This window comes from Hippopotamus amphibius, chromosome 3 (genome assembly GCF_030028045.1).
Source record: "Hippopotamus amphibius kiboko isolate mHipAmp2 chromosome 3, mHipAmp2.hap2, whole genome shotgun sequence".
NCBI classification, from domain to species: domain Eukaryota; kingdom Metazoa; phylum Chordata; class Mammalia; order Artiodactyla; family Hippopotamidae; genus Hippopotamus; species Hippopotamus amphibius.
The window spans coordinates 117,818,681-117,890,769 of record NC_080188.1 but is presented as its reverse complement, the minus strand read 5'-3'; the positions used below and the strand labels follow the sequence as shown (position 1 = coordinate 117,890,769).

The following is a 72,089-nucleotide window of genomic DNA, read 5'->3' as shown; positions in this document are numbered from 1 at the left end:
CCATGTTTGAGTCATCGTCACATTGCTTCATATCTCAACCAGGGTTTTGGTGGGGTTTGAGTCCCAGCCAACAGGGTTCAAATCCCAATGTGAGGTGCAAGCTTTCTCTTTTAGAATCACGTCAAATCGATTGAAACAAATTAAATATATAAAGAGCCATGATGGGTACTTTACTGTGGCACAGTGGTGAAGACTCCATGCTCCCAAGGCACAGGGCTTGGGTTCAAGCAACTGTCAGTATAATATATTTCACATGTCACAAATAATAGTTCACATTCCGCAACTAAATTCCATGCATGTCACAACAGTGGATCCTACATGTCACAAATTCCAACTGCGACAGCCACAAAATAAATAAGTATATATGTTTTATTATTTTTTATTTTTTGGGGGGTACACCAGGTTCAATCATATGTTTTTATACACATATCCCTGTATGCCCTCCCTTCCTTGACTCCCCCCCCCTCAAGTTCCCCCCACCCTCCCTGCCCCAGTCCTCTAAGGCATCTTCCATCCTCGAGTTGGACTCCCTTTGTTATACAACAGCTTCCCACTGACTATTTTACAGTTGGTAGTATATATATGTCTGTGCTACTCTCTCGCTTCGTCTCAGTTTCCCCTTCACCCCCCGCCCCCTCCCATACCTCGAGTTCTCCACTCCATTCTGTGTATCTGCATCCTTATTCCTGTCACTGAGTTCATCAGTACCATTTTTAGATTCCGTATATGTGAGTGAGCATACAATATTTGTCCTTCTCTTTCTGACTTACTTCACTATGTATGACAGATTGTAGTTCTATCCACCTCATTACATATAGCTACATCTCATCCCTTTTAATAGCTGAGTAATATTCCATTGTATATATATGCCACATCTTCTGTATCCATTCATTTGTTGATGGGCATTTAGGTTGCTTCCATGTTCTGGCTATTGTAAATAGTGCTGCAATAAACATTATGGTACAAGTTTCTTTTGGGGTTATGGTTTTCTTTGGGTATATGCCCAGGAGTGGGATTACTGGATCATATGCTAGTTCTATTTGTAGTTTTTTAAGGAACCTCCAAATTGTTTTCCATAGTGGCTGTACCAACTTACATTCCCACCAACAGTGCAGGAGAGTTCCCTTTTCTCCACACCCTCTCCAACATTTGTTGTTTCCAGACTTTGTGATGATGGCCATTCTGATTGGTGTGAGGTGATACCTCACTGTAGCTTTGACTTGCATTTCTCTGATGATGAGTGATGTTGAACATCTTTTCATGTGTTTGTTGGCCATCTGTATGTCTTCTTTGGAGAAATGTCTATTTAGGTCTTCTGCCCATTTGTGGATTGGGTTATTTGCTTTTTTGGTATTAAGCTTCATGAGCTGCTTGTATATTTTGGAGGTTAATCTTTTGTCCGTTGTTTCATAGGCAATTATTTTTTCCCATTCTGAGGGTTGCCTTTTAGTCTTGTTTACGGTTTCCTTTGCTGTGCAAAAGCTTTTAAGTTTCATGAGGTCCCATTTGCTTATTCTTGATTTTATTTCCCTGATTCTAGGAGGTGGGTCCAAAAGGATGTTGCTTTGATGTATGTCATAGAGTGTTCTGCCTATGTTTTCCTCTAGGAGTTTTATAGTGTCTGGCCTTACATGTAGGTCTTTAATCCATTTGGAGTTTATTTTTGTGTCTGGTGCTAGGAAGTGTTCTAATTTCATTCTTTTACATGTTGCTGTCCAATTTTCCCAGCACCACTTACTGAAGAGGCTGTCGTTTTTCCATTGTATACTCGTGCCTCCTTTGTCAAAGATAAGGTGCCCATATGTGTTTGGGCTTAATTGTGAGTTCTCTATTCTATTCCATTGGTCTTCCTTTCTATTTTTTTGCCAGTTCCATACTGTCTTGATCACTATGGCCTTGTAGTCTAGTTTGAAGTCAGGAAGCCTGATTCCACCAACTCCATTTTTCCTTCTCAAGATTGCTTTGGCTATTCGGGGTCTTTTGCGTTTCCATACAAATCATAAGATTTCTTGCTCTAGTTCTGTGAAAAATGCCATTGGTCATTTGATCGGGATTGCATTGAATCTGTAAATTGCTTTGGGTAGTACAGACATTTTCACGATGTTGATTCTTCCAATCCAGGAACATTGTATGTCCCTCCATCTGTTTGTGTCGTCTTTGATTTCTTTCATCAATGTCTTAAAGTTTTCTGCATACAGACCTTTTGCCTCCTTAGGCAGGTTTATTCCTAGGTATTTTATTCTTTTTGTTGCAATGGTGAATGGGAGAGTTTCCTTAATTTCTCTTTCTGCTCTTCCGTTGTTAGTGTATAGGAATGCAAGAGATTTCTGGGCATTCATTTTGTATCCTGCTACTTTACTAAACTCATCAATGAGTGCTAGCAGTTTTCTGGTAGAGTCTTTAGGGTTTTCTATATATAATATCATGTCATCTGCAAAGAGTGACAATTTTACTTCTTCTTTTCCAATTTGGATTCCTTTAATTTCTTTTTCTTCTCTGATTGCTATGGCTAAAACTTCCAAAACTATGTTGAATAATAGTGGTGAGAGTGGACACCCTTGTCTTGTTCCTGTTCTTAGAGGGAATTCTTCCAGTTTTTCCCCATTGAGAACGATGTGGCCTTTTGGTTTTTCATATATGGCTTTTATTATGTTGAGGTAATTTCCTCCTATGCCCATTTTCTGGAGAGCTCTTATCATAAATGGATGTTGAACTTTGTCAAAAGCTTTTTCTGCATCTATTGAAATGATCATATGGTTTTTATCCTTCAATTTGTTGATATGATGTATCACGTTGATTGATTTGTGTATATTGAAGAATCCTTGCATCCCAGGGATAAACCCCACTTGATCATGGTGTATGATTTTTTTAATGTGCTGTTGGAGTCTGTTAGCTAGTATTTTGTTGAGGATTTTTGCATCTATATTCATCAGTGATATTGGCCTGTATTTTTTTTTTTTTTTTTTGGTGACATCTTTGCCTGGTTTTGGTATCAGGGTGATGGTGGCCTCGTAGAATGAGTTTGGGAGTGCTCCGCCTTCTGCAATGTTTTGGACGAGTTTGAGAAGGATAGGTGTTAACTCTTCTTGAAATGTTTGATAGAATTCGCCCGTGAACCCATCTGGTCCTGGGCTTTTGTGTGTTGGGAGATTTGTAATCACTGCCTCAATTTCCGTACTTGTGATTGGTCTGTTCATAGTTTCTATTTCTTCCTGGTTCAGTCTTGGAAGATTGTATTTTTCTAAGAATGTATCCATTGCTTCCAGGTTATCCAATTGATTGGCATATACTTGCTTGTAGTAGTCTCTCATGATGTTTTGTATTTCTGAGGTGTCCGTTGTTACTTCTCCTTTTTCATTTCTAATTCTGCTGATTTGCACCTTCTCCCTTTTTTTCTTGATGAGTCTGGCTAATGGTTTATCAATGTTGGTAATCTTCTCAAAGAACCAGCTTTTAGTTTTATTTATTTTTCTTATGGTTTCTTTCCTTTCTTTTTCATTTGTTTCTGCTCTGATCTTTATGATTTCTTTCCTTCTGCTCACTTTGGGGTTTCTTTGTTCTTCTTTCTGTAGTTGTTTTAGGTGTAAGGTTAGGTTGTTTATTCGATCGTTTTCTTGTTTCTTAAGGTAGGACTGTATTGCTATAAACTTCCCTCTTAGAACTGCTTTTGCTGCATCCCATAGGTTTTGGGTTGTTGTGTTTTCATTGTCATTTGTTTCTAGATATTTTTTGATTTCCTCTTTGATTTCTTTAGTGATTCCTTGGTTGTTTAAAAGAGAATTGTTTAGCCTCCATGTGTTCGTATTTTTTGCAGTTTTTTTCCTGTAATTGATATCTAGTCTCATGGCGTTGTGGTCTGAGAAGATGCTTGATATGATTTCAATTTTCTTGAATTTGCTGAGGTTTGATTTGTGACCCAAGATGTGATCTATCCTGGAAAATGATCCATGTGCACTTGAGAAGAAAGTGTAGTCTGTCATTTTTGGATGGAATGTCCTATAAATATCAATTAAGTTGAGATGGTCTAATGTGTCATTTAAAGCTTGTGTGTCTTTATTTATTTTCTGTTTGGATGATCTGTCCATTGATGTAAGTGGGGTGTTCAAGTCTCCTACTATTATTGTGTTCCTGCCGATGTCCCCTTTTATAGCTGTTAGCATTTGCCTTATGTATTGAGGTGCTCCTATATTGGGGCATAGATATTTACCATTGTGATATGTTCTTCTTGAATGGATCCCTTGATCATTAGGTAGTGTCCTTCCTTGTCTCTTTTAATAGTCTTTACTTTAAAGTCTAATTTGTCTGATATGAGTATTGCTACTCCAGCTTTCTTTGGACTTCCATTTGCATGGAATATCTTTTTCCATCCCTTTCCTTTCAGTCTATATGTATCCCTCGGTCTGAAGTGGGTTTCTTGTAGGCAGCATAGAGAAGGATCTTGTTTTTGGATCCATTCAGCCAGTCTGTGTCTTTTGGTTGAAGCATTTAATCCATTGACATTTAAAGTGATTATTGACATGTGTGTTCCAATTCCCATTTTCTTAATTGTTTTGGGTTTGTATTTGTAGGTGTTTTCCTTTTCTTGTGTTTCCTACTTAGAGAAGTTCCTTTAGCACTTGTTGTAAGGCTGGTTTGGTGGTGCTGAATTCTCTTAACTTTTGCTTGTCTGGAAAGCTTTTGATTTCTCCCTCACATCTGAATGAGATTCTTGCTGGGTAGAGTATTCTTGGCTGTAGGTTTCTCTCTTTCAGGACTTTCAGTATATCCTGCCATTCCCTTCTGGCCTGCAGAGTTTCTGTAGAAAGGTCAGCTGTTATCCTGATGGGTTTTCCCTTATATGTTATTTGTTGCTTTTCTCTTGCTGCTTTTAATATTTTTTCTTTGTGTTGAATTGTCGTTAGTTTGATTAATATGTGTCTTGGTGTATTTCTCCTTGGGTTTATTCTGTATGGGACTCTCTGTGCTTCTTGGGCTTGTTTAATTATTTCCTTTCCCATGTTGGGGAAGTTTTCCACTATAACCTCTTCAAATATTTTCTCAGACCCTTTCTTGTTTTCTTCTTCTTCTGGGATGCCTATAATTCGAATGTTGGTATGTTTAATGTTATCACTGAGGTCTCTGAGACTGTCTTCTAATCTTTTTATTCTTTTTTCTTTTTCCTGCTCTGTGGCATTTATTTCCCCCATTCTATCTTCCAACTCACTTATTCGTTCTTCTGCCTCAGTCATTCTGCTGGTTATAGCATCTAGAGTATTTTTAATTTCAGTTATTTTGTTATCCATTGCTGTTTGTTTTTCTGAGTTCTTATGAACTGTTTCTTGTACTTTCTCTATTTTGTTATCGAGATTTTGTATCATTTTTACTATCATTACTCTAAATTCTTTTTCAGGTATTTTTCCTATTTCCTCTTCATTTATTTGGTCTTGTGGGTTTCTTTCCTGCTCCTTTGCCTGCGTGGTGTTTCTTTGTTTCCTCATGGTTGTCCAAACTTTTGGGGTTGCTTGTCCTGGCGATAGAGGTGTTGATAGAAGACTGTCCAAGCCTCAGACTAATGTCCAATTATTGGATTAAACGAATATTAAGTCTAGAAAACACATACATGTATAAGACACACAATTACTGGCTCCGTTAGGACATAAGGCTCTAGAAAGACCTGACAGAACCCCAGTGTGCTATCAGATATTCAAAGAGAAACCCAGCAGAAATTGACAACTGAAACAGAACAAATCAGAGACAAAAGCAAAAGCAAACAAACAACAAATAACACCCTACACATACAAACATCAATCCAGGGAGATTTTGTAAGCTAGGATCAAATATAGAAAAGAGCTGAAGTACCACCAGAGAGAATGGAGATTCTCAGAATGTAATTAGCCAACTGTATTAAGAACTAAGATAAAGACAAAAGCCTAATATTAAATACCAAGGCAGTGCGTCATCTGGAGAATAGAGCAAGGAGTCTGAGCAGACCGATAGTGTTGCTTATAAGTATGTTAAGATAAAATAAACTTAAAAAAGCTGGAAGAAAGGGGAACAGAAGAGCGTAATGTGGTTGGAAATATGCAAATAAAAAGAAAGGAATAGAAATGTATAAAAGATAGGGATGAAAGGAAAGTATGAGAGATATTTTGTCCATACTACTAAAAACTTAGCTAGATATAGAAGTATATAAAAAGGCAAAAAAGAAAAAAAAGAAAAAAAGAATAAAAAATATCATGAAAAATTATGTTATAAAACTTGTAGATCCCTTAGGGCTAAGATCATATTTAATAAATCAAAAAAAAAAAAAAAAAAAAGAGAAAGAGAGAGAGAAAGAAAAAAAAAATCCAGAACTGATCCCAGAATGGACCAGTTCAATAGGTATTGATACTACTATTTCTGTTTCCTTAGCATCTCAGCTGTAAGTGTCCTTCTCCTTGCCTTGGTTTTTTTTTTTTTTTTTTTTTTTTTTTTTTTTGCGTTATTCTGTGACCAGCAGAGGTTCCTTTATTGTTCCTCTGTAAGCATCGGTGTGTGGGGAGGGAGAGGGTACAATAGTGGCTCCTTCTCCTGGGAGTGAGTGAGCAGTAGCGCATTGTTGTTTCAGTCGGGCTTGGAGGTGCCTGTTGCAGAGGGCGCTGGTGGCTCAGGCGTAAACAGAAAGTCTTAGAGTTGGGCCTCTCTTGGGTTTTTTTTTTCTTTTTGATGCTTTTTTTTTTTTTCTCTCGGCAGCCTCCCTGCTGCTGGCGTTGCAAGGGGTTTTAATCTAGCCCCGCCCGAGTGCCTGAGGGTGCTTGTTATCCCTGAGCGCCTTAGGTGGCCCACAGGGCATCTCTCCACTGCCTGTTGCAGAGGCGCTGAAAGAGAGAGAGAGGCTATGCGCGTGGCTCCTCCCCCTCGCCCGTGAGCCTGCAGCCTTCATCCGCCATCATGGCCAGGCAGCTCTCAGCGACGGGTACTCCTCTCCGTGGACCTCCTCCCTCCTGTCCTCTCGGTCCGTCACCCTACCGGCAACAATGTTTCTCACCCTGAACCAGCTCTCCGGTTCCCACGCTCCCACTCCTGGACCCTCCGTTCAGCCGTGGATCAATGTCTCGGTCCAGGAACGCTGAGCTGCGCTGCGGACCCTCCGTATGTTTCTCACTGCCTCCCGTCTGCCACAGCTCCACCACTTCACCCTCTTTGAGCCCTCGTAGATGCCTCCCTACTGGCTATGTCGAGCTCCCCGCAGCCCTTTCTGGTGTCCAAGGCCGTCTGCTGGTGTTCAGCTGGTTCTCTGTGGGAATTACTGCATCCTTCCGTGCATCCCCAATGCCTCTGTGGAGAGGGATGCACTCCACGTCTCTCTACTTTGCCGCCATCTTTTCTCCTTTAGTATATATGTTTTAAATGTCAAATAACATTCCATTGTATGTCTTTACCACACTTTATTTATCCATTCAAATGTTGATGGATCTAAGTTGTTTCCAAATCTAGGCTATAGTGAAAGGCTCTTTGCTATATAGGACAGTGATCTCACAGAGACAGCTGTAGGCAATTCTGAAAAGAGAGCATAGTTTCCTTCCTAGGAATTGTACCTAGGTAACCTGGATGAGAAACCAGGAATTCTAACCTCCAGAACATTCAGGCCTAGAGCCTAGAACAAAATGGCCCTAAGTCTTTCCAACGTTTGAAACCAAGACTATTTCAAGGAGGCAAAAACTGTAAAAATAGGTACAAAGTTTATTATTGGAGACACAGCACAACGTATGGGAGAGCACACAGAGAAGCAGTTTATTTATTTGAGAGAAGCAAGGCAGAAATCCACAGCAAGAGAGAAAGGGTATTAGATTCCTCTCTAATGAGGAAGAGCGCAGTAAGCCAGGAAACTAATTAGAGATACAAAAGAGGAGTGTGTGCATTTTGAACAAGTAACACAATAAATCAGAAACTAGGCAGAAATACACACTGAGAGGAGAGTGGGCATCCTGAATAAGGAGTGCAGGAAAGAGGTGATTTAAATTACTTATATACAATATTCTTTCCCTGTGTTTATTTACCTGTGGCTAAATGTCTTGCTTCTTTTTTCCCACCTGACCATTCCTAAGACTATCCCCAAGATGTGTGCACAATATTTTGCTAAGATGAATCCCACTGCAGAGGTCTATGGGTGCATGTCCACACATATTATGGAGTGGTTTTCCTTCCTTGTTTGGCTGCCAAGGAGCCTTCCTAAGCATATGCAGACAGGGAAGATTTCCTTGAGCTCAAGTGTGGGCACCTTATATCTTTACTTGAGCAGAGCTCAACTTGTGCCACTAGCTTTGTCCTTGGAGTGTCTGGGTAAAAACAAAGCTTCAATTTGACTCCACTTGACAAACACCAGCTGTCCAACTGAGGGGCCCATCTATCTCCTATCTCAAATACACCCTGAGAGTCAGGAACACCAAAAAATCTTTTTTGGTAGGATGAGGGGTGGCGGTCCATCATCTGTACTTTCTTCAGGATGGCAAGGACCTCATAGACCCTACTTAACTGGGGTCATGGTCTCCTTCCCTCTCTTCTTAAGTGGCCTCAGGGTGACTTCTGTTGTCATTTCAACAGGATCTGTACTGAGGAGTGGCTGGAATTTCTGTATCGGTGTCATCTTGATGTGGAACTGTTGCAATCTGGAACAAATTAGCTTACCAAGTAATTTTAAAAAGGAAGGGACTAAAGATCAGTAAAATAATTATTTAAACCAGAGTTCTAAGCAGGAGTAAGAACCAAGTTATGAAAAAAAAAAAAAAAAAAAGAGAGCGAGAGAAAAACAAAGAACCAAGTTAGATTTGGTAACAATATTTGATCCTGGTCCAGATAGAGTCAGTGCTTGGGGTATCCTGTCCAAAGCAACAAAGCCATTTGGCATGTTCATATATTTTAATGTCTTTTTTATTGGCCCATTGTGATCAATGTAGGTGTAGAAGACTCAGTTAGAAGTAGTTGAGGGAAGAGGATATGGTTCAAGATGGTGGAGTAGGCGGATGTGGGCTCAGTCCCTCTTGCAAGACACCACAATTAGAACTAGTGGTAGAGCAATCATTAACAGAAAGTCACTGAAAATCACCAAAAAACACACCCCATTTCCAGAGACAAAGGAGAAGTAGCAATGAGACTGTAGGAGGGGCACAATCACATTAAAATTAAATCCCATAAAAGCTGGGGGTTGACTCACAAACTGGAGAACAGTTATATCACAGAAATCAACCCACTAAAGTGAGGGATCTGAGCCCCACTTCAGGCTTCTTAACCTGGGGGTCGAGCAACAGGGGGCGGAATCCACAGAGAATCAGACTTTGAAAGCCAGCCAGATTTGATTGCAGGACCTCCACAGGACTAGGAGAAACAGAGACTCCACTCTTGGAAGGCACACAAAAAATAGTGTGTGCAGGACCCAGGGGGAAGGAGTAGTGACCCCAGAGAAGACTGAACCAGACTTACCTGCTGGTGTTGGAGGGTTGCCTGTAGAGCCGCAGCACAGGTGTGGCTCAGCATGGGAACAGGGACACTGGCAGCAGGGCTTCAGGGAGGTGCTCATTGGTGTGGGGCCTCCAAGAGTCAGGAGTCTGTCCCTCTTTAGTCCCATCAAAGAGCTTGTAACTTCTGGTGCTGGATAGTCTCAGGCCAACAACCAACAATGTGGGAATACAGTCACACACATTGGCAGATTAAAGTTTTATTGTGTTCCAACCACCAAAGTGGATTAAAGTTTTACTGAGCTTCACCCAACTAGCCCTACCCACCATCAGTCCCTCCCATCAGGAAGCATGCACAAGCCTCTTAGATAGTTTCCTCTGCAAGAGGGCAGACAGCAGTATCAAGCAGAACCAGCAATATTTCATTCTGTGGTTCTGAAAACCACAACCACAGAAAAATAGAGAAAATGAAAAGGCAGAGGATAATAGTACCAGATGAAGGGACAAGATAAAACCCCAGAAAAACAAATAAATGAACTAGAGATAGACACTCTTCCAGAAAAAGAATTCAGATTAATGATGGTGAAGATGGTCTAGGACATTGAAGAAAAACTGGATGTAAGGATCAAAAAGATGCAAGAAAAGTTTAACAAAGACTTAGAAGAATTAAAGAACAAAGAAACATGCATAAGCCACACAATAACTGAAATGAAAAAATACACTAGAAATAACCAATAGCAAATTAACTGAGGCAGAAGGGTGAATAAGTGACCTGGAAGAGAGAATGGTGAAAATCAGTGATGTGGAAAAGAATAAAGAAAAAGGAATGAAAAGAAATGAAGACAGCCTAAGAGACCTCCTAGAATGTTAAACACACCAACATTCCCATTAGAAGGTTTCAAAAGGAGAAGAGAGAGAGAATGGACATGAGGAAATATAGGAAGAGAGTATAGTTGAAAACTTCCGTAAAATGGGAAAGGAAATAGCCATCCAAGTACGGAAAGTGCACAGTCCCACACAGGAGTATGCTAACAACTATGAATGAGGAAATCAACAGTAACACAAAAATAGTGGGGGACTATAACAACTCACTGACACCAATGCACAGATCATCCAGGCAGAAAATTAATAAGGAAACACATGTTTTAATTGACATAAATCAGCTAGATTTAATGGATATTTACAAGACATTATATCCAAACACAGCAAATTACACTTTCTTCTCAAGTGCACATGGAACATTCTCCAGGATACATCATATTTTGTGTCATAAAAAAAAAAAAAAAAACCTTGGTAAATTTATGGAAATTGAAATCATATCAAGCATCTTTTCTGACCACAAAGCTATGAGATTATAAATCAAATAAAAAAAAGTAAAAAAGACAAACACATGGAGGCTAAACAATATGCTATTAAATAACCAAGACATCACTGAAAAAAATCAAAGAGGAAAGCAAAAAAATACATAGAGGCAAATGACAATGAAAACAAAATGATCCCAAACCTATGGGATGCAGTAAAAGCAATTCTAAAAGGGAAGTATATAGCAATACAAACCTACCTCAAGAAACAAGAAAAATCCCAGATAAACAATCTAAGCTTTCACATAAAGAAACTAGAGGAAGAAGAGCAAACAAAACCCAAAGTTAGTATGAGAGAAAACACAACAATCACAGCAGAAATAAATGAAATAGAAACAAAGAAAACAATAGCAAAAATCAATAAAATTAAAAGTTGGGTCTTTGGAAAGAAAAATAAAAATGATAAACCTCTAGCAAGACACAGGAAGAAAAAGAGGTAGAGGACTCAAGACAATAAAATTAGAAATGAAACAGGAGAAATTAAAATGAACACCACAGAAATAAAAAGCACCATAAGAGATGACTACAAGAAACTATATGCCAATAAAATGGAAAACTTTGATGAAATGGACAGATGCTTAGGAACATATAAACTTCTAAGACTGAATTTTAGGAAGAGATAGAAAACATGAACAGACCAATCACAAGTAATGAAATTGAAACTGTGATAAAACATCTCCCAACAAACAAAAGTCCAGGAGCAGAAGAGTTCACAGATGAATGTGATCAAACATTTAGAGAAGAGCTAACACCTGTACTTCTGAAACTCTTCCAAAAAATTTCAGAGGAAGGAATGCTCCCAAACTCATTCTATGTGGCCACCATCACCCTGATATCAAAAGCAAACATACTGAAAAAAAAAAGAAAATTAGAGACTAATATCACTCATGAATTCAGATGCAAAAATCCTCAACAAAATGCTGGCAAACAGAATTCAACCACACGTTGAAAGTTTCATATACATGATCAAGAGGGGTTTATCTCTGGAATGTGAGAATTCTTCAATATATGCAAATCAAACAATGTGATATACCATATAAACAACCTGAAAGATAAAAACCACACAATCATTTCAATAGATGCAGAAAAAGCTTTTGACAAAATTCAATGTCTATTTATGATTAAGAACTCTCCAGAAGGTGGGCAGAGAGGATATCTATCTCAACATAATAAAAGCCATATATGAAAAACCCACAGGAAACATCCTTCTTAATGGTGAAAAACTGAAGCATTCCCTCTAAGATCAGGAACAAGACAAGGATATCCACTCTCTCCACTACTATTCAACATAGTTTTGGAAGTCCTTGCCACAGCAATCAGAGAAGAAAAAGAAATAAAAGGAGCCCAATTTGAAAAGAAGAAGCAAAACTGTCACTGTTCACAGATGACATGACACTATACATAGAAAACCCTAAAGATGCCACCAGAAAACCACTTGAGCTAATCAATGAATTTGATAACATTGCAGGATACAAAATTAACACAAAGAAATATCTTGCATTTCTATACATTAACAATGAAAGACCAGAAAGAGAAATTAAAGACGCAATCTCATTCATCATTCCAAAAAAAAAAAAAAAAAAAAAGAATAAAATACCTAGGAATAAACCTACCTAAGGCAGTAAAAAACCTGCACTCAGAAAACTATAAGACACTAATGAAAGAAATCAAAGACAACACAAACAGATGGAGAGATATACCATATTCTTGGACTGGAAGAATCAACATTGTGAAAATGAAGATACCTTCCAAACAATCTACAGATTCAATGCAATCCCTATCAAATTACCAATGGCATTTTTCACAGAACTAGAACAAAAAATCCTAAAATTTGTATGGAGACACAAAAGACCCCAAATAGCCAAAGCAATCTTGAGGGAAAAAAATGGAGCTGGAGGAATCAGACTCCCTGACATCAGACTATCGTACAAAGTTACAGCAGTCAATACAGTATGGTATGGGAACAAAAACATAAATATAGATCAATGGAACAGGATAGAAAGCCCAGAGATAAACTATGGTCAATTAATCCACGACAAAGGAGGCCAGGATATACAATGGAATAACAGCAGCCTCTTTAATAAGTGGTGCTGGGAAAACTGGACAGCTACATGTAAAAGAATGACATTAGAACACTCCCTAACACCATACATAAGATAAACTCAAAATGGATTAAAGACCTAAATATAAGGCCAGACAATATAAAACACCTAGAGGAAAACATAGGGAGAACACTCTTCAATATAAATCACAGCAAGATCTTTTTTGACCCACCTCCTAGAGTAATGGAAATAAAAACAAAAATAAATAAATGGGACCTAATGAAACTTAAATGCTACTGCACAGCAAGGAAACTATAAGCAAGAGGAAAAGACAACCCTCAGAATGGGAGAAAATATTTGCAAATGAATCAACAGATAAAGGATTAAATTACAAGATATATAAACAGTACATGCAGCAAAATATCAAAAAACAAGCACTCCAATCCAAATCTGGGCAGTAGACCTAAATAAGCATTTCTCCAAAGAAGACATACAAATGGCCAAGGGGCACATGAAAAGCCGCTGAATATCACTACGTATTAGAGAAATGCAAATCAAGTCTACAGTGAGATATCACCTCACATTGGGCAGAATGGACATCTTCAGAATATCTACAAACAGAAATTTCTGGAGAGGGTATGGAAAAAAGGGAACGCACTTGCACTGTTGGTGGAAATGTAAATTGATAAAGCCACTATGGACAACAGTCTGCAGGTTCCTTGAAAAACTGAAAATAGAGTTACCATATGACCCAGCAATCCCACTACTGGGCACATACCCAGAGAACACCATCATTCAAAAGGCCATATGTACTCCAATGTTCACTGCAGCACTATTTACAACAGCCAGGACATGGAAGCAACCTAAATATCCATCAACATTTTTTTTATTTTATTGGAAAATAATTGCTTTACACACTTGTACCAGTTTTTGAGGTACACCGAGGTCAATCATCTGTATTGATACACATATCCCTGCATTCCCTCCCTCCCTCGACTCCCCCCCACCACCCTCCCCTTCCCAGTCCTCCAACGTATCATCCATCCTCGAGTTGAACTCCCTTTGTTATACCACAACTTACAACTGGCTATTTTACAGTTGGTAGTATATATATGTCTATGCTACTCTCTCACTTTGTCTCAGCATCCCCTTTACCTGCCGCCCCCCAAACCTCGAGATCTCCAGTCCATTCTCTGCATCTGTGTCCTTATTCTTGTCTTGTTACGGAGTTCATCAGTATCATTTTTAGATTCCATATATGTGAGTTAGCATACAATATTTGTCTTTCTCTTTCTGACTTACTTCACTCTGTATGACAGACTCTAGGTCTATCCACCTCATTACATATAGCCCCATCTCATTTCTTTTTATAGCTGAGTAATGTACAATTGTATATATATGCCACATCTTCTTTATCCATTCATTTGTTGTTGGGCATTTAGGTTGCTTCCATGTCCTGGCTACTGTAAATAGTGCTGCAATGAACATTATGGTACATGTTTCTTTTGGGATTATGGTTTTCTCTGGGTATATGCCCAGGAGTGGGATTACTGGATCATACAGTAGTTCTATTTTTAGTTTTTTAAGGAACCTCCAAACTGATTTCCATAATGGCTGTACCAATTTACATTCCCACCAACAGTGCAGGAGCGTTCCCTTTTCTCCACACCCTCTCCAACATTTGTTGTTTCCAGATGTTATGATGATGGCCATTCTGACTGGTGTGAGGTGATACCTCATTGTGGCTTTGACTTGCATTTCTCTGATGGTTAGTGATGTTGAACATCTTTTCATGTGTTTGTTGACCATCTGTATGTCTTCTTTGGAGACATGTCTATTTAGTTCTTCCACCCATTTGTGGATTGGGTTATTTGCTTTTTTGGTATTAAGCTGCATGAGCTGCTTGTATGTTTTGGAGATTAATCCTTTGTCCATTGCATTGTTAACAAGTATTTTCTCCCATTCTGAGGGTTGTCTTCTTGTCTTATTTATGGTTTCTTTCACTGTCCAAAAGCTATTAAGTTTCATGAGGTCCCATTTCTTTATTCTTGATTTTATTTCCATGATTCTAGGAGGTGGGTCCAAAAGGATCTTGCTTTGATGTATGTTACTCAGCAATAAAAATGAATGAAATTGAACTCTATGTCATGAGGTGGATAGACCTATAATCTATCATACAGAGTGAAGTAAGCCAGAAAGTGAAAAACAAATATCATATGCTAACCCATGTATATGGAATCTGAAGAAATTGTACTGATGAACCCAGTGACAGGCAAGAGTGGAGATACAGAAGTAGAGAATGGACTTGAGGACACCAGGCTGGGGTGGGGGGAGAAGGGGAAGCTGGGACGAAGTGAGAGAGTAGCGTAGACATATTTACAGTATCAACTGTAAAATAGATAGCTAGTGGGAATTTGCTGTATAACAAATGGAGATCAACTTGATGATGGGAGATGCCTTAGAGGGCCAAGACAAGGAAGGTGGGAGGGAGTGATGGGAGGGAGGGGATATGGTGATATATGTATAAATACAGCTGATTCACATTGGTATACCTCAAAAGCTGGTAAAAGAGTGTAAAGCAAATATATTCCAATAAAGAGCTTAAAAAAATAAAAATAAAATCATGTGAAAGAAAAAAAAATCAGGAATTCTAATGAATAGACCATTAAGAGCTAGAGGCTAGAAGCAAGGAGGCCCTAGATTTTTACATCATTTGAAAGCAAGAATGTTTCAAGGAGGCAAAAAGTGTGAAAACAGTTACAAATTTTATTATTAGAGACAGCATGATGTATAGAAGAGTTCTCAGAGAAGCTGTTTATTTATTTAAGACAAAAGCCAGGCAGAAATACACAGGCAGAGAGAAAGGGTATGGGCAATCTCTCTAATGAGGAAGAGCACAGTAAATAAGAAACTAAGCAGAGATACACACCCAGGGAGGAGTGTGGGTGTTCTCAACGAGCAGTGCAGTAAATTGGTGATTTAAATTACTTGCATAGGAGAGTTCTTCCAGGTCTTATTTGCCTTTGGCCAAATATGTTGTTTCTTTTCCACACCTTACTGGTCCAAGGACTCTGCCCAAGATGCACATGCAATGTTTTGTTAAGATGGATCTCACTGCAGAGGACTATGGATGCAGGGCTACACCTATTGTGGGGTGACACTGCCTCCCTTTTTCACCCTCTAGGAGTCTTCCCAAGCATGTGCAGACAGGGAAGTTTTTCTTGACCACAGGAGTGTGTGCCTAATCATTTTACTTCAGCAGAGCTCACCTTTGCCACTACATTTGTCCTTGGAGTGTCTAGGTGAGAACAAAGTTTCAGTTTGACTCCCTTTGACAAACACCATCTGTCCAGCCCAGGGACCCATCTATCTCCTGACTCAACATTGCAAATATCCCTTTGAGACCATGATTTATTTTTTTGGAAAATATATCCATATATTGGAATGCTGGATCAAAGAAGAATTTTCTTTTTAACTTTTTGAGGAACCTACATTATGTTCTCCAGCAGCTACACCATTTTACATCCCCACCAACCATTCACAGGGCTTCACATCCTCATCAACACTTGTTATCTTTTGGTTTTGATAAAGATGATCCTATTGGACATCCTTACTGACATTTGACTTACATTTTCTTGATGATTATTGAGGGAGGAGCTATCCTTATCCCAAATTTATGAAATAGGAAAATGATATCCAGGAAGGAACTTACCTTGACTGGTAGATGTCACAGGTGGGATTTGAACCAAGGCAGAAAATCTTCAGGGTATACAAGCCTGGGGGTACACTGCACTGCCTTCCAGGAGCTTTGCAAACCTGGGAACATGCTGCTTTGCATTTTGTTCTTTTCTCTCAATGTCATACTGATATGATTTCTCAAAACACTAAATAGGCTCCCAAAACACAATTTTAAGGCAGTTGATTGCATAATGACCTATTTGCTATGGACATTTTATGTTTAATGGGGCATGGGATGTCCCAGATTTTCCCATTCATAAGAGTATCTGAGGCCTAATTCCTTGCCCATTTAAGTTTTGGGAGCTTCTGTTCATCACTTTAGCATAGACCTAAGAAACACAATTCCTGGGGCAAAGACTACACATAATTTAAGAACCTATCATCTCCAAAAACATGCACCACTTTAAAGTCTTTCAAGAAGTGTTCAAGATGTGACATAGTCCTGTTTTTTGCAAACTTTTCTCACCGGTGGCTATAAATCTCTCTGGTCTGCAATGGGTAATGGATAAAAGTGAAAAGTAGGGGATAATTGTTTCTTTGAAGATCAGACTTTGGCACTTCCATGGCAGTTTAGTGGTAAAGACTCTATGCTTGCAGTGCATTGGGTATTGGTTTGATCTTTGGTTCAGGAACTAAGATTCCACATACTGTGCAGTGTGGTCAAAAAAAAAAAAAGTTGATGAAGATCAGAATTTATCCTTATGTTGGTAGCACAGGTTATAAACACACAGCCTGAAGAACAGTGGGCTCACTAACAGACACAGGTCCAGCCCTGGCCTTAGGCTCATGTAGGGAAGCAAAGCCTGAATTTTCTGGTTGATATTATGGCAGTAAGCCCTGCTGACACCCTAGGATGCCCAACATGGGTGCAGCAGTGCATTCTAGTGGAAGCACCTACCAATTCATCATTTCAATTATTTAACAAATGTTTATTGAATGTCTACTCTGTGCCTGTCACCAGTATTGGGGCCAGAAGATAGGTGGAGACTTCCTTCATCTGTATAATGGGTGTCATGCCCAGTAGGGGCTCATGGGGAGACAGTGAAATGTCATATGTAATTAACCAGAGCTATTATTCTTAATTTTATTGTTGGTTTCTCACCATCAGAGTCATTGCTTATGTTTTCTTGAAGAACTCTTGGAAAGTCAGTTTGACAAACTGTTCACTTGAGTATCCATTAAGACCAGACCATAATATTTGTTGTTAAAATTTATATATATACCACTTCTGCTCCCACCTTTCCTCCCCTTATCAGCAATGCAAGCAGTCCTCTTTCACTCTCCAAAAGCCAGTCATAATCCAATGCCATCTTAAAGGGTCCAGGGACACATCACCATAGACATATGACAAATCTGCACTCACACACACTAACTGCAGGGCTTAGGGGTGTGTTTCAGGGTGAGGTGGCAAGACTGAAATAAATGCTCCTGCCATGCCCTACCACAGCGTTTCCCTGGCTCCCTGAAGAGGAAGCCCTTCACACCTCTGGCTGGACACCCACACCTCTGTTTTTTTTCCTCCATCTGGCCCTCCTCAATGTGTTTGTCTCTTTATCTGTCTCTATGAACACGTGCTGGGTTCCTAATATAACCCTCTATCCCTTGGGTCCACTGAAGCACCTGACATGCAGTAGGTGCTCAGGAAATTTGTATTAAATGAAAGATGAGGAAGATAGGGGGATGTCCTTTTCCCAGATGTTGGCCTTGCCTGAGTAAAGGCTCATACTATGCATTTTGTTGAGGGTAGGGTTGACCTTATTTATTCTTTCTTGCTCATTCTCTCCTCTGGGTCTCCCTCCACCTCTGAGCCTTGTTGTTCCAAGCCTGGGCCTTTTCCTAGGGTATTCAGGGGGGAAGAAGTGATGCATCCACTCCAATTGTGCCAAACCATGGCAGCTTGAACCAAATGGTTTGTAGGTCTGTCCCTAGAGGATGCTCATAAAGGTGGAAGGCTTTGTGTAACCTTGGTCCCACTTTACAGGAGTGGCATCCTCCCCAATAGCCATAGAGGCAAATGCAATGGGCATTCTGCACCTTGGAGGGGTGGGGCTGGCTCAGAGATCCACATGGTCCTGTCACTGGGGAAGTGGGACTTGAAAGGACTCTTTAACTGTGGGTGGCAGAGCAATGGTGACTGGGGTGGGGGGGAAAGGGGGAACCATCTCAGATTGAAGGGCCTCAAACAGAACAGCCCTGGCAGAGATGGCCACTGCCAAAATTCCTTTAAGATTGGAAGAATAGAATCTATTTTTACTAACTCTTATCATCCCTCTGAATGAGGAGGTTTTGGCATAGATAGGGCCATCACTAATATTTCTGTGGTCTAGAACCCCCCCCCACTTCCTTTGGGGATTCCATTCCCCAGCTCTTATCCCATGGTGCTAGAGGAAACTGACAATCATGTTGGGCAAGGCCACATGACCAAGTAAAGCACTCATAGTACCCCATGCACCTGCCAGGATGGTTGCTCCAGGGCTGGAAACATGATGTGAGTTGGACAATTGGAGCCCTCCCTGGTAACCTAATGTTTTCTGAACTTCTCTTCTTAGGGGATAGACACCTTGGGGATAAAGGTGTAGAAGCCTGAGGGAAGAAAGCTGTCAGCTTAAGAGAATTAAAGATGAGACAAAGGAAAGAATGAGGAAGAGAAAAAGTGAGTTGAAGGTTTCTGATTTCTTGGATCTAGTCACTGAAATGTTTGGATCGACCCTGGTTCCTGTGTCCAAGATCCCCAGTATCCTTCCAATAAGGCTCCCCTTTCCTTGAAGCCAATTGGAGTTCGGATCCTCTCACTTGTAGTTCAGATGAGATTCTAGATCCTGCCCAATTCTGATGCACTTCACCAACCCAAAGAGAGGCACCCATTCTTATTAGCACCATTGGGAATATAATTCTTTATTTTTTACTGAAATTATGTCTTTTCAGAGCACCAAACACAGTCTACCACCATCCCTGGGCAGAAGTGCCCTACTTGTGAGTGAGTGTGTGCTTGAAGTGGGCCTGATTGATTACTGAAGCCGACCCAGCATTTACGTTGCTGGAGCCAACCAATCTTGTTGTTTCCTGAACATAAACTGAGAAGGACAGCCTCAGGAAGATGTCACCCAGGATCAGGTTCTCTGGCTCCTTCAAGTTATCTGTGCCTCATGAAAAGGTGCTGAGACAGTGGCCCTGACAATTTTGGGGGAGATGGAAATACACTCCAATCAATCTGAGACCTTACCTGCAACCCACCTCAGTATCCAGAGGTGGCAGCTTCTCAGTTATTTCCCTCTGTTGGTAAGAACCAAGTGTCTTTCTCAGGAGCTGAGAAAGTAGGTTGCCCTGCAAAAGAATAAGACCCACCAAGACATGTGGTTACCCTGAGGGAGGGGGTGGGGGAGGGAAGGATTGGAAGTTTGGGATTAACAGAGGAAAACTTCCATCAAGAGGATGAATAAATGACATGGTCCTCCTGTGTTGCCCAGGGAAATATATTTAGTTTCCTGTGATAAACTGTAATGGAAAAGAATAGAAAAAAATCACACACACACACACACACACACACACACACATAACTGAGTAACTTTGCTGTACAGCTGAAAGTAAAAAAAAAAAAAAAAAGTTGTAAATCAACTATAATTTAATCAAAAATAAAAAATTAAACAAAAAGCAAGAATGCCTCTTTCCTTCTGTCCCATGCTTCCCATTTTCTCTGCAGAAAATGCCTTTTCTTCTCCCTCTTCCCCATAACCCAATCATTAAGACTGTGCTCAGCCTCTCTGTGAAGCCTTCCTGCAACCATGCTCACTCTCCCTGGCCACTCCAGGATGGGGTTTCGAATACTGACAACTCTGTCTTCCTCAAAGCCTTCTTTGAGACCATTAGCTGCCTCTGAACACTGATAGGGAGCTGATAGTAAGTCTCAATCCTGTGCTGTGGCTGTGAAGTCACTGGGCGCCCTTTACTCACATGAGCATCCAACCTCCCCACAGAGGGGTCAGATAGCTCAACTCATTGTGGAAAAATTGAGCTTAGCCAGGGGAAATTGCAGCTGAGGACTAGGGGGACCATGTAATTGATCATCCAAAGAGGACACTTCCGAGATGGGAAGGGAGAACATTAATCATTATGTCTAAATATAAGGTACAGACTTCTTAAGCCTAGGGAAGATCCTCAAAAATGTTTGTAACTGGATTAACAAAATAGGAGGCCACTGGTCTGACTAAAGCTACCATAGCTGATATTTAGGGCCTGAGAGGAATTTTCAGTGGTGGCCTTCTCCCCTAAGCTAAATGAGAAAAAATAAAACTTTCCAAAAGAGGTGAATGGGATGTCAGGCCTTGTTTATCATTGAGGTAACCACCCAATTCTTTGAAGAGAAACCAAAACTGTCCTTAGTTTCCAAATGTAATCTTTAAAGGACCAGAGGTGTGGCTTCCAAAGTAATCCAAAGCCCATCAATGCTTTGAACACACCCCAAATCTTCCCTATTTACCTTAAGAGTCTTGTATGTATTCAACAAAGGAGAAAAAATGTCAAAGGGAGAGGAACTTGCTAGTACCTTTGAGATGCAAATGTTCTATTTGGTTTTCTCAGGAAGACTTATCTCTGCCATCTTTTAAAATGCAAATTTGAAAAAAAATAAGTAATTTAGAACTTGACTTTTCAAGGATAAAGAGAAATCCTAATTTTGTTTTGTGTAAACACTAGGAAAAAAGGTTTACCAACCTAGATAGGTGACCTTGATTTGTTCCATCTGCCAGAAGCCCATTTTGTATCCAAAGTCTTATAACCATTGGGTTTTCTGTTGTACCTGTCAACTTGAAAAAATGCACAATATCAGAGTTGTGCGTTAAATATTATCTAGGGCAAAATGAGGACTGCAGCCATGGACAACAGCATCCCAGAGAACTCTAAGAAACTCTTCCAATCAGGCAGGTCAGTATATATGTGATTTTGTTGAAGCAGGAGTACATGCTATAGAGCACATATTTTTTAGCAGCAGGTCTCTGCTAGTCATGAGGAGAGGTTGTCCCCATGAAGGATTTTAGTGTTTTTCTAGATATGAGGAGATATAAGAATTGTGCTCACAAAATCAGCCCCTGAAAATATCTGAGCATCTGAAGACATGCTCTGCTAGTTTTTACAGAGCACACTGTGCCTCATTTCAGTTCACCCTGAAAGGTGTTCAGGGTGATTTTGAAACCCTCAGGTGCAGCAGCACATAATTTAATCCTTGTATAGGTTGATGGCAAGTTCCAATCGCATTTGCCAACTGTAGTTGACATACCTGACTCAGGAATGAAATTTAGGAATGGGAAATATGAGGCCTCAGTGTTTGTCTTTGTTTGTTTGTTCATATGTACCTATGTGTGTATCATAAATGCATGATATGGCAAAAATTAATACATAAAATAATGCTAACTGACTTGAAGGAAATTAAGTACTTTTATAAATACTCAGAAATGGAAAATTGTCTGGATAGAATGAATTTCAGGGTCATGGCATTTGGAAAATATTCAGTACTAAAGTGATATATGGTATTGAAGGTGGCATAACCTTGTTGGTTTGATTCATATAGACATGTCTTTAGAGTCATCCATGTTGAGAATAATCCTTCTGTTGTACCTAGGTTTACTAATGGTCAAAAAAAATTTTTTGTAATAAATTTGTCAACAAGAAAAGTAATTTAATGTGAAAAAAAGAAAACCTTTTAAGGAAAGTAAACTTCACGTTTTCAGTAAAAGTAGATGGAGGAATGAGAAAAAAAATACTGAAAAAGAGTTGTGCATAATCAGAATTTTCTGAAATTGGATTAAATTTAATAAGGCATATGGATTTTTTTGGGAGTGGGCCTGGCCAAGATGGAGTTTGGTTTCATCCTCCATTGTGTTCTTGAGTTGCTGATTTAATAACAGATAGCATGCATTTCTATGCCTTTAAGTGATCTGTATTTACTTTTGAGAACTTTTGTAACTTTGGCAAAGGAATAAGCATTGTCTCACAGTGAACTATGATATTATCTGACCAACTGTTTTAAAACTTTTTGACAATTTTCACAAATATAAAATTTGAATTCAGGTTCTTTTGATTTCCAGCTAACTGTGGAGTACTTTACAAGGCCTCTGAGGTATGATTATTTTTAAGAACTTTTATTTAGATATAACTGACATAAAATAAGCTGCATATATATAAAGCATACAATTTGATATTTGTTTATTACTATTAACGTATATATGGCAATCCCAATTTCCCAGTTCATCCCACCTCAATCCCCATCCCACTTTTCCCCCTTGGTGTCCAAGTGTTTGCTCTATACAATTGTGTCTCTATTTCTTCCTTGCAAAGCAGTTGATCTGTATCATTTTTCTAGACTCTGCATATATGTGTGTATATACAATATTTGTTTTTCTCTTTCTGACTTCCCTCCTCATGACAGTCTTGAGGTCCATCCATGACTCTTCAAGTGTTCCAATTTTGTTCATTTTAATGGCTGAGTAATACTCCAATGTATATAATGTAGCACTTCTTCTTAACCCATGCATCTGTCATTGAACATTTTACTTTTTTTTATTTTTTATTGGAATATAATTGCTTTACACTCTTGTACCAGCTTTTGAGGTACACTGAAGTCAATCAGCTGTATTTATACACATATCCCCATATTCCCTCCCTCCCTCAACTCCCCCCAACCCTTCCTGTCCTGGCCCTCTAAAGCATCTTCCATCATCAAATTGATCTCCCTTTGTTATACAGCAATATCTCACTGGCTATCTATTTTACAGTTGGTAGTATATATATGTCTATGCTACTCTCTCATTTCATCCGAGCTTTCCCTCCACCCCCCACCCACCCCCTCAACCTCGAGTTCTCCAGTCCATTCTCTGCATCTGCGTCATTATTCTTGTCTTGTCACTGGGTTCACCAGTAACTATTTATTTATTTATTTATTTATTTATTTATTTATTTATTTATTTTAGATTCTGTATATGTGAGTTAGCATACAATATGTGTTTTTCTCCTTCTGGCTTATGTCACTCTGTATGACAGACTCTAGGTCTATCCACCTCATTACATATAGCTCCATCTCATTCCTTTTTATAGCTGAGTAATATTCCATTGTATATATATGCCACCTCTTCTTTACCCATTTGTTTGTTGATGGGCATTTAGGTTGCTTCCATGTCCTGGCTATTGTAAATAGTGCTGCAATGAACATTATGGTACATGTTGCTTTTGGGATTATGGTTTTCTCTGGGTATATGCCCAGGAGTGGGATTACTGGATCATATGGTAGTTCTAGTTGTAGTTTTTTAAGGAAACTCCAAACTGTTTTCCATAGTGGCTGTACCAACTTACAGTCCCACCAACAGTGCAGGAGAATTCCCTTTTCTCCACACCCTCTCCAACATTTGTGGTTTCCAGATGTGATGATGGCGGCCATTCTGATTGGTGTGAGGTGATACCTCATTGTGGCTTTGACTTGCATTTCTCTGATGATTAGTGATGTTGAGCATCTTTCCATGTGTTTGTTGGGCATCTGTATGTCTTCTTTGGAGACATGTCTATTTAGGTGTTCTGCCCATTTGTGGATTGAGTTATTTACTTTTTTTGGTATTAAGCTGCATGAGCTGCTTATATATGCTGGAGATTAATCCTTAGTCCTTTGCATTGTTGGCAAGTATTGTCTCCCATTCTGAGGGTTGTCTTCTTGACTTGTTTAAGATTTCTTTCGCTGTGCAAAAGCTTTTAAGTTTCATGAGGTCCCATTTGTTTATTCTTGATTTTATTTCCATGATTCTAGGTGGTGGGTCCAAAAGGATCTTGCTTTGATGGATGTCATAGAGTGTTCTGCCTATGTTTTCCTCTAGGAGTTTGATAGTGTCTGGCCTTACATGTAGGTCTTTAATCCATTTGGAGTTTCTTTTTGTGTATGGTGTTAGGAAGTGTTCTAATTGCATTCTTTGGCAGGTAGCTGTCCAATTTTCCCAGCACCACTTATTAAGGAGGCTATATTTTCTTCATTGTATATTCATGCCTCCTTTGTCAAAGATAAGGTGCCCATAATTGCTTGGGTTTACCTCTGGATTCTCTATTCTGTTTCATTGATCTTCCTTTCTATTTTTGTGCCAGTACCATACTGTCTTGATCACTATGGCCTTGTAGTATAGTTTGAAGTCAGGAAGCATAATTCCACCAACTCCATTTTTCCTTCTCAAGATTGCTTTGGCTATTCGGGGTCTTTTGCATTTCCAAACAAATCATAAGATTTTTGTTCTCGTTCCGTAAAAAATGCCATTGTTAATTTGAACAGGATTGCATCGAATCTGTAAATTGCTTTGGGTAGTACAGTCATTTTCACAATGTTGATTCTTCTAGTCCAAGGACATGGTATGTCCCTCCATCTGTCTGTATCGTATTTGATTTCTTTCATCAGTGTCTTAAAGTTTTCTGCATACAGATCTTTTGTCTCCTTAGGCAGGTTTATTGCTAGGTATTTTATTCTTTTTGTGGCATTGGTAAATGGGAGAGTTTCCTTAATTTCTCTTTCTGCTCTTTTGTTGTTAGTGTATAGGAATGCAAGAGATTTCTGTGCATTATTTTTTTATCCTGCTGCTTTACTACATTCATCAATCAGTGCTAGCAGTTTTCTGGTAGAGTCTTTCCAGTTTTCTATGTATAATATCATGTCATCTGCAAAGAGTGACAATTTTACTTCTTCTTTTCCAATTTGGATTCCTTTTATTTCTTTTTCTTCTCTGATTGCTGTGGCTAAAACTTCCAACACTATGTTGAATAGTAATGGTGAGAGAGGACACCCTTGTCTTGTTCCTTTCCTAAGAGGGAATTCTTTCAGTTTTTCACTGTTAAGAACAATGTTGACTTTTGGTTTTCCCTATGTGGCTTTTATTATATTGAGGTAATTTCCTTCTATGCCCATTTCCTGGAGAGTTTTTATCATAAATGGATGTTGAATTTTGACAAAAGATTTTTCTGCATCTATTGAGATGATCATATGGTTTTTATCCTTCAGTTTGTTATGATGTATCACATTGATTGATTTGTGTATACTGAAGAATCCTTGCATCCCAGGGATAAACCCCACTTGATCACGGTTTATGATTTTTTTCTTGTGCTGTTTGATTCTGTTCACTAGTATTTTGTTGAGGATTTTTGCATCTATATTCATCAGTGATATGGGTCTGTAATTGCCTTTTTTTGTGACATCTTTGCCTAGTTTTGGTATCAGGGGGAGGGTGGCTTCATAGAATGCATTTGATTGTGTTCCTCCTTTTGCTATATTTTGGAAGAGTTTGAGAAGGATAGGTACTAGCTCATCTTGAAATGTTTGATAGAATTCATCTATGAATCCATCTTCCCTGTGCTTTTGTTTGTTGGGAGATTTTTAATCACAGCCTTAATTTCCGTACTTGTGATTTGTCTGTTCATAGTTTCTATTTCTTCCTGGTTCAGTCTTGGAAGATTGTATTTTTCAAAGAATTTACCTATTTCCTCTAGGTTATCCAATTTATTGGCATATAGTTGCTTGTAGTAGTCTCTCATGATCTTTTGCATTTCTGTGTTGTCTGTTGTTACTTCTCCTTTTTCATTTCTAATTCTGTTGATTTGTGTCTTCTCCCTCTTTTTCCTGATGAGTCTGGCTAATGGTTTATCAATTTTGTTTATCTTCTCAAAGAACCAGCTTTTAGTTTCATTAATTTTTGCTACTGCTTCCTTCCTTTCTTTTTCATTTATTTCTGCTCTGATCTTTATGATTTATTTCCTTCTGTTCACTCTGGGGTTTCTTTGTTCTTCTTTCTCTGATTGTTTTAGGTGTAAGGTTAGGTTGTTTATCTAATATTTTTCTTGTTTCTTAAGGTAGGACTGTATTGCTATAAATTTTGCTCTTATAACTGCTTTTGCTGCATCCCATAGGTTCTGGGTGGTTTTGTTTACATTGTCATTTGTTTCTAGATACTTTTTGATTTCCTCTGATTTCTTTAATGATTTCTTGGTTGTTTGATAGTGTAAGGTTTAGGCTCCATGTGTTTCTGTTTTTTGCAGTTTTTTTCCTGTAATTGATATCTTGTCCCATGGCATTGTGGTCAGAGAAGATTTGATTTGATTTCAATTTTCTTCAGTGTACTGAGGCTTGATTTGTGACCCAAGGTGTGATCTATCCTGGAAAATGTTCCAAGTGCACTTGAGAAGAAAGTGTATTCTGTCATTTTTGGATGGAATGTCCTATAGATATCAATTAAGTCGAATAGTCTAATGTGTCATTTAAAGCTTGTGTGTCCTTATTTATTTTCTGATTGGATGATCTGCCCATTGATGTAGGTGTGTTGTTCCAGTCTCCCACTATTATTGTGTTACTGTTGATTTCCCCTTTTATGGCTGTTAGCATTTGCCTTATGTATTGAGGTGCTCCTATGGTGGATGCAGAGATAATTACCATTGTGATATGTTCTTCTTGGATGGATCCCTTGATCATTATGTAGTGTCCTTCCTAATCTCTTGTAATAGTCTTTAAAGTCTAATTTGTCTGATATGAATATTGCTACTCCAGCTTTCTTTTGACTTCCATTTGCATGGAATCTCTTTTTCCATCCCTTTCCTTTCAGTCTATATGTATCCCCTGGTCTGATGTGGGTTCTTGTAGGCAGCATATAGAAGGGTTTTGTTTCTGTATCCATTCAGCCAGTCTGTGTCTTTTGGTTGGATAATTTAATCCATTTACATTTAAGGTGATTATTGACATGTGTGTTCCTATTATTATTTTCTTAATTGTTTTGAGTTTGTTTTTGTAGGTGATTTACTTCTCTTGAGTTTCCTACTTAGAGAAGTTCCTTAAGCAATTTTTTTAAGGCTGGTTTGGTGGTGCTGAATTCTCTTAGCTTTTGCTTGTTTGTAAAGCTTTTGATATTTCTGTTGAATCTGAATGTGATTCTTGCTGGGTAGAGTATTCTTGGCTGTAGGTTTTTCTCTTTCAGGACTTTCAGTATATCCTGACATTCCCTTTTGGCCTGCAGACTTTCTGCAGAAAGGTCAGCTTTTATCCTCATGGGTTTTCCCTTATATGTTTTTTGTTGTTTTTCTCTTTCTGCATTTAATATTTTTTCTTTGTGTTTAATTGTCATTAGTTTGATTAATATGTGCCTTGGTATATTTCTCCTTGGGTTTATTCTGTATGAGACTCTCTGTGCTTCTTGGACTTGGTTATTTATTTCCTTTCCCATGTTTGGGAAGTTTTCCACTATAACCTCTTCAAATATTTTCTCAGACCCTTTCCTTTTTTCCTTCTTCTTCTGGGATTCCTATAATTTGAATGTTAGTACACAATGTTATCACTGAGGTCTCTTCTATTCTTTTTATTCTTTTTTATTTTTCTGCTCTGTGGCAGTTATTTTCCCCATTCTATCTTCCAATTCACTTATTCATTCTTCTGCCTCAGTTATTCTGCTGTTTATACCATCTAGAGTGTTTTGAACTTTAGTTATTTTGTTGTCCATTGCTGTTTGTTCTTTAGTTCTTCTGAGTCCTTATTAACTATTTCTTGTATTTTCTGTATTTTGTTATTGAGATTTTTTTTATCATTTTTACTATCATTACTCTGAATTGTTTTTCAGGCATTTTTCCTATTTCCTCTTCATTCAGTTGGTCTTGTGGGTTTTTTTCCTGCTCCTTTGCCTGCATGATGTTTTTTTGTTTTCTCATGGTAGACCAAACTTCAGCGGTTCCTTGTTCCAACAATAAAAGTGTTTCAAGGAGACTGTCCAAGCCCCAGACTAATGTCAGAGTGTTGAGTCAAAAAAAATAATAAGTCTAGGAAACACATACATGTATAAGACACACAAATACTGAATCCGATAGAACATTAGTCACTAGAAAGACCTGACAGAAGAACCCCAGTATGCTATCAAACATTCAAAGAAGAAACCAACAGAATTTTATAAACAAAACAGAACAAAACAGAAACAAAAGCAAAAACAAACACACAAACAAATAACACCACACACACACAAATGCAAATCCAGGGAGATATTGAAAGCTAGGATCAAATATAAAAAAGAGCTAGAGTACCACCAGACAGACTGGAGATTCTCAGAATTAAATTAAACAATTATACTAAGAACTAAGATAAAGACAAAAACCTAATAATAAATATCAAGTTGGTGTGTCATCTGGAAAATAAAGCAAGGAGACTGAGCAGATTAATAATGTTGCTTATAAGTATGTTAAGATAAAATAAACTAAAATAGGGTAGAAGACAGGGCAATAGAAGAGTGTAGTGTGACTGGCAATATGATAATAAAAAGAAATAGAAATGTATAAAAGATAGAGATGAAAAGAAGATAGGAGATATATATAGTCAGCACTATAAAAAACTTAGCTTGATATAGATATATATATAAAAAGGCTAAAAATAAACATAGAATAAAAATAGAGTAAAGAAATATGTTCTAAAATTTGTAGATCCCTTAGACCTAAGACTGTAATTAATAAAGAGAGGAAACAAATAAAAAAAAAAAAAAAAAAAAAAAAAAAAAAACTAGAACTGACCCCAGAATGAACCAGTTCAGTAGAATTAATACTAATATTTCTGTTTCCTTGGGGTCTCAGCTGTAAGTGTCCTTCTACCTGCCTTGGGTTTTTGTATTATTCTGTGACCCAGCAGAGCTTCCTTTATTGTTCATCTGTAAGCGTTGGTGTGTGGGAAGGGAGAGGGTACAATAGTGTCTCTTTCCCCTGGGAGTGAGTGAGCAGTGGCCCACTGTCTGGGTCAGTTCAGTTGGTCATGGAGGTGCCTGTTGCAGAGGGACATGGAGGTGCCTGTTGCAGAGGGTTGCAGCAGGTGGTTCAGTTGGACATGGAGGTGCCTGTTGCAGAGGGATGCTTGTGGCTCAGGTGTAAACAGAATGTCTCAGAGTTGGGCCTCTCTCCAGGCTTTTTTGCTCTCAACTGCCTGCTGGCACTCTAAGCCGGCCCTGCCTGAGGGTATGAGGGGCTTTATTATCCCTGAGTGCCTTAGCTTGGCCCCTCCGGGGTCCTTCCTCTGTCTGTTGCAGGTGCCACGAGAGAGGCTACACCCACGACTCCTCCCCCCTGCTTGTAGGTCAGCAGTATCCAGCCACCACTATGGTCTTTCAGCCCTCTGCAGTAGGCACTCCTCGCTGTGGACCTCTTCCCTCCTGTCCTCTTGGTCCATCTACCCACTGCCAGCAATGTTTTTCACCCTGAACCAGTTCTCTGGTTCCCATGCTCCTGCTCCTAGACCCCCTGTTCAGCTGTGAATCAACGTCTCAGTCTGGGAACCCTGAGCCGTGGTGTGGACCCTCTGTGTGTTTCTCACTCCCCGTCTGCAACAGCTCAGCTGCTTCACCCTATTTAAGCCATCATAAATGCCTCCCTACCAGTTATGTTGGGATACTTGAGTCCCCTCTGGTGTTCGAGGTCGTCTGGTTGTGTTCAGTTGGTTCTCTGTGGAAATTATTGTGTCTTTTGGTACATTCCCAATGCATATGTGGAGAGGGATGCATTCCACATCCCTCTACTTCAGCGCCATCTTAACCATCCTCGATGAACATTTAGATTGCTTCCTTGACCTGGGTGTTGTAAAGGCTGCTGCAAAGAACATTGGAGTCCATGGGTCTGCTGAATTACGGTTTTCTCTGGGTATAAGCCCAGTAGTGGGACTTCTGGGTCATACGGTAGTTCTATCTTTAGTATTTTAAGGAACCTCCATACTGTTTTCCATAGTGGCTGTATGAATTTACATTCCCACCAACAGTACAAGAGGGTTCCCTTTTCTCCACACCCTCTCCAGCATTTATAGTTTGGAGATTTCTTGATGGTACCCATTCTAAAGGTGTGAGGTGATACATCCTTGTAGTTTTGATTTGCATTGCTCTAATAATTAGTGATGTTGTGTAGCTTTTCATTTGCCTCTTGGCCATCAGTATGTCTTCTTTGGAAAAATGCCTATTTAAGTCTTCTGGCATTATTTTGATTGGGTTGTTTGCTCTTTTGATATTGAGCTGCATGGACTCTATATATTTTGGAGATTAATGTTTTGGCTGTAGATTCATTTGCAAATACTTTCTCCCATTCTGAGGGCTGTCTTTTTGTCTTCTTTATAGTTTCCTTTGTTGTGCAAAAGCTTTTAAGTTTCATTAGGTCCCATTTGTTTATTTTTGGTTTTATTTCCATCACTCTAGGAGGTGGGTCAAAATATCTTGCGATGATTACTGTCAAAGGGTGTTCTTCCTATGTTTTCCTAAAGGAGTTTTATAGTGTCTAGCCTTATATTTAGGTCTTTAATCCATTTGGAGTTTATTTTTGTGAATGGTGTGATGGAGTGTTCTAATTTTATTGTTTTACATGTAGCTTCCCAGTTTTGCACGACCTTTAAAGAAGATGTCTTTTCTCCATTGTATATATTTTCCTCCTTTGTCATAGATTAGTTGAATATAGTTTCTCTCTGGGTTTTCTAAACATAGTTTACCACCTGTTCCATTGATCTATATTTCTGTTTTTGTGCCAGAATCCTCTTGTCTTCTATAGTGGGGCTTTGTGGTATAGTCTGAACTCAGGGAGTCTGATTCCTCCAGCCCTGTTATTTATTTATTTATTTATTTATTTATTTATTTATTTATTTATTTATTTTCTTTTTTTATCCTCAGAATGATTTAGTTATTCAGTGTCTTTTATGTCTCCATTTAAATTTTAGGATTTTTTGTTCTAGTCTTTAAAACATACCATTGGTAATTTGATGGGAATTGCATTGAATCTGTAGTTTGCTTTGTGTAGTATAGTCACTTTCACAATGTTGCTTCTTCCAATCCAAGAACATTATGTATCTCTCCATCTGTTTGTGTCATGTTTGATCTCTTTCATCTATGTTGCAGTTTTCTGAGTACAAGTCTTTTACCTCCTTAATTATGTTTATTCCTAGGTATTTTATTATTTTTGTTGCAATGGTGAATGGGATTGTTTCCTTACTTTATCTTCCTTATCCTTTGCTGTAAGTGTATATGAATGTAAAAATCTGTCTGTTAATTTTGTATCCCATAACTTTATCAAATTCATTGATTAGCTCAAATAGATTTCAGGTGGCATCTTTAGGATTTTCTATGTCCAGTATCATGTCATCTGCAAATAGTAAGTTTTACTTCTTCTTTTGAAATTTGAACTCCTTTTATTTTTATTTTTTTCTTCTTCTCTGATTGCTGTGGCAAGGACTTTGGAAACAATGTTGAATAGTAGTGGTGAGAGTGGTCATCCTTGTCTTGTTCCTGATCTTAGAGGGAATGCTTTCAGATTTTCACCATAGATAAAGATGTTTGTTGTGGCTTTGTCATATATGGTCTTTATTATGTTGAAGTAGATTCCCTCTATGCCCACTTTCTCAGAAGTTTTTAATCATAAAACAGTGTTGAATTTTGTCAACAGCTTTTTCTGCATCTAGTGAGATGATTACATGGTTTTTATTTTTCAGTTTGTTAATATGGTGTATCACATTGATTCATTAGTGTATATTGAAGAATCCTTGCATCTCTGGGGTAAATCCCACTTGATCATGGTGTATGATCTTTTTAATATGTTGTTGGAACCCGTTTGCTAATATTTTGTTGAGGATTTTTGCATCTAAATTCTTAATTGATATTGGTCTTTTAATTTTCTTTTTTTTTATAGTATCTTTGTCTTGTTTTGGTATCAGGATAATGCTGGCCTCCTAAAATGGGTCTGGGAGTGTTCCTTCCCCTGCAACTGTTTGGTAGTGTTTGAGAAGAATGGGCGTTACCTCTTGTCTAAATGTTTGATAGAATTCACCTGTGAAGTCATCTGTTCTGGACTTTTGTTTGTTGGAATATTTTTAATCACAGTTCCAAAATCATTATTTGTGATTGGTCTGTTCATATTTTCTATTTATTTCTGATTTAGTCTTGGAAGGTTATACCTTTCTAAGAATTTGTCCATTACCCCAGGATTACCATTTTATTGGCACATAGTTGCTTCTAGCAGTCTTTTACTATGCTGTTTTTTTATGTGGGTGATGTCCATTGTAACATCTCCTGTTTCATTTCTAATTTTATTGATTTCAGTTGTCTCTCACTTTTTCTTGAGGATTCTGGCTAAAGATTTATCAAATTGTTTATCTTCTCAAAAATTCAGCTTTTACTTTTATTGATCTTTGCAATTGTTTTATTTGTTTCTATTCCATTTATTTTTGCTCTGATCTTTATGATTTATTTCCTTCTACTAACTTGGGGTTTTGTTTGTTCTTCTTTCTTTACATGTAAAGTTATATTGCTTATTTGGAATTTTTCTTATTTTTTTGAGGTTGGAGTGTATTGCTATAAACTTCCCTTCTAAAACTGCTTTTGCTGTATCCCATGGGTTTTGGATTGTTGTGTTTTCATTGTCATTAGTCTCTAGGTAATTTTTGATTTTCTCCTCAATGTCTTCAGTGATCTCTTGGGTATTTAGTAGTGTAATGTTTAGCCTCCGTGTGTTGTGTTTTTCACAACTGTAATTGATTTCTAATCTCATAGCCTTGTGTTCAGAAAAGATGCTTGATACAATTGCAACTTTTTAAAATTGATCAGGTCTTGATTTGTGACCAAAGATGTGATCTATCCTGGAGAATATTCCATGTGTACTTCAGAGGTGTAATATGCTGTTTTCAGATGGAATGTCATATAAATATCAATTAAACATATCTGATCTATTGTGTCATTTAAAGATTGTGTTTCCTTATTAATTATCTGGCTTGATGATCTGTCCATTGCTGTAAGTGTGGAGGTAAAATCCCCCAATATTTTTGTGTTACTGTTGATTTCCTCTTTTTATGTTTGTTAGCCTTTGCCTTGTGTATTGAGCTGCTCCTATATTGGGTGCATATATATTTATATTGTTCTAACCGCTTCCTGGATCAATCCTTGATCATTATATAATGTCCTTTCTTGTCTCTTGCAACATTCTTTATTTGAAAATCCACTTTATCTAAGATGAGTATTGCTACTCCAGCTTTCTTTTGATTTCCGTTTGCATGGAATATCTTTTTCCATCTCCTCATTTTCAGTTGGTATGTGTCCCTAGATCTGAAATGGGTCTCTTGTAGAGAGCATATATATAGGGCTTGTTTTTGTATGCATTCAGCCAGTCTGTGTATTTTGGTTGGTGCACTTAGTCCATTTGCATTCAAGGTAATTATTGACATGTATATCCCTATTGCCATTGTCTTAAGTGTTTTGGGTTTGTTTTTTGTGGGCCCTTTTGTTCTCTTGTATTTCCCACTTTGAGAAATTCCTTTAGCATTTGTTGTAGGGCTGGTTTGGTGGTGCTGAATTCTCTTAACTTTTGCTTGTCTGTAAAACTTTTGTTTTCTCCATCAAATCTGAATGAAATCCTTACTGTGTAGAGTATTCTTGGTTGTAGGTATTTCCCTTTCATCAATTTAAATATATCATGCCACTCCCTTCTGGCTTGCAGAGATTCTTCTGAAAACTCAGCTGTTAACTGTAACATTACGGGAGTTCCCTGGTATGCCATCTGTCATTTTTCTCTTGTTGCTTTTAATAATTTTTCTTTGTCTTTAATTTTTGTCAATTTGACTACTATGTGTCTTGGTATATTTATCCTTGGGTTTTTCCTGCTTGGGATTATTTGCACTTCCTGAACTTGGGTGGCTATTTCCTTTCCCATGTTAGGGAAGTTTTCGAATATAGTCTCTTCAAATATTTTCTTGGGTCCTTTCTTTCTCTCTCTATTCTTCTGGTATCCCTATAATGTGAATGTTGCTGCATTTAATGTTGTCCCAGAGGTCTCTTACACTGCCTTAATTTCATTTCATTCTTTTTTCTTTATTCTTTTTCACTTCAGTGATTTCCACCAGTCTGTCTTCCAGGGCACTTATCCTTAATTCTGCCTTAGTTTTTCTGCTAATAGTCCCTTCTATTTTTTTCCCATTTCTCTTATTGTATTCTTTATCTCTGTTTGTTCTTTAATTTTCCTAGGTCTTTGTTAAACTTTTCTCGCATCTTTTTGTTCTTTGCATCCAGTCTTTTTTTGACATCCTGGATCATCTTAACTATCATTATTCTGAATTCTTTTTCTGGAAGGTTACCTATCTCTACTTCATTTAGATTTTTTTCTGGGGGTTTATCTTGTTCCATCTTGTGGTACAAAATCCTCTGCCTTTTCATTTTATCTGTCTTTCTGTGGCTGTGGTTTTCATTCTGAAGGCTTCAGCAATATAGTTATTCTTGATACTGCTGTCTGCCCTCTGGTGCAGGATGCTGTCTAACAGGCTTGTGCACACTTCCTGATGGGAGCAGCTGGTGGTGGGTAGGGCTAGGTGCTGCTTTGGCGGGCAGAACCTAGTTAAACTTTAATGCACTTGTCTGACAATGAATGGGGCTGAGTTCCCACCCTGTTGGTTGTTTGGTCTGAGGTGGCCCAGAACTGGAGATTACAGGCTCTCTGGTGGGGCTAATGGCAGGCTCCAAGAGGGCTCATGCCAATGAGCCCTTCCGAGAAGTCTCACTGCCAGCATCCTCACCCATGCAGAGAGCAGCAACTGCCCTCATCTCAGCAGATGACCTTCCAACACAAGCAGGTATGTCTGGTTCAGTCTCCTATGGAGTCACTTCTCCTTCCCCCTGGATCCTGGTGTGCACACTACTTTTTGTGTCACCTCCAAGAGTGGAGTTTCTATTTATGAGAGTCATGTGGATGTCATGCATTCAAATCCTGCTGACCTTCAAAGCTTGATTCTCTATGGATTCCTCCTCCTGTCGCCAGATCCCCAGCTTGGGAAGCCTAACACAGAACTCAGAACCCTCACCCCAGTGGGTGGACATCTGTGGTATAATTGTTTTCAAATTTGTGAGTCAAACAACCAGTGCTTATGGGATTTGATTTTATTGCAATAGTGTCTCTCCTAGCATCTCACTGTGGCTTCTCTTTTGTTCCTGAAGAGGGGTGTATTTCTTGGTAAGTTCCAGTGTCTTCTTGTTGATGATTGTTCAGTAGCTACTTGTGATTCCAGTGCCCTAGCAAGAGGAGTTGGGTGCATGTTTATTTACTCTGCCATTTTGAACCAGGAATGATGCCTGTGAGGTATCTTATAGAGAAATATTTAACTAGGATTATTTGGTATAACAAGTGAAATGCAATTATTCATAATTGTGGTTGTTGTAACCAAGTTTATTGTTTATATGATAATGAGATGTTTAACCATGTCTTTTGTCTTCTATTTATTATAGATTTTTTGTACTCTGAGCTATTACAAAAAGTGCCTTATCATCAAGGAGTTTCTTACAAAAACTATTGGAGCAATTTCAACACTTGCACACCATGATGTTGTGAGCATTCCAGCCTATACTGACATAATACATGAAAGTTTCCTGCCCCAGGGGCCAGTAGATAAGGCAGCCAGAGATTTTTACTCCCTGACAACCAGGCTCGACCCCCTACTCAGCCATGAAGCAATTACAGAAGATGGATCATTGCCCTCTGTTTCCCATAAGAATATGAGAGTAACATCTCTTAGAGGGGAATGAAACAAGAGGGAAGGGATCAGGGCACAACCTTTGAAAGAATGACATAGCCCAAGAACATGATAGAAACTGAGTAGAACCAAATGGGTCCAAGATGGTGGACAACTCAACTTCCACTAGACCTTGAGCCTCATAATACCACCATAAGTATCAAAAGTGGGCAGTGCCCCAATTCTAGGAAATCTCACCTTTCTGAAATAACTGGAATAATCTTCCCAATTATTAGCCTGTGAAATAACTCACCCGTATGAAAACTGACAACCACATATACTGGAACATTTCTCACCTTCTGAGATGACCCGTAGTCTGTCTGTGGAGTGTGTTTCTCTCTAAATAAATTAATTTCTCACCTATTTGTCTTCCTCTCACTGAATTCTTTCTGCAATGAGATATCAAGAACCTGAGCTTCATTAGGTCCTGAAATGAGGTGTGTGATCTCACTTGGAAGAGTTTGGGTTTTGGCTCTGTGCCTGTCTTGGCATCATGGTTTCAAGCCTCTATCGGGGTTGTGGCTGGTTTCAAGTCCCTGCTGCATAGGTTTGGGCCCCAGATTGTGTTTTGGCTGTGTTTGATTTCAAGCTGTGTGGGTTCACATCTCAATCATGGTTTTGGTGGGGTTTGAGTCCTGGCTACAAGGCTTCAAATCCCAATCTGAGGTGCAAGGTTTCATTTTAAGCATCACATCAAATCAACTGATACACATTATATATAAAAATAGCCATGAATGGGACTCCCTGGTGGCACAGTGGAGAAGGTCCTGCTCTCCCAAAGCAGGGACCTCTGTTTGATGCTTGGTCAGGGAACTAGGTCCAATATACCAAAACTAGTAGTTCACATACTGCAACTAAAGATCCAGCATGCTGCAACAGAAGATTCTGTATGCTGTAACTAAGTGATGGCACAGCCAAATAAATGAATAATTATTTTTAAAAGTTGTAATGATATTCCATTGTATTCTACATTTTGTTTACCCATTTAACTGTTAATGGATCTAAGGTGTTTCTACATCTTGGCTCTTGTGAATGATACTGCAAAGTACATGACAGGACAATAATCTCTTTGAAATCATGATTTTAATTTTTTGGAATAACTATTTAGAAGTGGGATTGCTAGATCAAATATCAATTCTCTTTCTGAATTTTCTGAGGAATTTCCATTATGTTCTCCAGCGGCTAAAGCATTTTACATACTCAGCAACAGTGTACAGTGTTCCACATCCTCATCAACACGTCATTGTTTTCTTTTTGATAATGACCATGCTAAAGGATGTGAGATGGTATCTCATTGTCATTTGATTTGCATTTTCTTTATGATCAGTGAGGGAGGAACTATCCTTCTCCCAAATTTACAGAATAAGAAATTGCTGTCCAAAAATGAACTTATGAAGTTCATATGACTGGTAGGCATCAGAGGTGGGATATGAATCCAGGCAGAAAAGCTCTAGGGTGGACATGCCTGGTGAGTATGCTGCACTGTCTTCCATGTGCATAGCATACCTGGGATCATGCAATACATGCATTATAAAAGTATTCTGCTCTTTTCTCTCAATGTCTTATTCAAGTGATTTCTCATAACACTAAATATTCTCTTAAAACACAATTTCATGGTAGTTGATTGCATGATGGCCCATCTGTACTGTGGTCAATTTATGTTAAATGTGTTTGGGGATGTCCCAGATTTTCCCTTGTGTAAGAGATTCTGAGAACTATGTCCTTGTTTATGGAAGTTTTGGAGTGCTTCTGATAATCTCTTTAGCACAAACCTTAGAGGAAAAAATGCTGGGACAAGACCATAAATACTTTAAGAACATGTTAACCCCAAAAAAGATTGTATCAATTTATACTCTTCCTAGAAGTGTTTAAGATCTATCTTTCCCTGTTTTTTTTTTTTTTTTTTTTTTACCTATCTTCCCACCAGTGACTATAAACCTCTGTAGTCTGCAGTGAGTTGAGAATAAAAGTGGAAGGTGGGGCAAGATTATTGCTTTCAAGATGAGAGATTGGGTCTTCACTGGTGGTCCAGTTTTTAAGATTACATGCCTTAAGTCTGGGGACTTGGATTTGATGCCTTTTAGGGAACTGAAATTCCACATGATGTGCTGTGCAGTCAAAAAAAAACACGAAAAACAAAAACAAACAAACAAAAAAAACTTATGAAGATCAGATTTTCTCCTAGTGTTGGTAGGACAGACTACAAATATAGAACCTGAATAACATTGAACTCATTAGCAGACACAGCACTAAACCTGGCCTTAGACTCATCTAGGGAATCAAGCCTGACTTTTTCTGGTTGATATTATGACAGTAAGCTCTGCAGATACCAAATATCTCCCAACATGGATGCAGCACTGTTTTCTAGTGGAAGTATCTACCAATTCATCCATTCATTTATTCAACATGTATTTATTGAGAGCCTACTATGTGCCTGTCACCAGTAGTTGGGCCAAAAGTTTGGAGGAGACTTCCTTCAGCTACAGTGGGGGTCATAACCTGCATGGGTTCATGGAGACACAGGGAAGTGGCATATGCAATAAACCTGAGCTATTCTTATTATTCTTATTGGTGGTTTCTCAAAACAGAGAGACATTGCTTATGCTTCCATGAAGATCACTTGGCGAATGAGTTTGATACACTGTTCCATTAAATCTCCATTAAGCCCAGACCATGATATTTGCTATTCAAAAAAAAAATTACCAGTTCTGCTCCCACCTTTTCCCATTTATCAGCTCTGCAACTGGTCATCTTTCACTCCCCTCAAACCAATCATTATCCAGTGATATCCCAAAAGGACCAGGCACACAGCACCCTGGACATACAGCAGATCTGCACACACATGAGAATTGCAGGGCTTAGGAGTGTGTTTCAAAGCGAGGAGGCAAGTCTTAAGTCAGTGACCCAACTCTCACCCTGCCTCAGCCATTCCCTGCCTCCCAGAGAAGGAATATCCTCACTCCTCTGACTGCCTATCTACCCTACTCTTGTTTTCTCCATCTGTTCCCCCCCATTTGGGGTTGTCTCTTTAACTGTATCCATGAACTGGTGGTGGATTCCTAATCCAGCCCACTATCCCTGGGGTCCACCACAGCACCTGATGCACTGTAGGTGCTCAGTCAATTTGTACTGATTGAAAAGATAAGGAAGGAAGGAAGGGGGACATCCCTTTCACTCATATTTGTCTTGCCTGAGTAAAGGCCAGCACTACGCATTGCGTTGGGGTGTGTTTTCCACCTTATTTACTCTTTCCTTCTCCTTTTCCCCTCTTGTCTCCCTCCACTTCTGAGCCTTGCTGTCCTGAGTCTGGGCCTCTGCCAAAGGTCTCCAGTTGGGAAGAAGTGATGCTTCCACTCTAATTGTGCTAAACCATGGTGACATGAACCAAAGGCTTTGCTGATCTGCCCCTGTAGCACCTTCAGAAAGGATGAAGGCTCTGTGCATGCTGAGTCCTCCTTTACTTGAGTGGCATGTTCCTTCACAAACTTGGAGGCCAAAGGAAGGAACATGCTGGGCCCTGGAGGGGTGGGGCTGGCTAAGGACCCACATGGGCCGTCACTTGGCAAATGGGGCTAGAAAGGACACCCACTGTGTGGGAGTCAGAGAGCTGGTGACTGGGGTGAAGGGATGAAGGGGAACCATCTCAGCTTGAAGGGCCTCACCCACAACACCCCTGGAGCAGAAGGCCACTGGCAAAGTTCCTCTGAGATGGGAGGAATATAATTTATGTTTTATCCCTTTCTATCCCTCTGAATAAGGAGGTGGCAGAGTTTGTGGAGCTGTTGCCAACTCCTCCATGATCTAGAACACCCCAATGCCACTTCCTTTGGAGCTTCCTTTCCCCTGCTCCAGGCACATGCTGTTGAAGAAACTGTCAATCATGTGGGACAAGGCAATGTGACCAAGTAAAGGCATTCACGGTACCCCCATGTGCCTGACAGGATGGATGGTCAAGGGCTGGACATATGATCTGACGTGGAATACTCAGAGCCCTCCCTGGTACCCAGATGTTTTATGAGCTTCTTCTTTATGGGTTAGATGCCTTGCACATATATGTGTAGAAGTCTGAGTGAAGAAAGGGCTCAGGCTAAGAGAATCAACAATGAGAGAAGGGAAAGAGTTAGAGAGAGAACAAGTGAGCTGAAAGCTTCTGATTTATTGGGTCCAGTCACTGAGATGCATGGAATTGCTCTGGTTCCTGGGTCCTGTAAATGCACTATCCTTCCTGTAAGTCTTCTCTTTCCTTGAAGCCAGTTGAAGTTGGGCTCCTCTCCCTTGTGGTTCAGATGAGGTTCGAGACCCTACCAGATTCTGAAACACCTCCCCCACACAAAGAGAGGTACCCATTCGTATTAGCATCATTGGGAACGGAATCGTTTATTCTTTACTGAAAATAGGGTTTTACAGAGCATCAAACACAGTCCACCACCATCCCTGGGAGGGAGTGCCCTATGTGTAAGTGAATGTGTGCTTGGAGTGGGCCTGACAGATTCCTGATGCAGCCCCAGGATTTATACTGCGGGAGCCAGGCCAACCCTGTTGTTTCCCCGATCATAAACTGAGAAATACTGCCTCAAGAAGGGATAACCCAGGACCCAGATCTCCAACTGGTCCCAGGTGTCTGTGCCCCCTCGAATCTGGCTTATACAGGTGCCGAAAGGACCCTAGGGGAGACAGAAATACACCCCAGTCAGCCTCGCCCCTTACCTACCCACCCCATAGCATCCAGAGCTGGCAGCTTCTTAGTTTTATTTCCCTCCTTTAGTAAGTACCAAATTACTGTCTCAGCAGCTGCAGAACTGGAGTGCCCTTCCAAAAACAAGAGCAGCCAAGACATGTGGCTGCCCTGAGGTATGTGGGTGGGAGAGGGAAGGTTTGGAGTTTTGGATTAGCAGATGCATTCTACTATATAGAGAGTGGATAAACAACAAGGTCCTACTGTATAGCACAGTGTTCAATATCCTGTGACAAACTGTAATGGAAAAGAATAGAATAAAGTATATGTGTATATATGTATATACACATATGCACAAGTGAATCACTTTGCCTAACAGCAGATATTAACAAAACATTGTAAGTCAAGTATATTTCAATACAATAAAAAAACAAAAATACAAGAATGGCCCATAATTCCCCTGTTCTTTCCTTCTGACCCATGCTCGCTCTTTTCTCTGCAGAGAATGCCTTTTCGTTTCTCTTTTCCCCACAATGTGTTCTCCAGGCTGTGCTCAGCCCATCTAGGAAGACTTCCTGGAACCATGCTCACCCTCCCTGGCCACTCCAGGCTGGGTTGGCTGACTTACCCTTGTGCTCAACTTGTATGTAGCCCTAACCATTCCTATTCTGGACCTGGCACCACTTTGCACAGCCCCTGGATGTGCTATTTGCATGGACTCCAGTGTAGATTTGCCTCAACCCAAGCAAGCCTCTTCATGCCTCCATGAGGCTGGGGGTTTCATGTTACTGAAATTCCCTACCTTCCTCAAAGCCTCCTTTGAGCCCATCAGCCTCCTCTAAATTCCCATAGAGAGCTGATATTAAGCCTCAATCTTGTTCCTGGACTGTGCAGTCACTGTGCACCCTTTGCTCATGTAGCATCCAAATTCCCCACAGAGGCATCTGGTAGCGCATCTCACAGAGGGGGAATTGAGACTTAGCAAGTGGAAATTGTAGCTGAGGACTAGGACAACCAGGTATTTTATCATCCAGTCAGGACTCTTTCCAGGTGGAAGGGAGAATATTAATGATGATGGTGCGATAACACACTGAGGCTGTCCCCAGAAAACACCATTGGTCACTTGGCCTATTTCAGGGATTGCTAAAGCTGACTTTCTGTGTTCATCCATCTGAGAGATCTGGTGGAACTGAAGCGCTTTGAGGGCAGAGGCACTTAGTGTTCCCCTCTCCTTGTGCCTCGCACCATGCTGGCATGGGGTGGTGTCTCCATTTATTCCAGGATGATGGATGTCCTAGACTGTCCTCTACTCTCAAGTGGTTGGTTTTGTGGTAGGTGCTGCACAGCCACTTGAGCTCAGCAGCAGCTGCAGTGGTGTGGCTTGGCCTGCAGAGGGCCCCCTCCCCCCAGCTGAAGCCCAGGGTTCCTGCAAGGGACATATTTGAAAACCAGCCCCCAAGGTTGCCCTCTCACCTTCCAGATGTAGGCTTCAGGGGGGACTAGGTAGTCATTGCCATTGATGGTGAAGATGATAGCAGGTAGGCTCGTCATGTTGCTACATGGAACCACGTACTGTTAGAGAAAGAGAAGAGAGTTTGGCCCAGCCGATCCCTGGTGTGTGGAGAGCCCCCGGGTGACACTGAGGCATGTCCTATCACCTGTGCATGGAAAGGGATCGCCTTGATGAACTTCAGGATGGTGGCGACCGGTCTAGTTGGGCCAGCCAGCAACATAGTCCCGGTACTCAGAATGGCCTGGCATCCATGGTAACAACCAACAACCAACCCGTTCACGGTGATGCTGAGAGACAGTGTGACAAAGTGGGCACAAGGATCTCCATGAAGTCTCCCCCATCGACTGACCCCCTCCCTGACTATCTCCAGAACAGCCCTTCAGCTCATGACCTGATTCTGCTTCCCTTTGCTCTGGTCACATACATTTCTTTGACTTCCTTTGAGTTCTTTTTTTTTTTTTTTTGGGGGGGTACACCAAGTTCAATCATCTGTTTTTATACACATATCCCCATATTCCCTCCCTCCCTCAACTACCCCCCACCCTCCCTCGAGTCCCCCCCACCCTCCCCGTCCCAGTCCTCCTTTGAGTTCTTGAATACACCATGCTCTTTTGAGCCTCAGGGCTTTGGCATGTGCTGGTTGCCCTTCTTAAAGACCCCCATTCCCTTTGTCTAGCTAATTTCTCCTCACCTTCCAGTTTCTAGTTTAAATGTCACTTTATCAGGGAAATCTTCCTCCCAGACTAGATCAGGCTCTTGTCTTGGTCACTGTCTGTGATGACTCATCCTGATTTGTAGCAGGTACTGAAGTGGTAATTCATTATGTGTGTGACTCATTTCATGTGTGTATGCCTCACTAGATGTAAGGGCAAGTTGTATCCTCAGTGCCTCCCTAACCTGTGATGCACACAGTGGATGCACAACGTATCCTTGCTGAGTGAGTAAATGAATGAATGAATAAATGAGTCAATGAAAAAGTGAGTGAGTCAAAAAATGCATGAGTAATAACCAGAGACCTGTGTCTGGTGTCTGACCAGTCATGAATCAACCCACACAGTGAAGATGAGGTTCTCTGCATCAGGAGATGCTCAGAGTGGTGGGGAGGGAGACACAGGCTACCTTGTGAGAAATTGTTTCCCAGCATGGCCCCCTACCCGGCTTACAGACCAAGGCCCCTGGCCAGGCGATGCCCGAGGTAGCCCAGGGGGCCTCCAAAGGACAAGTAAGCTTCTGTCTGAGGGTGTCACACATAATCACATCAGTTATTGCCCCTTGTTCTCAGGCCCTCCTGGATCCCAGCTTCCTAATTCTCTCTGCCACAGCCTCTGCCCACTATGTTCCTGGGTTGTGGAGATGGATGGCAATTGGTAGGGGGAGTGGCTCTTTGTATGAGTTGCTTTCAGTATCAAGAATGCAGCCAACCCCTCTCCACTGCTGGTAAGTTTCTCCCTTGGTGAGCATTTTTCCCAGTTTGTCTAGGACTTCCCCTGTTTTAAAACTAGAAGTTTTGTGTACTGAGAATTCCCTTGTTCCTGGGTAGCCCTGGACAGGTGGTCATCTTATATCAACCCTGTTCAGGCTGGCCAAATTCTCCCTGACCCATTTTTCACTGTACTTAGGGTCACCAAATCCTGCCATCTGCCTCACAGCCCAGCGGGTGCAGCCCTCCCCGGGCTGTACGCACCTCTCAGGACCCTGGTCATGACCCTCGCCAGGTCCCTGGTCAGGAGGTCTGGGGTGATTATGAGCCCATGGGTGGTTTGTGTATCTGTGTGTTTATGTGTTTGTTTGGATGTGTGTCTGTATGTGTCTCTGAATGTGTGTGTGTGTGTGTGTCTGTATTCATGTGCATGTTTCCTTGTGTGCCAATGTGTATGTTTATATGCGTCACTGTGTGTGTTTACATGTGTGTTTTTTAGTTGAAGTATATGTGTGTATGTTTGACTGTGTCTTATCGTGCAATTGTGTGTGTCAGCATGTGTCCGTGTGCTTGTGTGGGAGCATCAATAGGGTTGGCCCTCAGAGGGAGAGGCTTACCGGCTCATGGTTATCTGCCAGTAGTGGGCTCGGGACACTGGTACCCACTTGAGCCTTCCTTTGTGGTAGCTGTGGTCCACCCCACCAAACATCACCACGCTGCCATTCTCCTTCCCACTGATGAGAAAAAGAAGAGGGAGGGATCCTTCTCAGAAAATAATGCCACTCACTTTCTAAGGGCTGTACTTATCCACCCATCAGAGGCACTACTATGGTCCCCATTTCACAGATGTGTAAACTGAAGCATGCAGCAATTGAGTACCTGATTATGGTTGGTCACAGACTAATGAATGGCACAGAGAGGTCTGAACCTGGGCAGACTGGCTGGGCTCTGACCACCCACCCTTCTGAAGAGGTCCCTCCAGCAACCAGAGTGCTCAGAGATACCCTCAGAAGACACCATGCTACTGGGGTCTGGCTTCCCCCTTGTGTACCTGTCATTTTTCAGAAAACCCGAGGCCCAAGGACACTACGGCCATGGGTTCAGGCTCATCCAGTGTTTGTTTCATGGGTCTGAGCTCAGTTGCATACATCGGGCCACATACTAGGCAGAGCCCCACACCTCTGCTATCCCTGCCTTGAAATTCCTAATACTTTTGGAATAGGAGGTCCCACATTTTCATTTTACCCTGGCTCTTGCCAATTGTGTGGTTGGTCCTTCACTGCTGGTAAAATCTAAGTGAGGTAGAAAATATTCCCTCCATCCCTCTCCTTCCTTCCATGTCAAATCCATCAGCCAATCCTGCTGACTTTACCTTCAGCCTGTAGCCTGACACCTTCCATTTCTCTCACTCTTCCCTCAACTACCCTGGACAAAGCAGCTGTCCTTGAGCCCATGTGTATGGTTGTGTTACAATAAAGCTTAACTTAGAGAAAACAGTGGCATGGCCAGGGGTGTATGTGGGGCATTTGTTATGCTGGCCTAAGCAGTCTCTCAGGAAAATTCTGGATCAGGAGGTCTATAATTTTTCATGCATCTGAAATCATCTTACAGCTCATTTAGAGAGAGGGCTTGTCCAGATCAGACTTACGTGCTCAAGTAGAAGGCAAAGACAGGCTGAGAAATGATGCCTTGTGTCTTCAGGTTGTCGAAAACAGGGGTGAACCAATTGGGACCACGGCTGGGATAGGCCAGCCCCAGGGCACCATCAAATTTTGCACGAAATAATCCACTCTGGTTCGTGCTCAGGACAAATGGCTGGCCCAGGTTGACAAGGTTCATGATCTGTAGTGGGGAAGAGTAATCCCACATAAAGTTTTGGGAAGTGGGGTTGGGACTGGGCTGGAGTGGAGTTGCCATTACCACCTCAGAGAAGACATGAGGCCTGGCTCTGCCCTGGGTGCACTTCAGATGGATAGACCAAGCTGGGGCAGGGACTTGGGGTCCATTTGTGCAGGGCTATGGATTTTAACCAACACCTATTCCTCCTGAACACACCACCTGACGGGACTCTAAATGGCCTCATGTCTTCTATACTGATGGGGAAACATAGACTCAGGACAGGACCAAATGGTTCCCACGTGAGGATAAAATGAGTGGAGAGCAGGGTAGTCTTCTCTTTGGCCTCACTCTGATCAGATGACAGAAAATTACTGAATTCATTACACTGTATTGTCAATCCTTTGTCTTCCCAGCAAGACAAAACACCTTTGTAAGGTATCGGTGCCAGGTTTCTTATGAAAATTTTGCCTGGAAAAATGCTTTTGGGGTTGTGTGTGTTTTAGAGAGACAGGGATAGTACCCAAGACCTTATGGAAGGCTGTCCATAGATTTATAGAACTCTCAAAGGCCCCCTACAGTGAAAACCCATTTGTCAAGCTCTTTCCACATCTGTGGCCCCTGCATTCCCTGCCTACATGCCTGAAGCTTTCAGATAACCCCAGGGCACCCACATCAGATTTATCCTTTTCCCAAATACCTCACACCTGCATGAATCCTGACTCACCACTTCATCTCCACCACTTACTAAATGCCTGACATTTCCAAGGCCCTAGCTCTCTGCACCTCAGGTCTCTCCTCTGCATAATGGAGCTAATCATAGTGCTTGCTGTGTGGGGTTGTTGCAGGATTAAACATGTTATTATCATGAAAGTGCCCAACACAGTCTGAGAATAAAAAAGTGGGTGCTTTTTTCCCTCTTTCCCTTCTCCCAGAAAATGAACTTTAAGCTGTTCATGGACTAAGGAACTGCAAATCCACACCCCAAGCCACTCTCTGGGTTAGCCATTTGGGAGTCTGTGTGTCAGCTTGGCAATGTCTCCTCAGGGATAGGCAATGTGGGGAAGTCAGCATGCCACTAGGGGACCTTGGGAAAGAAAAGCCATCCCAGTTGGTCCTGCATTTGTTTTGCAAGCAGTGGTTGCTCCAAGGGCCAGCACTGACTCAGCTTCTAGTTTCCAGAAGCTGCATGAGGCCTGGTTACCCGAACAGTGTCATAGGCAAGAATTCCAACAATCCTCTCAGTGCCGTATTTGAAGTCGAACGATTGGCTTGAGAACCGGAAGGTGGTGGACAACTGAGGGTTGAAGAGATTGCGTGTACCTGCAGACACAAGTGATGAGTTTCTCTCAGGTGCCAAGGAAGGAGTATTGGGTGGGAGGGGAGTATAGGTGGGTAGATGTTTGGGGGAAGGAGCAGGTACTCACGGTTGAAGGGACTGGAAGAGCTGCTGGAAGGAACCCATATGTGAGATACGGAGGTGTCAAACACGACTCTGAACTCCTGAGGGGGTGTTCCAATGGTGATGTTGCCAACATAGCATAGCTATGGAGGGCGGGGATGAATGGTTAGGCAGGACTGGCTGCTCTGGCCACCCTTGATTCCCAGAGAGCTGCCTTCCTCAAGATGTCCTATGTCTCCTGAAATCACTTTCAAACTGTGATGCCTCACAATCTCTGCTGAGAGTGGTGCCTTCATTTAATTTTTTACTTTTTTTCTTTTTTTTGGTCCATTTTCTATCTCAGTTAACTGGCCAGTAATTGAACCCTTTTCAGGGCAGTATTAGAGTCGAGTTTTAACCACAGGACATACATGGAAGTCCCAGTGCCTTCATTTGAGAAGCTCTGCAGTCTCCCCTTCAAGGCACAGTTTGAGTGTTTCCTTCTCTATGTGGTCCTCCTTGATCACCGCAGGCCTCTTCCTCTAAACTCAGACCATACCCTATCAACACCATGCACTTGGCCCTTTTATTGGACATGTATTTACTCTTTGCCTATCACTCAAGCTGGCTTATGCACTCTTGAAGGAGAGATGAGACCTTTTTTAAAATCAATAACAATAACCAGAGAGTCAGATTTTTATGGTGTCACAGGCTATAGGGCTTAGTACCCCTTTTCTGGTGTCCTCAGGCCTCTGGAATCTGACCTTCCTCTGCCTGTGGTTGCAAACTTGATGTGCAGTTGGCTTTATCTTTTGATCAGGCAAGCCTCACCTTTCATCTATAACTCTGTGGCTCATTTAGTTCAGAAAGAACAATCTCCCTCACACTAATCTTTGCCACAAAATGGATGTTTACCTGCCACCTGGACATTGCTGGGCCCAGTCACCACAGAGCAAGTGCTGAGGATGAGAGTGCCTTTTCCTCTGGGAATGGGGTCCCTGTTCCCCAGTGTTTCTGCTTCCTGCAGGAGCCCTGGCCCCAGCAACCAGCCTGGCCCCTCCAGGTTAACCCCCCTGCTAGGCTAGGGCACCAGGGGGTGCAGTGGAGGGCCATCCTCCCAACACACTCACATCCAGGTAGTTAATCATGGGTAGAAGAGAAATATTCGGGTCATCAGTGGCATTCTGGGACCTGTGGTCAGTGTTCTCCTCGAGGAAATTTGTCAGCAGGTTTTCTTCCCTGAGGGTTTCTCGCATGGTCTTGATCTTCTCTAGGGGGATTCTTTCACCGAGCATTGGGAGAAGGACACAAAAAAGGGGCAGCAATCAGCTGGTTATGTTATTGTATGACTGTCATACCTTGCATTGTAATGTCACTGTGTATCTTCCCAGCATTTTTATGAGTGTTATGTTCTTATCAGAATGGCACGCAAAGATCTGGTCAAAGACCTTGGTTTGAATACTGGTTCTGTTGTATAATCTTGGGTACATTGTATGACCCTTTGCAGTCTCAGTATCCTCACTGGTAAAAAAGTGGAATAAAATAAACCCCATCCACCATGTAGAATGTTGTGGGTATTAAGTGAGATGATGGATATAATGTACCTGATATGTAGGAGGTTTCAACAAAGACAGCCATTACCATTGCTATGGCCATCCCACTGTATCTTTTTCAAAGAAGCTCTGGGAAGTAGGTAGAAGGCTGATCATTATCTTCTTTTAACTGAGAGGAATTTGAAATGCAGGGAGTTTGTGACCTAGCTGTTGTCACCCTGCTTGTTAGAAGTAAAACAGCCAAGAGGTAGCCTTCCTGACCTTTCTCCAGGTCTCAAGTAGAAGAGAGGGGTGAGAGAGGAAGCCAGGAGATGGGGAATATAGTAGAAGAATTTGGAGGCTAGAGAAGCAAGGAAGAGAAAAAATAGAAAACAAATAAACAAAGAAACAAAATCTCAGAGAGTTCTGTATGCACAGAGACATCCAAAATGATGGAAGGCATAAGAGAGAGATAAGGAGACAGACACATTCGCACTGAAATGGAGAGAGAGAGAAGACACAAAAGCAAATACAGGAGAAATTCTATTCCATAGGATCTCACTTACAGTTGCAGAGGTGGTGCACTGAAACATTAAAGCAGTGCCATTTCCACATAGGTCATGATCTGACTGGCACCCCCAAAGTTGTGTAACCTGCAGGCTGACCCCAAGACACTTTTTTCCTTGGGAGCGTACCCATCAATAAGTGTGAGATGAAATTTCAGACTCTCAGGGAATGATTATATTTCCTTCCAACCTTGATGGGTGGAAAAATAAGAGGACAAGAAAAATCCCAGAAACATAGATGATGCCACTTACAGCCACTGTACTTACATGACTAGGCACTCTGAGAGGGCCACCAGCCCGAGGATCCCAAGCCACTTCATGCTTCTAACCTGGGACCAAGTACTCAAGAAAGAGTGTGTTCGGAGCATACCGAGGTGGCCAAGAGCTTCTGCTTATATATGCTGTGACCTTACCTAATATTCCCCTTTAGTCCACTAATGGATCAGATAAGAATTATGAACCTCTTGATAAAATCTTTACCTCCATCAATGTCAGTGGGGAGTGGACTTTGAAAATTCTCTGAATACAGACATTTCCACTGTAATGTCTTCTTTGGGGCTTGGCAACAAATCCAAAACTGAACCCCATGGATAACAAAGAGGGGGGAGGCTCTTGCCAACTTGAATACAAAACACTGCTACTAACATGATAAAAGTAAATGCCAGGGGCCATGCTTGACATTTGTGATCTCATGTGGTCTTCCAAACAACTTCATGACATACGCATTGCAGTCCTCAGTTGAAGAGTAGATTCCAAGGAGGAATAGAGGTCAAATGGCAAAGTGTAGACATGAGGAGCAGCCCAGTGACATACACGTGAGAGGCTTTGGGTAGTGGGACAGATGGCACAGGCCAGAGGCACTTATGATGCCAATCTGCATCAAAAATCAAGGCTAGAGTAGTATTACAGTTGCAGAGTTTCACTATGGGAAGAAATGTGATGCAGTCATCCCCAAGATACCTCATATCATCCAACAAACATATACGGAGGACCCTGTGTGCTGGGGTCTGGGTTAAATGCTAGAGAGTGAAAGTCGAGTAAGAAATAGGGGGTCCTTATCTTAAGGGAGCTAGCAGTCTAGGGCAGTTCTCACAAACTCATGCCCCAAGAGGTGAGAGAAATAAATAGAAGGGCTGGGTGGGCATCATGGACACAGGGCAGGCAGCATCTGTGCTACTAGTGGGGGCAGCTTCTCCTTAGCTCTAACCAGCGGCTGTCATGCTGGAAAGCAGACTGGCTGGCCAAATTGTCAAGAGAAGTCAGAAGCCTGGATATTTATGTAAAATCCCTTGATTTTAAATGTAAACAAACAATTTTTTTCTTCTTCACAAAATAAGTTTGGGTGGAAACTGAAACACCTGTGTGCTGGATTTAGCCTGCAGACTGTGCAGGTTTTTATTTCTCACCCAGAGGTGAGAGTAGAGAGTGGACAGAAAGAGAGTTGAACTCATGTTGGTCAAATGAATGAGAGACTGAATGCATCTTAAGCATGATAATTTTCCTTCTATTTGTAAAGAAAGATCACCTGGGACCTATCAACCAATAAATTTAATGATGGCCAATTGCTAATGTTGACTAAAAAATATATGCACAATCTGAGAGAGTTTTATTTGCGGCCAAATGAGGATTGCAGCCTGGGAGGCAGCATCTCAGATAGCTTTGGGAAACTGCTCCAAGGAGGCAAAGAGAGGAGCCAGGATATATAGGGGTTTTGCAACAAAAGACAGAAAGTCAGGAAAATCAGTGAAAGAAAATTAGATATCCCATGTTAAATGAATACAGTGTTTTCTATGTATGGGAAGATGCAAGCTTTGGGCTCACCAAAATCATTCCTTTACTATGCACCTTAGCTATCTGGGGCCTCCATTTTCACATCCTGAGTTTCCTCGTGGCTCACCACAGGGACAGACATGCAGTCTGATGGCAGGTATTCTTTTCAGTAAGGGCCGCAATCCTTGATGACTGTGACATCCCTCATTTATTGATATGGCAGGAAATATTCCATTTATAAATATTCCATTCAACGCTAAGTTTCTGATGTAATTCCCCATTAGGATCCGTGTCTTGAAACATTTTGTCTACCAAACCAAGCATACAAAGGAATCATTTTTAACTTCTTATCAATGAAAGAAGGCAGAAAAGACCACTCAGAGCTCCTGCTCAACCTGAGATGAACAGGCTACCAGTTAAACTGTTATTCCAGCCAAAGTAAAGACATTGGAGTTATATGGCTCCTTCCAGGATTCCCAGGGCCTGGGTGTTCCTGGGTGAGATCTATACAGATCTTTCCTTGGATAGAACAAAGGGAGGTGGAGCTGATCACCAGGTAGGTTATAGATAGGGTGTTGCACTTTCCTACTCATTTTCACACATTTTTAAAATTCAGTTTTGATGGCTCGATCCCTCTGCAGGGTATTTGACAAGACCTAGCAAATGACACACACAAATAACATTTAGCTCAGCAGTTCTACTTCTAGGGATCTCAACCAAAGATATACTATCAAAAATACCAAAAAAACCCAACAAAAACAAAAACCTATGCACAATCTATTCACCGCAACATTGTTTATAAAAGGGAAAGATTAGAAACATACCTGAAGTGAGCACCCATGGGAAAGTGTTGAATAAGGCATAGGGCATCGGAACAATTGGGTATAATGGGGATGGGGGAGGCATGGAATGGGTGAGATCTTCAGGGTATACTGTTTAGTTTTTTAAAAAAAGAGGGACCAGAAAAATGCTTAAAGATTGCTGCCTTTCCATACACATATATATCTATTTTCATTAAGAAAGAGTGGAAGAATAAACCAAAATCTAACTAAACTTATAATTTATGGGGGAGGGGCAGGGACAGAAGTCAGATTTTTCTTGCTTTATAGTTTGACTTTGCAACTGTGTAAATGTGTTACAAAATCAAAAATATGTAAATAAACACATCTTTCCAAATTTAGAACTAAGACAAATGAGCCTAATTCTATGAAGTTGGTGACAATAGACTCAGGGAACAATACATTACTTAAGTGGCATTAAGATGCAAATTTTGACCCTGATTCAGAGTGGGATATCTTGTAAGGACAAAGACAAAGAAACAAAGAAATGCATCCCCCTCCAAAACAAAACCAGAAACAAAAAGCCAAAGAAATCTGAAACTATCTCCAACACCTTAATGTTAGGGATATTTCTACTGTTATGTTGAAAGTATTGTAAGTATGTTACAGGTTAAAGCAAGTAAGTAATCAATGCTAATGGTGTTATGAAGCAGGGCTTTCCTTGGAAGGGAGAAAGGTGGTTTAAAAATACAACCAAAAAGCTTAAGCAAAACCCTGTGGTCTTAAAACTTGAATTGGAAGTGTAAGTTTGTACTATTTAATTATTTTTATTTTTTGAGAAGAAAATCTGTACTTCTTGGCTGTGACCACTGAAAGGCCTAGAAGCAATGGAAACTTGATAACAGTGACTATCCTGAGGCCTAGCTTGTGGCCTCTAAATACCATTTGCCACCAGAGGATCCAGAAATTCTTGAAGAGATGGCTGATTTCAGGGCTGGACCAAGAAACACACAAGATAAGCCTAGGAATCTTGAAGGACCAGAAATTTGAAAGCTTTCAAAGTCCTCCGAGCGCCGGACAAAAAGTTTAGGAATCTATCAGAAGAGGCCAAAGGTGGGACAATTTTAGTATCATATCCAATTGATTAAAACAAATTAAATATATACAAAGCCATGACTGAGAGCTCCCTGGTGGTGCAGAGGACCAGACTCCAAGCTCTCAATGCAGGGGGCTTGGGTCTGATCCTTGGTCAGGGCATAAGATCCCACATGCCATAACTAATAGTTCATAAGTGAGGGAGTAACTATCCTTCTCCCAAATTTACAAAATAGTAAAATACTGTCCAGAAATGAACTTATCAAGGTTATATGATTGGGAAGCTTCAGAGGTAGGATGTGAACCCAGGCAGGAAAGATCTAGGATGGACATGCTTGGTGAGTATGCTGCACTGTCTTCCATGTGCTTAGAAAACCTGGGATCCATGCAATACACACAATACAAAAGTATTCTGCTCTTTTCTCTCCATATGTTACTGGAACACTTTCTTATAACACTAAATATTCTCTTAAAATACAATTTTATGGTAGTTGATTGCATAATGCCCCATCTGTGGCATAGTTAATTTATGTTTAACGTGTCTTGGGATGTCCCAGATTTTCCCTTGTGTAAGAGATACTGAGGACTACGTCCTTGTTTAAGTAAGTTATTAGGTGCCTCTGATCATCACTTTAGCATACTCTTTAGAAGGAAAATTGGATGGAAAAGACCATGCATACTTTAAGAACAAATCAAATCCATAATAGGAACATACATATTGATAATTACCGTGAAATATAAATGGACTAAAGGCACCAACCAGAAGACGCAAGCTGGCTGAATGGATATAAAAACAAGACCCATATATACACTGTTTACAAGAGACCCACTTCAGCACTAGGGACACATACAGGCTGAAAGTGAGGGGATGGAAAAAGATATTCCATGCAAATGGAAATCAAAATAAAGCTGGAGTAGTGATACTCATGTCAGATAAAATAGACTTTAAAATGAAAAATGTTACAAGAGACAAGAAAGGACACTACATAAAGATTGAGGGATCAATCCAAGAAGAAGGGATAACAATTGTAAATATATATGCACCCAATATAGGAGCACCTCAATACAAAAGGCAAATGCTAACAACTATGAAAGAAAAAATCGACAGTAACAACACTAACAGTGGGGGATTTGGGATTTTAACACCCCACTGACACCAATGGACAGAACATCCATACAGAAAAGTAATAAGGAAATACAAGCTTTAAATGACAAAATAAATCAGCTTGATTTAATAGATATCTATAGGTCATTACATCCAAAAACATCAGATTACATGTTCTTCTCAATTGCACGTGGAACATTCTCCAGGATAGATCATATTTTGGGTCATAAATCAAGCCTTGGTAAATTTAAGAAAATTGAAATTGTATCAAGCATCTTTTGTGACCACAACACTATGAGATTATAAATCAATAACAGGAAGAAAAACTGTAAAAAACAAAAACACATAAGGCTAAACAATATGCTACTAAATAACCAAGATATCACTGAAGAAATCAAAGAGGAAATCAAAAAATACATGGAAACAAATGGCAATGAAAACACAATGATTCAAAACTGATGAGATACAGCAAAGGCAGTTCTAAGAGGGAAGTTTATACCAATGAAATTCTACCTCAAGAAACAAGAAAAATCCCAAATAAATAATCTAACCTTACACCTAAAGAAACTAGAGAAAGAAGGGCAAACAAAACCCAAAGTTAGTAGGCAGAGAGAAATCATAAAAATCAGAGCAACAATAAATGAAATAGAAACAAAGGAATAATAGCAAATATCAATAAAACTAAAAGCTGCTTCCTTGAGAAAATAAATAAAATTGATAAACCTTTAGCAAGACTCATCAAGAAAAAGAGGCAGAGGACCCAAATCAATAAAATTAGAAATGAAACAGGAGAAGTTACAACAGACACTGAACGTATAAAAAGCACCATAAGAGATTACTACAATCAACTATATGCCAATAAGATGGACAACTTGGATGAAATGGTCAGACTCTTAGAAAGGTGTAACCTTCCAAGACTGAATCAGGAAGTAATAGAACATATGAACAGACCAATCATAAGCAATTAAATTGAAACTGTGATTAAAAATCTCCCAGCAAACAAAAGTCCAGGACCAGAAGGATTCACAGGTCAATATTATCAAACATTTAGAGAAAAGCTAACACCCATTCTTCTCAAACTCTTCCAAAAATTGCAGAGGAAGGAACACTTGCAGACTCATTTTATGAGGCCACCATCACCCTGATACCAAAACCAGACAAAGATATTACAAAAAAAAAAAAAGAAAAGAAAAGAAAATTAGAGACCAATATCACTGATGAATTTAGATGCAAAAATCCTCAACAAAATACTAGCCAACGGAATTCAACAACACAGTAAAATGATCATCCACCATGATCAAGTGAGTTTTATCCATGGAATGCAAGGATTTTTCAATATACGCAAATAGTCAATGTTATACACCATATTAACAAATTGAAGGGTAAAAACCACATGATCACCTCAAGAGATGCAGAAAAAGCTTTTGACAAAATTCAACACCGATTTATGATAAAAATTCTCCAGAAGATAGGCAGAGAGGGAACCTACCTCAACATAATAAAGGCCATACACAACAAACCCACAGCAAACATGATTCTCAATAGAGAAAAACTGCAAGCATTCCCTCTAAGATCAGGAACAAGACAAGGATGTCCACTCTCTCCACTACTATTCAAAATAGTTTTGGAAGTCCTTGCTACAGCAATCAGAGAAGAAAAAGAAATAAAAGCAATCCAAATTGGAAAAGAAGAAATAAAACTGTCACTGTTTGCAGATGACATGATACTATACATAAAGAATCCTAAAGATGCCACCAGAAACCTGCTTGATCTAATTAATGAATTTGGTAAGGTTGCAGGATACAAAATTAACACACAGAAATCTCTTCCATTTCTATACACTAACAATGAAAGATCAGAAAAAGAAATTAAGGAAACAATCCCATTCACCACAGCAACAAAGAGAATAAAATACCTAGGAATAAACCTACCTACTGAGGTCAAAGACCTGTACTTAGAAAACTACAAGAGACTAATGAAAAAAATCAAAGATGACACAAACAGATGGAGGGACATATCATGTTCCTGCATTGGAAGAATCAACATTGTGAAAATTACTATGCTATCAAAAGCAATTTACAAATTCAATGCAACCCCCGATTAGCCAAAGCAATATTGAGAAGGATAGACGGAGTTGGTGTAATCAGTCTTCCTGACTTCAGTCTATACTACAAAGCTACAGTGATCAACACAGTACAGTACTGGCCAAAAAAAAAAAAAAAAAAAAAAGAAGAAAAAGAAAGAAATATAGAACAATGGAAAAGTATAGAAAGCCCAGAGATAAACTATGGTCAACTAATCTATGACAAAAGAGGGAAGGATTTTCAATGGAGAAAAGGCAGCCTCTTCAATAAGTGGTGCTGGGAAAACTGGACAGCTATGTAGGAATGAATGAAATTAGAACACTCCTTAACACCATACACAAAAATAAACTCCAAATAGATTAAAGACCTAATGTAAGGGCAGACACAATAAAACTCCTAGAGGAAAACATAGGAAGAACCCTCTTTGATGTAAATATAACAGCAAGATCTTTCTTGATCCATCCCCTAGAGTAATGGAAATAAAAACAAAAATAACTTAGTGGGACCTAATGAAACTTCAAAGCTTCTGCACAGCAAAGGAAACTCTAAGCAAGATGAAAAGACAACCATCAGAATGGGAGAAAATATTTGCAAATGAATCAACAAAGGATTGATCTCCACAATACATGAACAGTTCATCCAGCTCAATATCAAAAAACAAACAATCCAACCAATAAATGGGCAGAAGACCTAAATAGGCATTTCTCCAAAGACATATGGATTGCCAAGAGGCACATGTAAAGCTGCTCAACATCACTAATTATTAGAGAAATGCAAATCAAAACTACAATGAGGTATCGCCTCACACCAGTTAGAAGGGGAATTATCAGAATATCTACAAACAGTAAATGCTGGAGAGGGTGTGGAGAAAAGGGAACACTCTTGCTCTGTTGGTGGGAATGTAAGTTGATACAGACACTATGGAGAACAGTATAGAGGTTCCTTGAAAAACTAAAAATAGAGTTAGTATATGACCCAGCAATCCCACTTCTGAGCATACACAAAGAAAACACCGTAATTCCGGAAGACACATGCACTCTAATGTTCATTGCAGCACTATTTACAATAGCCAGGATATGGAAGCAACCTAAATGTCTATCAACAGATGAATAGATAAAAAAGATGTGGTAAATATATACAATGGAATATTACTCAGGTGTAAAAAGCAATGAAACTGGGACATTTGTAGAGATCTGGATGGACCTAGAGACTGTCATACAGAGTGAAGTGAGTCAGAACGTGAAAGACAAATATCGTATATGAACACATATATGTGGACTATAGAAAAATGGTATAAATCTACTGGTTTGCAAGGCAGAAATAGAGACCCAGATGTAGAGAACAAACATATGAACACCAAGTGGGGAAGATGGGGAGGGTTGGGGGGAATTAACTGGGAGATTGGGATACCATATTGTACACTCTAAATACATGCAGTTTATTTTATGTTAACTGTATCTCAATAAAATTTATTTAAAAAAAATCACCTCCAAAAAAGATTGTGCCAATTTATACCCTTCCTGGAAGTGTTTAAGTTCTTTTTCCTGTTTTTTCTACTTTTCTTCCCAGCAGTGCCTATAAAATTCTGTGATTTGCAGAGGGTAAGGAATAAAATTGGAACATGGGGCAAGATTGATTCTTTCAAGATCACAGGTTGGCACTTCAGATTGGTCCACTGTTTAAAACTCCATGTTTTAAATGCAGGGGATGTGGATTTGATGCCTATCAGGGAACTAAAATCTCATATGATGTGTTCTGCAGAAAAAAAAAAAAATTGAAGATGGGGATTTATCCACATGTTGTTAACACAGGCTACAAATATACAGACTGAATAACATTGGGCTCATTAACAGACAAAGCTCTATCCATGGCCTTAGGCTCATCAAGGGAAGCAAAGCAGGACTTTTTCTGATCGATATTATTGCAGTAAGCCCTGATGATACCAAATATATCCCAACATGGATGCCGCACTGTGTTCTAGTGGAAGCATCTATCCAGTAATCCATTCATTTATTTGACGTGTTTTTATTTAGTCTCTACTATGTGCCTGCCACCAGTAGTGGGTCCAGAAGATTGGAGGAGACTTCCTTCATCTCTACAGTTGGGGTCATAAACTGCAGGGGCTCCTGGAGACACAGGGAAATGGCATATGTAATTAACCTCAGCTATTATTATTATACTTATTGGTGGTTTCTCAAAACAGAGAGACATTGCTTACGGTTCCATGAAGACCACTTGGAAAATGAGTTTGACACACTGTTCCATTAAATCTCCATTAAGCCCAGACCATGATATTTGCTATTCAAAAAAAAAAAAAGATTCTGCTCTCAACTTTTCCTCCTTTATGAGCTCTGCAAACTGGTCCTCTTTCACTTCCATCAAGCCAATCATTTTCCAGTGCCATCCCAAATAGACCAAATACACGTCACCCTGGAGGGGTGGGGCTGGCTAGGAATCCACACAGGTCATCACTTGACAAATGGGACTAGAAAGAAACCGCCTGTGTGGGTGGCAATGAGCTGGTGACTTGGGTGAGGAGACCAAGGGGAAACATCTCAGCTTCAAGGGCCTCACCCCAAACCCCCCTGAAGCAGAAGACCACTGCCAGAGTTCCTCTGAGATGGGAAGAAAATAATCTATTTTTATTACCCCTCTTTATCCCTCTGAATGAGGTGGCAGAGTTTGTGGAGTTGTTGCCAACTCCTCCGTGGTTTAGAACACCCCCTGCCACTTCCTCTGGGGCTGTCTCTCCCCTGTTCCAGTCATGTGTTGTTGAAGGAACTGTCAATCATGTGGAACAATGCAATGTGACCACATAAAGCCAATCATTGTACCCCATGTGCCTGTTAGGGTGGATGGTAGACAGATGGACACATGATCTGAGGTAGACCTAACAGAAGCCTCCCTGGTGCCCTGATGTTTTCTGAGTTTCTTCCTTATGGGTTAGATGCCTTGGGGATACACATGTAGAAGCCTGAGTGAAGAAAGCTGTCAGGCTAAGAGAATCAACAATGAGAGAAGGAAAAGAGTTAGGGAGAGAAAAAGTGAGCTGAAGCCTTCTGATTTCTTGGGTCCACTCACTGAGATGTGTGGAACTGCTCTGGTTCCTGTGTCCTGTAACCCCACTAAACTTCCAGTAAGTCTCCTCTTTGCTAGAAGTCAGTTGGAGTTGGGCTCCTCTCACTTGTGGTTTAGAGGAGTTTCTAGATCCTACAGGGTTATTAAACACCTCCCCAACACAAAGAGAGTCACTCATTCGTATTAGCATCATTGGGAATGGAATCCTTTATTCTTTACTGAGAATAGGGCTTTGCAGAGCACCAAACACAGTCCACCACCATACCTGGGTGGGAGTGCCCTACATGTGAGTGAATGTGTGCTTAGAGTGGACCTGATTGATTCCTGAAGCAGCCCCAAGATTTATACTGCGGGAGCCAGGCCAACCCTCTTGTTTCCCCGATCATAAACTGAGAAATACATCTTCAAGGAGGCATCACCCAGGACCCAAGTCTCCGACCGGTTCCAGGTCTCTGTTGCCCCTCGAAACCAGCTGACACAGTTGTTATAAGGACACTGGGGGTGACAGAAATACACCCCAGTCAGACTCATCCCTTACCTACCAACCCCATAGCATCCATAGCTGGAGGTTTCTCAGTTTTATTTCCCTCCTTTACTAGGTACCAAATTACTGAATCAGCAGCTGCAGAAGTGGAGTGTCCTTCCAAAAACAAGAACAGCCAGGACATGTGGTTGCCCTCAGGTAGGTAGGTGGGAGAAGGAAAGTTTTCAGTTGTGGATTAGCAGATGATGCATACTACTATATAGAGAGTATATAAACAACAACTTCCTACTGTATAGCACAGTATTCAACATACTGTGACAAACTGTAATGGAAAAGAATAGAATAAAGTATATATATATATACACATATATGCACAACTGAGTCACTTTGCTGTATAGCAGATATTAACACAACATTGTAAATCAAGTACATTTCAATACAATCAAAAAAAATGGACAAGAATGACACATAATTCCCCTGTTATTTCCTACTGACTCATGCTTGCTCTTTTCTCTGCAGAGAATGCCTTTTCTTCTCTCTTTTCCCCCCAATAAGGTGTTCTCCATGTTGTGCTCAGCCCATCTAGGAAGACTTCCACGAACCACACTCACCCTTCCTGGCCACTCCAGTTTGGGTTGTTTGACTTAACTGGTGCTCACCTTGTGTGTAGCCCTCACCACCCCCATCCTGGACCCAGTACCACTTGTCAGAGCCCCTGCAGGTCCTATTTGCATGAACTCCAGTGTAGATTTGCCTCAACCCAAGCAGGCCTCCTCATGCCTCCATGAGGCTGGTGGCTTCATATTACTGAAATTCCCTGTCTTCCTCAGAGGCTTCTTGGGGCACATGAGGCTTCTCTAAATTCCCATATGGAGTGGACATTAAGCCTCAATCTTATTCCTGCACTGTACAGTCCTGTGCACCCTTTACTCATGTAGCATCCAACTTCCACACAGAGACGTCTGGTAGCCCAGCTCAACGAGGGGGAGCTGAGGCTCAGGAAGCGGAAATTGTAGCTGAGGATTAGGACAACCAGGTAATTGATCATCCAACCAGCACTCTTTCCAGATGGAAGGAAGAATGTTAATGATTATGGTGCTACAACACACTGAGACTGTCCCCAGACAATGTCACTGGTCACTTGGCCTATTACAGGGATTGCTAGAGAGCACTCTCTGTATTCATCAATCTGGGACTGAAGCTCTTTGAGGGCAGAGGCGCTTAGTGTTCCCCTCTCCTGTGCCTCACACCTTGTCAACACAGGGTGGTGTCTCCATTTATTCCAGGATGATGGATGTCCAAGACTGCCCTTTACTCTCAAGTAGTTGGTTTTGTGGGAAGTGCTGGCACAGCCACTTGGGCTTAGCAGTATCTGCAGTGGTGTGGGTTGGCCTGCAGAGGGCCGCCTCCTCCCAGGCGAAGCCCAGGGTTCCTGCAAGGGCCAGATTTGAGAACCAGTCCCCAAGGTTGCCCCTCACCTTCCAGATGTAGGCTTCAGCGAGCACTGGGTAGTCATTGTCATTGATGGTGGAGATGATAGTAGGCAGGCTTGTGATGTTGCTACCTGGAACCAGGTACTTTTAGAGAAAGAAGGGAGAGGTTGGCCCAGATGAACGCTGGAATTTGGTGAGCCCCAAAGTGACCCTGTGGCACGTCCCTTCAACTCTTCACCGAAAGGCATGGAGATGATGAGCTTCCAGATGATGGTGACCAGTCTAGTTGGGACATCCAGCAGAGTAGTCCCTACATTCAGAATGCCTTGGCATCCACGCTTACAACCAACAGCCACTCCATTCACAGTGATGCTGAGAGACAGTGGGACAAAGTGGGCACCAGGATCACACTGAAGTCTCCCCTCTTGACTGTCCCCCTCCCTGTCTCCAGAACAGCCCTTCAGCTCATGCCCTGACTCTGTTTCACTTTTCTCTGGTCACATAAACTGCTTTCACTTCCATTGAGTTCTTGAATGCACCAGGCTCTTTTGTGCCTCAGGGCCTTGGCATACGCTGGTCACCCTTCCTAGAAGACCCCCATCCCCTTTGTCTAGCTAATTTCTCTTCATCTTCTAGTTTCTACCTTAAATTTCCCTTTATCAGGGACATCTTCCACCTGGACTAGATCAGGCTCCTGTCTTGGTCACTCTCTCTGAAGATTCATCCTGATTTGTAGCAAGTACCGAAGTGGTAATTCATTATGTGTGTGACTCATTTCATGTGTGTATGCTTCACTAGATGTAAGGGCAAGTTGTATCCTCAGTGCCTCCCTCACCTGGGCTGCACACAGTGGATGCACAATGTATTCTTGCTGAGTGAATAAATGAATGAATGAATGCATGAATGTATAAGTGAGTGAGTCAAAAAATGCATGAGGAATAACCAGAGACCTGTGTCAGGTGTCTGACCAGCAATGGGTCAAACCACACAGTGAAGATGAGGTTCTCTGGGTCAGCAGATTCTCAGAGTGGTGGGGAAGGAAACACAGGCTACCTTGTGAGAAACTGTTTCTCACCATGGCACCCTACCCAGCTTAGAGACCAAGGCCCCTGGCCAGGCGATGCCCAAGGTAGCCCAGGGGCCCCCAAAGGACCTGTAAGCTTCTGTCAGTGGGTGTCACACATAATCCAATCAGTTATTGCCCCTTGTTGTCAGGCCACTGCTGGATCCCAGCTTCCTGATTCTGTCACAGCCTCTGCCCCACTGTGTTCCTGGGTTGTGAAGGTGGATGCAAAGGGTATGGGGACTGGCTCTTTGTATGAGTTTCTTTCAGTTATCAATAATGCAGCCAACCCCTCTCCACTGCTGGTAAACTTCTCCCTAAGGAGATGAGTTTTCCAAGTTTGTCTAGGACTTCCCCTGTTTTTAAACTAGCAGTTTTGTGTACTAAGAACTGCCTTGTTCCTGAGTAGCCCTGGACAGTAGGTCATCTTATCTCACCCCTTTTCAGGCTGATGAAATTTTCCTTGATCCTTTTTTCACTGTACATTAGGGTCTTCAAAGCATCCCATCTGCCACACAACATAGAGAGGACTGCACACACCCCTCAAGATGCTGTTCAGGATCCTTGTCAGGGCCCTGGTTAGGAGGCCTGGGGTGATTCTCAGCCCATGGGTGGTGTGTCTATATGTGTGTTTATGTGTTTGTTTGGATGTGTGTCTGTATGTGTCTCTGAGTGTGTCTCTGTGTGACTGTATGTCTGGTTGTGCATTTGTGTGTGCCTGCAAGTGCCTATGTGCTTGTGTGGGAGCATCATTAGGGATTGCACTCAGAGGGAAAGGCTTACTGGCTCATGGTTATCTGCCAGAAGCCGGTTCAGGACCCTGGTATCCACTTGAGCTGTCCTTTGTGGTAGCTGTGGTCCACCCCACCAAACATCCCCACACTACCATTCTCCTTCCTGCTGAGGAGAGAAGGAAGAGGGAGGGATCCTTCTTGGAGAATAACACCACTCACTGTCTGAGGGCTGTGGTTATCCACCCATCAAATGCACTACTGTGGTCCCCATTTTACAGATGTGGAACCTGAAGCATGCAAGGATTGAGTACCCAATTATAGTTGGTCAGACTAATGAGTGGGACAGAAGAGATTTGAAGCTGGGCAGCCTGGCTTGGCTCTGACCACCCACCCTTCTCAAGAAGGTCTGGTCCCCTCCAGCAACCAGAGTGCTCAGACATACCCTCAGAAGACACCATGCTGCTGGATATGGCTTACCCATTGTGTAGCCTGTCATTTTTCATAAAAGCCGAGGCCGGAGGGCACTAAGGCCATGGTTTCAGGTGCACCCAGTGCTGGCTTCATGCGCCTGTGACCAGTGCCATCCATGGACCCCCACTCTCAGCAGGGCCCCACACCTCTGCTATCTCTGTCTTGACATTCCTAATACTTTTGGAAGAGGAGGTCCCAGATTTTCCTTTTACTCTTGTCCCTGCCAATTGTGCAGCTGCTCCTGGGGTCCTGGTAAAATGTTAATGAGGAAGAAAATATTCCCGTCATCCCTCTCTTTCCTTCCATGTCAAATCTAGGAACAAATCCTGCTGCCTTTACCTCCAGCCTGTAGCCTGACACCTTCCATTTCTCTCACTCTTCCATCAGCTTCCCTGGACAAAACAGCTGTCCTTGAGACCATGGTCTTGGTTGAGTCCCAGTAAAACTTAAGTTAGAGAAATGAGTGGCGAGGCCAGAGTTGGCCTTCGGGCACTAGTTATGCTGGCCTAAACAGTCTCTCAGGACAATTCTGGCTCAGGAGATCTATAAATTTCATGCATCTGAAATCATCTTACAGCTAAATTAGAGAGGGGGCTTGTCCAGATCAGACTTATATGCTCAAGTAGAAGGCAAAGACAGGCTGAGAAATGAGGCCTCGTTTCTTCAGGTTGTCAAAAACAGGGGTGATCCTTCTGGAACAAAGGCTGGGATAGGCCAAGCCCAGGACGCCATCAAAGCTTGCATGATCCAACCCACTCTGTGTCTGGCTCAAGACAAATACATGGCCCAGGTCAACAAGGTTCATGATCTGTAGGGGGGGAGAGTGATCCCACATAAATGTTGCAGAAGTGGGGCTGGGACTGGGCTGGGTTGCAGATGCCATTAGCACTTTAGAGAAGACATGAGGCCTAGCTGTGCCCTGGGTGCACTTCAGATGTCTATACCAAACTGGGACAGGAACTTGGGGTCCATTTGGGCAGGGCTATGGATTTTAACCAACACTAGTCCTCCGGTGCAAACCATCTGAAGGGAGCAAATTGGCCTCATGTCTTCTATACAGGTGGGGAAACATAGACTCAGTACAGGACCAAATGGTTCCCACCTGAGGATAGAATAAGTGGAGAGCAGGTTAATCTTCTCTTTGGCATCACTATGATCAGATGACAGAAATGGACCAAATTCAATGCAGTACACTATGGATTTAGCAGTTGCCCAGGAAGACAAAGCCCTTTATACAATACCGGTGCCAGGGTTCTTATGAAAATTCTGCCTGGAAAAATGCTTTTGGGGTTTTGTGTTTGTTAGAGAGAGTGAGAGTACCCAGGCTCTTATGGGATGTATGCCATAGGTTGTATTGGGTTCTCAAAGGCCTCCTAGAGTGAAAAACCATTTATCACACCCTTCCCATATCTGTGGCCCTTGCTTTTCCTTCCCACAAGTTTGAAGCCTTCAGCTTACCCCAACATCAGATTTACCATCTCCCCCAATACTTCACACATTCATGAACCCTGACAGGCCAGCCCAGCTCCACTGCTTATTAAATGCCTGATACTTCCATGGCCCTGGCTCCCTGCACCTCAGTTTCCTCCTCTTTATAATGGAGCTAATCATAGTACTTGCTGTGTGGGGTTCTTGCAGGATTAAACATGTTATTACCATGAAAGTGCCCTGCAAAGTCTGAGAATAGAAAAGTGGGTGCTTTTTCCCTTCTTTTCGTGCTCTCAGCAAAATTAACCTTGAGCTGTTCATGAGCTAAGGAGCTGCAAATCCACACCCTAAGACACTCTCTAGGTTAGCCATCTGGGAGTCTGTGTGTCAGCTTGGTACTGTATCCTCAAACACATACACTGTGGGAAGGTCGGCATACCACTAGGGGACCTTGAGAAAGAAAGGCCCTCCCAGTTGGTCCTGCATCTGCTTGGTAAGCAGTGGTTACTTCCAAGGCCTGCCCTGATGCAGCTTCTAGTTTCCAGAAGCTGCATCAGGCCTGGTTACCTGAACAGTGTCATAGGCAAGAACTCCAATAATCCTCCCAGTGAGGTATTTGATGTTGATGGACAGGCCTGTGGGTAGGAAGATGGTGGACAACTGAGGGTTGAAGAGATTGTGTGTATCTGCAGACACAAGTGATGAATGTCTCTCAGGTGACAAGGAAGGAGTAACGGGTTGGAGGGGAGTATAAGATGGGCAGGTGTTTGGGGGTGGGGCAGGTACTCACGGTGGGAGGGACTGGAGTAGAGGATGGAAGGAACCCACATGTAAGATAAGGCAGTGTCAAAGAGGACTTTAAACTCCTGAGGGGGTGTTCCAATGGTGATGTTGCCAGTATAGTACATCTATGGGGGGCAGAGATGAATGGTTAGGGCAGGCCTGGCTGCCCTGGCCACCCTTGATTCCCAGAGTGCTGCCTTCCTTGAGTTGTCCTCTGTTCACTGAAATCACTTTCAAACTGCCACGCCTCACAGCCTCTGCTGAGAGTGGTGCCTTCATTTAATTTCTTTATTTTCTTTATTTTCTTTTTTTTGTCCATTTGCAATCTGGGTTAACTGACCGGTAATTGAACCTATATCAGGGTAGTATTAGAGCTGAGTCTTAACCACAGGACATGCATGGAAGTCCCAGTACCTTCATTTGAGAAGCTCTCCAGTCTCCCCTTCAAGGCTCAGCTTGAGTGTTTCCTTCGCTATGTTGTCCTCCTAGGTCACCACAGGCCTCTTCCTTTAAACTCAGACCACGTCCTATCAACAACCATGCACTTGGCACTTCTATTTGTCCTTTATTTACTCTTTGCCTATTACTTAGGCTGGTCTATGCACTCTTTAAGGAGAGATGTGACCTTTCTTAAAATCAATAACAATAACCAGAGAGTCAGATTTTTATGGTGTCACAAGCCATAGGGCTCAGTAACATTTTTCTGGTGGCCTTGGGCCTGTGGAGGCTGACCTTCCTCTGCCTGTGATTTCAAACTTGATGTGCAGGTACCTTTATCTTTTGATCAGGCAAGCCTCAGCTTTCACCTGTAACTCCATGGATCATTTAGTTCAGAAAGAACAATCTCCCTCACATTAATGGCATATCTTTGGCATGAAATGGATGCTTACCTGCTCCTGGTCATTGCTAGGCCCAGTTGCCACAGAGCAAGAGCTGAGGATGAGAGTGCCTTCTCCTCTGGGAATGGGGTCCCTGTTCCGCAGTGTTTCTGCTTCTGGCAGGAGCCCCAGCCCCACCATCCAGCCTGGCCCCTCCAGGTCAATCCCTTTGCTAGGCCAGAGCTCCAGGGGGCACTGTGGAGTCCCATCCTCCCAACACACTCACATCCTGGTGGTTCCTCAGGGGTTGAAGAGAAATCATTGGGTCATCAGTGGCATTCTGGGACCTGTTGACAGTGTTCTTGTCCAGGAAATTTGTCAGCAGGTTTTCTCCCCTGAGGGTTTCTTGCCTGTTCGTGATCTTTGTTAGAGGGATTCTTTCACCAAACATTGGGAAAAGGAAACAAAGAAGGGGCAGTTATCAGCTGTCCATGTTATTGTATGACTGAGAAACCTTGCATTGTCATGACACTGTGTATCTTCCCAGCATTTTTATGAGTTTGATGCTATTATCAGAATACCATGCAAAAACCTGGGCAAAGACCTTGCTTTGAATACTGGTTCTGCTATGTAATCTTGGGTGAATCCTATGACCCTTTGGAGTCTCAATATCCTCATTGGTAAGAAAGTGGAATATAATAACCACCATCCCCCATGTAGAAGGTTGTGGATATAAAGTGAGATGATGGATATAATATACCTGATATGTAGGAGGTTTCAACAATAACATCCATTACCATTGCTATGGCCATCCGATTGTATCTTTTTTAAAGAAGCTCTGGGAAGTAGGTAGAAGGCAGATCATTATCATTGTTTAACTGGGAGTAATTTGAAATGCGTGAATTTGTGACTTAGCTGTGGTCACCCTGATTGTTAGAGGTAAAACAGCCTAGAGGTAGCCTTCCTGATGTTTCTGTGGGGCTCAAGCAGAAGAGAGTGGTAAGAGAGGAAGCCAGGACATGGGGAATAAATTAGAAGAAATAAGAGGCTAGAGAAGCAAGGAAGAGTCAAAATAGAAAACAAACAAACAAAGAAACAAAAATTCAGAGAGTTCCACATGCACAGAGACATCAAATATCATGGAAGAAAGGAAAGAAAGAAAGAGATGAAGAGACAGACACATTCACACTGAAATGGAGAGACAGCAGAGAGGAGATGCAAAAGCAAATACAGGAGAAATGCTATTCCTTAGGACCTATCTTACAGTTACAGAGTTGCTGTGCTAAACCATTCCAAGGAGTGTTATTTTCACATAGGTCAAGATGTGACTGGCACCCTCAGAGCTCTGTAACCCTGCATGCTGACCCCAAGACACTTTTTTCCATGGGAAGGTACTCATCAATAAGTGTGAGATGAATTTTCAGCCTGTTAGGGAATGATTATATTTCCTTCTAACTCTGATGAGTGGAAAAATAAGAGGACAAGAAAAACCCAGAAACAGAGATGATGCCAATTACAGTCCCCATACTTACATGACTAGGCACTCTGAGAGGGTCACCAGCCTGGGGATCCCAAGCCACTTCATGCTTCTAACCCGGGACAAAGTACTCAAGACAGAGTTAGTCCAGAGCATGCCATGGTGTCCAAGAGCTCCTAGTTATATATGCTGAGACCTGTACCGATAGTCCCCTTTAAGCCACTAATAGATCAGATAAGAATTATGAACCTCTTGATAAAATTTTTACCTAGATAAATACCTGTGGTGAGTGGATTTTGAAAATTCTCTGAATACATATATTTATTCTGTAATGTCTTCCTTGGGGCTTGGCTATAGAATCAAAGCTGAGCCCTTCAGACTAACTAAGAAGGCTGAAACTCTTGGCAACTTGAATACAAAGCACTGCTACTAATGTGATAAAAATAAATGCTAGGGGCCATGCTTGACATTCGTGATCTCATGTGGTCTTCCAAATTCTTCATGAGATGTACATTGCAGTGCTCCATTGAGGAGAAGATTGCAAGGAAGAATAGAGTTCAAATGGCAAAGTGTAGACATGAGCAGCAGCCTAGTGACATACAAGTGAATGGCTTTAGGTAGTGGGACAGATGGCACAGATCAGAGCCACTTATGATGCCAGTCTGAATCAAAAATCTAGGCTAGAGCAGTATTACAATTGCAGAGTTTCACTATGGGAAGAAACGTGATGCATGCATCCCCAAGGTACTTCATATCATCCAACACACATAAACGGAGCACCCTGTGTGCAGGGATCTGGGTTAGATGCTGGAGAGTGAAAGTCGAGTGAGACCCAGGGGGTCCTTGTCTACAGGAAGCTAGCAGTCTAGGGCAGTCCTCAGAAACTCATGGTGAAGGTAGCAAGAGAAATAAATGGAAGGGCTCGGCTACCATCATGGACACAGGGCAGGCAGCATCTGCACTGCTAGTGCGGGCAGCCTCTCCTTAGCTCTAACCAGCGGCTGCCATGCTGGAAAACAGCCTGGTTGGCCATAGTTTCAAGAGAAGTCAGAAGTCTTGATACTAATGTAAAATCCACTGATTTTAAATGTTAACAAATAATTGTTGTTCTTCTTCACAAAATCAGTGTGAGTTGAGACTGAAACACCTGTGTGCTGGATTCAGACTGCAGGCTGTGCAAGTTTTTATTTCTCACCCAGAGGTGGGAGTAGAGTGTGGACAGAAAGAGGGTTGAACTCATGTTGGTCAAACGAGTAAGAGACTGAATGCATTTTAAACTATGGCCAACCAGGCTGCTTTCCAGCATGGCAGCCACTGGTTAGAGCTAAGGAGAGGCTGCCCGCACTAGCAGTGCAGATGCTGCCTGCCCTGTGTCCATGATGGTAGCCAAGCCCTTCCATTTATTTCTCTTGCTGCCTTCACCATGTTAATTTTCCTTCCATTTGTAAAGAGAGATCACCAGGGACCTATCAAGCAACAAATGTAATAGTGACCAATTGGAAATGTTGACTTAAAAAATATATGCCCAATGTGAGAGTTCTGAGTTAAGTTTTATTTGAGGTCAAATGAGGACTGTAGTCCTGGAGACAGTATTTCAGATAGCTCTGAGAAACTGTTCCAAGGAGGCGTGGGGAGGAGACAGAATATATAGGGGTTTTGCAACAAAGGACAGGTAGTCAGGAATGTCCATTAAAGGAAACATTTCATGTTAAGGAACTTAGTGCTTTTCTACATATGGGAAGATGCAAGCCTGGGCTCATTGAAATTATTCCTTTGCTATGCACCTTAGCTATCTGGAGCCTGCATTTTCACATCCCGGGTTTCCTCAGGGCTCACCACAGGGATTGACTTGCAGTCTGATGGCAGGTATTCTTTTCAGTGAGGGTCGCAATCCTTGATGACTGTGACATCCCTTGCTTATTGATATGTCAGGGAGTATTCCATTTATAAATATTCCATTCATCACTAAGTATCTGATATAATTCCCCATTAGGATCTGTGCCATCAAAAATTTTGTCTACCAAAGCAAATATACAAAGGATCCATTTCTAAGCTTGTTATCAATCAATAAAGGCAGAAAAGACCACTCAGAGCTCCTGCTTAGCCTGAGATGAACAGGCTACCTGTTAAACTGTGATTGCAGCCAAAGTAAAGACATTGGAGGTTTATGGCTCCTTTCAAGATTCCCAGGGCCTAGGTGTTCCTGGGTGAGATCTATCCAGGCCTGACCTTGGGTAGAACAGCAGGAGGCTGACTTGATCACCAAGTGGGTGATAGATGGGGCACTGCATATTCCTACTTATTTTTGCACATTCCTAAAATTCTGTTTGGGTGGCTCAATCCCTCCAGTGGGGATTTGAGAAGACCTAGCAAATGACACACACAAATACCATTTAGCTCAGCAATTCTACTTCTAGGGATTTATTCCAAAGATACACTGACAAAAATGTAAACAAAACAAAGCAAAGCAAACAAACAAAAAATGCACAAGCTATTCACTGCAACATTGTTTGTAAAAGGAAAAGATTAGAAACATACCTGAAGTAACCATCCATGGAGGACTGTTGAATAAGGCTTAGAGCATCAGAACAATTGAGTTTAATGGGGATGGGGGAGGCATGGAATGGCTCAGACATTCAGAGTACAGTGTTTAGTTTTCAAAAAAGAGGGACCAGAAAAGTGTTTATGGTTTTCTGCTTTTCCATACACTTATATGTCTACTTTCATTAAGAAAGAGTGGAAGAGTAAACCAAAAACTTATAAAAGTTTTAATTTATGGGGAAGGGGGATGGTTAGAAGTAAGGTTTTTCTTGCTTTATAGTTTGAATTTTCAAGCATGTAAATGTGTTAAAAAATCAGAAAATATGTAAATAAACGCATCTTTTCAAATTTAGAACTAAAACAAATGAGCCTAATTCTATCAAGTTGGTGACATAGACTCACAAACAAAACATTACTTAAGTGGCTTATAATGCAAATTTTGACACTACATTCAGAGTGGGATATCTTCTAATGACAAAGACTAAGAAACAAAGAAATGCACCTCCGCCTACCCCCCCCAAAAAAAAACAAACAAAAAACAAAAACAAAACCCCAAAGATATCTGAAACTATATCCAGCACCTTATTGTTGGTGATATTGCTACTGTTATGTTGAAAGTATTATAAGTATGTTACAGTTTAAAGCAAGTAAGTAACCAATGCTAATGTTGTTATGAAGCAAGACTTTCCTTGGAAGGGAGAAAGGAAATTTAAAGTATATGTGTATAGATGCAGCTGATTCATTTTGGTGTACCTCAGAGACAGGTACAAGAATGTAAAGCAAATATATTCCAATAAAGAGTTAAAAAAAAAACATTTTAGTAAAACCTTGTGGTCTTAAAACTTGAATCAGAAGTATAAGTTTCTACCATTTAATTATTTGTGTTTTTTGAAAAGAAAATCTGTACTTCTTGGCTCTGACCACTGAAAAAGCTAGAAGCAATGGCAACTTGATAACAGTGAGTATCCTGAGGCCTAGTTTGTGGCCTCTAAATACCATTTTCGACCCAAGGATCCAGAGATTCTTGAAGAGATGGCTGATTTCAGAGCTGATCCAAGAAATGCACAAGATAAGCCTGGGAATCTTGAAGAACCACTAATTTGAGAGCTTTCAAAGACCTCCGAGGGACAGACAAAAACTTTAGGACTCTATATGAAGAGGCCAAAGCTGGGACAAATTTAGTATCATATCAAATTGATTAAAACAAATTAAATATATACGAAGCCATGACTGCGAGCTCCCTGGTGGTACAGGGGACAAGACTTCAAGTTCTCAATGCAGGGGCTTCAGTCTGACTGATCCTTGGTCAGGACACTAGATCCCACATGCCATAACTTATAGTTCGCAAGCCATGTCTAAAATTTGCGCATGCCACAACAGAAAATATGCGATACTGCAAATTACACTTTGTGAAGCCATATAAATATATAAATTGTTTTTAAATGTCAAATAATATTCCATTGCATGTGTCTACCACGTTTTCCTTATCCATTCAACTGGTGATGGATCTAAGTTATTTCTCCATCTTGTCTATTGTGAGTGATGCTGCAATGTACATGACAGTGATCTTGGAGAGACAGCAGTGAGTGGTCCTGAAGAGAGATCCTCATTTCTTTCCCAGGAATTGAACCTTGGTAGGCTGGATGAAACACCAGGAATTCTAACCACTAGACCATTAGAGGCTAGAGGCTAGAACCAAAGTGGCCCTAGCTCTTTCCCCCATTTGAAAGCAAGAATATTTCAAGGAGGCAAAAACTGTAACAACAGGTACAAAGTTAATTTTTAGAGACACATCACAATGTATGAGAGAGTACACACAGAAGCAGTTTATTTAAGACAAAAGGAAGGCAGAAACATACACCCAGAGACAAAAGATATGAGTATCCTCTCTAATGAGGAGGAGCACTGTAAGTCAGAAACTAGGCAGAGATA

At 41.1% G+C, this 72,089-nt stretch overlaps 1 protein-coding gene across 1 annotated transcript; it reads right to left on the bottom strand.

Moving 5' to 3' along the window:
* Positions 1 to 40,602: 40,602 nt before the first annotated feature.
* Positions 40,603 to 49,334, bottom strand: LOC130848743 (pregnancy-associated glycoprotein 2-like). The gene is made up of 9 exons (XM_057727150.1): positions 49,282 to 49,334; positions 48,047 to 48,197; positions 46,963 to 47,080; positions 46,740 to 46,858; positions 45,348 to 45,541; positions 44,317 to 44,433; positions 42,425 to 42,566; positions 42,240 to 42,338; positions 40,603 to 40,755 (listed from the first exon to the last, which is right to left on the bottom strand). Exons 1-9 carry the CDS (start codon positions 49,332 to 49,334, stop codon positions 40,603 to 40,605), a joined length of 1,146 nt encoding a protein of 381 aa, XP_057583133.1.
* Positions 49,335 to 72,089: the final 22,755 nt, after the last annotated feature.

What these genes read in the sequence shown, in the direction of transcription:
- LOC130848743 (XM_057727150.1), bottom strand. Translation starts at nt 49,334, where the DNA reads ATGAAGTGGCTTGGGATCCTCGGGCTGGTGGCCCTCTCAGAGTGCCTA. An exon ending in CTCTCAGAGTGCCTAGTCAT is followed by an intron (nt 48,198 to 49,281) that starts GTAAGTACAGTG and finishes GCTCGGTGAAAG; the next exon opens with AATCCCCCTAGAGAAGATCA. An exon ending in CCATGATTAACTACCTGGAT is followed by an intron (nt 47,081 to 48,046) that starts GTGAGTGTGTTG and finishes CGCCCTCCATAG; the next exon opens with CTATGCTATGTTGGCAACAT.